At 40.8% G+C, this 60,948-nt stretch overlaps 1 protein-coding gene across 1 annotated transcript; it reads left to right on the plus strand.

Annotated features, from left to right (window-relative positions):
• Positions 1-47,860: 47,860 nt before the first annotated feature.
• opn8b (opsin 8, group member b) lies at positions 47,861-58,884 on the plus strand. Its single transcript, XM_088324919.1, has 5 exons — positions 47,861-47,900; positions 48,613-48,894; positions 52,263-52,556; positions 56,628-56,956; positions 57,908-58,884. Exons 2-5 carry the CDS (start codon positions 48,663-48,665, stop codon positions 58,226-58,228), a joined length of 1,176 nt encoding a protein of 391 aa, XP_088181045.1. The 5' UTR covers positions 47,861-47,900; positions 48,613-48,662; the 3' UTR covers positions 58,229-58,884.
• Positions 58,885-60,948: the final 2,064 nt, after the last annotated feature.

Here is a 60,948-nt window from a genome sequence, read left to right on the forward strand (position 1 = left end):
AAAAATCAAGCATTTGCAGGGATTTCAAGCACCTGTACAAACCCTGTTCACTATATATGTAACGGGTGTAATAAAACTTTTGTTTCATTGAAATTCCTGCTGAAATATGTGTATAGTTTTTGGTAAGTGTCCTGCAATGATGAGTGCAACAGTGCCACCTGCTGGTATGGGGTGGGGTTTGGTTTTGGCTTTGGACATGTGACCGGGAGGCGGGGTTTGTTTGCAGTCTACAGAGAGAGCTGCTAACAGTAAGACACATCTTTTGGTGCTCCACAAAAAAAGTTAATTTTAAACATTATAACCACAGCTGACAAATCTCTCAACATGCACAGTAATGTGATTGATGTTGACTATCTGTTTGGATTTATTTCGTTTTGTTTCTGTTTTACTAAAATGTTAATTCCCCTTGTAGAGATCAAAGCGATCAAAGCCAGCAGAAAAGCTAATGTTGTGACTCATTTCATCTGCAGGTAAATTGTATCCGTTTTTATACTCATTATTGTTCTTATTTCTATTTTCTCATATGTATAAAAATGATGATGTTGGTTAAAATTCAGTCTAAAGAAAAATATGTTGAATTCATTGTAAATGTTAAAAAAACACTATACGATCTTTTGTTAAAAGTATCTTGTTAAAATGGATGTAAAAATGTATTGTGATATTCTAAAATGTATTTTATGTAAATTGAAAAGAAAGCTCTTTCAGATGCTTTGTTGAGCAGTCTACAGAGAGAGCTGCTAACGAGATCAAAGAGATCAAAGCCAGCAGAAAAGCTGATGTTGTGACTCATTTCATCTGCAGTAACTGTAATAAAAACCTCATCATCCAGTCCAGCGTGAATATGGATCTTTGGTGGGACAAGTACACCACGGTTAGGGGCCGGTCACACAGCCGTTTGCGGCTGAATCACGGCTAAAATTTTGTGGGGGGTTTTTTGCCCGTGGTTGCCCGCGATGGAAAATGCGCAAAATTGGCCAACCCGCTGTTCATCGGTGGTATGCCCGCAAAACAGACGCCGGCGACTGTTCCGCTTCCTCATCGCGTCATTTCTGCGTCATTTTCTCGTGTGGACCACGGGTATAAAAGCTCCCGAGCCGGTGTTGTGCCCAAATCCGACTCCTACGCAACACAAACAACCCCCCACCCCCTCGCGTGAACGCGCATTCTGCTGCAATCGCTTTTGTTGTAAGCGTGCATTGACGTTGGTGACTTTTTCATCCGCGTTAACAAACGCATTTTGTAGAATACGATCGCACTTTATTGTTTAAATAAACGCGTTATATAGACTAGGATCTCCCAATTGTTATAATTAGCTCGCTTTATAGTTTTAATAAGTGTTTTATATAGAATACGATCGCTTTCGTTGGAAGCGCAGCAGAATGCGCGTTCACGCGAGGGGGGGAGGATTTACCGTTCGATTACGTTCACAACAAAAACAAAGACGGAATGGTTTAAGTTGTATTACATTTCCAACAAATGCAAGACGAAGTGGTTTTGGTTATATGTTCGCCATTACATTCCCTAAAAGTGAGATAAAACGAGGTAAAAGTGGTTGTAGTAGCGAGGGGATGCAAATCTCGGCAGGGATGCATTTCTCGGATAACACTGGGCTGTAGAAATCATAACCGCTCAAGACACAGTCCCGTGAAGATCAAGATTTCAAGCTATGGCATCATTTTTATTTTATTATCTTGAAAAGAAATGTCAAGAAATAAAAATGGATTAAGACGAGGTCACTGCGCTGACGGGGATCCATGTTCACCCCCTTGACGTCTCGAGCACAACTGACGTGTGCTCGGCAAATCACGCTGTATATACGCGGAGAAAGGCGTTTGACCGTCACACGCGTAACACGCTAGTTTCACGTAATAACACCGCGATACAGGCGCAGAACATGCTATTACCATGCTCCACCCACGATTACCCGCTGAAATTTCCCGTCCTACCCATGTGTAACCACGCCCTGGCCGCGGCCAGAGCACGTCGTTCCGCGTCATTTCCGCGTCATTACCTTGTGTTGACCACGTGTGCGGCACGCGGTTTAACACGTGCTCAAACTTTTGAGCAGCTCAAAAGTTTTGCGCGCGGCCAACCACGTTTGAATTTCCGACCGCGAGTAAAGCACTGCTGTATCTCGTCTATATGGCGGTCTCAAAACGTCCAACAGCGCCCAACAGCAGAAGTTTCTGGCCGTGGTTCAGCCTTGATACGCTCGTGAAAGGCTGTGTACCCGCGCTCTGAAGAATTGAGCAGCGCAAAACTTTTTCGCGCTGCCACCCGCGCGCGAATTTCCGACCACGTGTTAAGCACCTCTGTATCTCGTCTGCATTGCGATCTCAAAGCGTCCAATAGCGTCCGCCTCACAGGCAGAAAATTCTGGCCGTGATTCAGCCGCAAATGTCTGTGTGACCGGCCCCTTACATATGTTTAGTGGCCGGGAATCCTTGTTTCCAATGTGACAGGTGCATTGTTTGACAGATAACTGCCATTGCCTGTGTAAATCACAGAGATTTTACCACCTCAAAGCCCTGGTTAAAGTTCATTCAGAAACGTAGCGGTGTCAGAAAAACAAAAAAACAAAAAAAAAATGTAAAAAATAATGGAACCTGTGCGGCCCGGTACCAAACTACTAGGGGCCCGATACCGATCCGCGGCCCAATGGTTGCCGACAGCTGCATGAGCGGATAGAAAAACACAACAGGAACTAGGCAGGTCGGGCGTCACACTGTTAGTGGACGCAAGCAGACCGTGATAGCACGGAGGCTGCTGGCGGCTAGCGTGGAAGCAGTGTCTGGCACCACTAGAGGTTTACCTTGGAAAAGCACCAAACATCTGCATGCTATAAGGACTCAATCTACGAGTTGACGTTGAACGAGCGAGACAAAGGCGCTCCGTGTTAGCGGGCGTATGTTTGTGTGACTTTGTGTACATATGTGTGAAGCTGCTCGAGGTACGTATAAACAGGAACGCGGGAATGGCAGCTGAGGTGGTTCGATTTCAGTGAAAGAAACAAGGAGTTATGCCATGCCTTGTCAAGAATGGCTTAAGGCAGGTGTGGGCAAACTACAGCCGGCATGCCACAGACTTTTTAAAACTGGCAAATACAATAATATATAAAATGGTATGTTTTACAGTACTTTCGAGACTATAGGGCACAACCAAAAAAAACAAACATTTGTCAGAATTTTGCAGGTGCCCCTTGTGGACCAGTGCTACTCAGAGGGCGGGAAATACGATAAAAAAAATTGGAAATGCAAAGCTCCAATGATATGCTGAAATAATACAACATACCGTAACCATTTATAAAATAGTTTGTTTAGTGGTGTAAAATGATATTCATAATGTTAGTAAATGTTCAATGAAATAATTACCTGATGTTCTTTTTCCATAGCCATCACAGTACCGTATTTTCCGCACTATAAGGCGCACCTAAAAGCCTTTATTTTTTTCAAAAGCTGACCATGCGCCTTATAATACAGTGCGCCTTATATATGGATCAATATTAAGTAGCAAAGTCTCGCAACTAAAGCAAGCAGCCGCCGACTAGATTTTCCCCCGAAAGCGAAGCAGTCCGCGGTGTATGCTGGGATTTATATACCGGCGTTTAATTTCCTAACCAATGTGTCAATCATCATTTAAATCAGTCACTATTGGCTAAAGTTATTCGGAGGTAAAGGGGGCGGATCCTTTTTATCATTTACAGGCTCGCATAGGCTAAAGGGGCGAAACAAAGCCTGCAATTGGCCGAAAAAGATGAATGTGAATCACCTGTTGGGTTGCACTCCGGCATAGAGAAAACATGTTTTACTATTCTGTATTTGTAAATATTTTACTCTCCTGGATTTACTACACTCACGGTTGTAAGAAGATCATGGTTACGTATCATTAATGAACGTGAAGGCTGCAAGAGAACTTAGGTGAGCTATGCGGATTTATATTTTCCCGGTATCTTGTTTTAGAACGATCTTGATGTTTCTGTCATGAGTCTATTTTTAAACTAAATTCAATTCAAAGTGTTTATTGTCATATGCACAGTAAAGAACCCCGTTTCCCTGCACAATAAAATTCTTACTTTGCTGTCCACACAGTTGCCAGCAAAAAAATAAAATGGAAACTAAGAAATGTTTGTTTGGTGACATCGCACGGACACCGCATCCGCACGTTTCTACGACACGTATTTGCTTCTTTGCAAGCTTTTCGGAATGTTATATCTGAATGTTTTGTCGACGTTCCCATTGTAGCGCCTTATAATCCGGTGCGCCTTATGTATGGAAAATATAGGACCAAAAACTATTTTTTGGGGGTGCGCCCTATAACCCGGTGCGCCTTATAGTGCGGAAAATACGGTAGTTTTAATTCCATATATCTTATAGTCCGGTGTAAGGTTGGGTGATACTGAGAATTTTAGTATGGATCCGACCAAGCAAATACGATGATAATGATACCATGATCCGATACCAATTCATTTTGCTTTCAATGGTCAAGATTATTGAATAATTGAACCCCCCACACCCCCATGAGTTGGTTTGTATTAACGATAAACACAGCACAAAGATTTTAGGACAAAAGCAAAGAGTGGAATAAAAAGGCAGCAATTTAACGAAAATACAAATATAACAAAATCAACATGTCAACTATACCTTCCATTGCACAGTATTTTGAAAATAAAGTAAGAATTTATAGATGGTGTAAACCATTCAATTAAAAAAAAAACATTAACAGTATAAAAACGTCAAATAACTTTAATACAACAACTGTTACAGCGCAAATGTCATGATTAGTGATGTGACTCAGCTGTTCCGGCTCCTTTGGCGTCACCCGCCGCGGGTTCTGATTGGCTCCCCGTGGTCAGTCCGTCTGCGAACCTCAGTGAACACTAGGCAAGCCTTTTTCGACCCTGACTCCCACCTGTCCCGTTTTTTTGCTCCCGTCTGTCCCCGGCTTCGAGCCGTTTTGATCCAGACCACGTCTGCTCTCCCGTCCGGCTTACGACCTCTTTTTGTCCCCGACTACATATTCTTTCCTATTCTGGCTTACGACTCGCTTACGACCCTGACCAAGCCTTGATCTCCCAGTCCCGGCTACCGACCCGCTTTTTCCATCCCCGACACTGCCACAGCTCACTACGGAAGTTCCACTTCCGCGTTCGGAGCACCATCAGAGTACAAGAGCAACTTGCTTCCCGTGTCCAGCGAACACCAGATCGTGGGCGCAGCTCTTTCTCTTTCTTCTAATAAAACTTGTGAGAAACGTAACGCAAGTGGGTCCTGTTTCCGTTCTGGTCCTGACAGCAAAACTCAGAAGAGTCAAAACGAACGTTGAACGTGAATGTTTTCTGTGTGTTTATGCAAATTTGCCACAGTGGGAATGACATATAACATATGGCATTGTCCTTTTTTGTTGTTTAAATAAAGAAAAAAAAAATATCGCGCTGCGTTTCCTGTTTGCTTTTGTCATGTTTAGCTTCTGACAGGGGATGCGTGTCTAGATTTAGCCCCCTCTTTTGCCTGGCAGGCAGGATGCAGTGGCAGGCCAAGTAGGGGAGGCGCTAAAAGAGTGTCTGTCAATCACACACACAGAAATATGGAGAGGCCGAGGGTGCTGGGTGAGAGAGAGAAGGACTCGCGCCATTTACATATAGAAGCCCCACTTGAAAAAAAATGGTGGGGTGGGGGGTTGAAGTATCGATCCCAGGACAATAGTATCGATCAGATCCAAGTATTTGCTTAGCATTGATAATATTGATATTTGGATCAATCCGCCCACACCTCTCCGGTGTGGCTTATATATGAAAAAAAAAATCCAAAAAGACTATTTAGGAAGGTACTCTTTATAATCCAGTCTGCCATATAGTCCAGGAAATAGGGTACTAATAAAAATGTTGTTGTTTTGATGCTACTCTTGTATCCATTTTCCCTTTGTGTCACCTCCCTTAATGAAACATCAATTTATTCTGCCCTCAAGGCCAATATTCGAATAGCTGGCTACATGTTTCTGCACTAGCCATTTTTTTCATCATGTATTCCTTTTGTGAATCAAGATATTTATCAAATTGCTCGGGACACGAGCGCTTCCGAGCTAGCCTTACTTACATTGTTCAATGTTCCAATGGATTTGATCACAAAAGGGACATGTTCTGTTTAATAATATAAAGTCAAATATAATTTATATGTAGATTTCTGCATGTATATTAATTCATAAATGCATATTAGAACCATCGGATAGGTCTATATTTTCTTTTTTCCTCATGTTAATCTGGGGTTTGGGTTAAGACACAATTTTTCGTTTTCCAGAAAGAAGGAAGCAAAAACATGATAACTATTGAAACGAAGCTTGTGATTATCAAAAAAATACGAAAGAGGCACTCGGATCTCCACCCTCGGTAAATAGATCAAGGTTTTTATTATTAAGAGGCAATCAAACCTTTTTTTAATCGGCTAAAAAAAAAATGTAACCCTGTCGGGTCACGTGGCCAGACAGTCCTTATGTAATCTTCTTTTAAGGATAATCTATTTTTTAGAAAAAATTCTTATCTAATAGATGACTTTTTATTATTTCACAAGCAAAATAGTAGAGGAACCATTTCTTCTATCCACGCATGGATCTCCCTATATATACACACGTCATTTTATAGGATAAATCATACTGGATTCTGTTTTGCCTTTGAGAAACATATAGATTAGTCTTCGAGTGTCCTCTTCTGGAAACATGTTGTTTGTTGCCGAAAACAAACAAAACAACTTCGAAAGGAGCTCAGACGCCATATTTTAAACATTCATGTAAATTCTCTTTTGTTGTTGCTTCTGACAAAATTGTGCCTAAGTATGAAACGTATTGTGATCACTTGCATGAAGATTTTTGTTTATGGTAACGTTTAATAGAAAATGACTTTGAATCGTTATTAAATGATACTGCATATTGTCAGGACCAGAACGGAAACAGGACCCAATCGCGTAACGTTTCTCACAAGTTTATTGAGAGAGGAAGGGCAGCGCCCGCGATCCGGTGTTCGCTGGACGCGGGAAGCAAGTCGCTCTCGTACTCTGATTGTGATTCGAACACGGAAGTGGATCTGCCGTAGCGAGCGATGGCGGTGTCAGGGATGGGAAAAAACGGGTCAGTTTGACTGGGAGAGCAAGGCGTGATCAGGGTCGGAAATGAGTCATAAGCAAGAACGGGAGAGTAGACGTAGTCGGGGACAGAAAGAGGCCGTAAGCCGGGACGGGAGAGCAGACGTGGTCGGGATCAAAACGGGTCGTAGCCAGAGACAAACGGTAGCAAAAACAGGACAGGGTCGAAAAAAGGCTTGCTTTGTAAAAACAGAGGTTCGCAGACGGACTGATCAAAGGAGAGTGACAGGACTGGGTTTAATAAGCAGGGAAGCCAATCTGTCAACGAGCCGTAGCTGGCGCCACATGGGCGGGGCCAATTGGGCGCCATGGCAACCGTGACACAAACGGTAACTGTTCTGCCTTTGAAAAACATATAGAGTGGTCTTTGAGTGCCCTTGTGGTAAACATGTTGAACATTTTTTTCTTAAAATAATTTTAGTGGTGAAACCAGATGTCATAATGTTTATTTATGTTTTGTGAAATAAATAATTCGAATTTAAATGTATTCATTTGTGTTTTTGTTCAGCCCAAGCTTTTACTGTACCGTAAATTCCGGACTATAGAGCGCACCTAATTATAAGCCACACCCACCACATTTTAAGAGGAAAACCGATTTTGTACTTACACAAGCCGCACCTGTATATTAGCCGCATGCGCCCACATTTAAAAATGTAACACAATCACAAAATTAGCCCAAACCCGGCTTTGAGTCCTGCTATTATGACTGAATATAAAGTACACAGTCCAAGAACCACAGCCAGCAAAATGAACAGAAAATGATACCGGTACTTAAAGTTTGATGCAGACCTGCAGAGTCCGGGTACCCGTAGAAACTAATCCAAGGAAAAAAAAGTCTATATTTCCAAAGGTAAGGGTGGGAAAAATATATAACCACTATTGTCCGCCGCGACAACAGGTCTCACTCACCTTTACCCCACTTCCCATTAGCCTGCGTTTGCTCCGCCCCTCTTTTTTTAATTCGCAAAAGATATCAGAATAAGTGTCTCAAATAAATACATTACAAAAATATACAGGTGCAAATACATATTATACATCGGTTACACATATTTACAAAGAAAGACGGTACACCGAGAGTTTTTAAAGCTTTAATTATAATATTATAACTTTCATCCCTAACCGTGCCTGTGAAGGGTAGCAAAACGCTACTAGCAACACGCTCGCAAGACATTAAATGGGTCTGTTAAAAAAAACATACCGTGCTTGTAGGAACAACGGAAAACCGTCCTCATCTTCCTCCTTATAACTAACGTCATCAAAGTCGTCTTCCCCAGTATGGGAAAGAGACTTTGTCATATAGACGTCGTCTCACGATCCCTTATTGAAAAACACACTAGCAACACGCTCGCAAAGTGAAGTTTACGTGCAGTAGCTCTGTTTCCTTCTTTATCGGACTGCTTGTTTGCTTTTAGCTTGAGAGCTACGTCATGTGGCTTTCTTTTTGCAATTCACATGATGAGGATATCTCATCTCATCTCATTAGCTTTACCGCTTATCCTCATTAGGGTCTTGGGGGAGGCTGGAGCCCATCCCAGCCATCTCCGGGCAGTGGGCAGGGGACACCCAGAATTGGTTGCCAGCCAATCGCAGGGCACACGGGGACAGACAACTCAATTGCTCATTCACACCTAGGGACAATTTGGACCGGCCAATTCACCTGAAATGCACGTTTTTGGAACGTGGGAGGAAACCGGAGTGCCCGGAGGAAACCCCTGCAAGCACGGGGAGAACATACAAACTCCGCACAGGAAGTCTGGAGCTGGATTTGAACCCACGACAGGTTCCCATGACATGAACTGTGCCGCACAAGCGCTAACCACTGCGCCGCCGTGCTGCCCAGGATATGTCTACGCTAATTTAATTTGTGCACAAGCTAAGAAGTTGCAGTCTTCCTCGGCGCATATATTCCAGCGGTCTAAATCTTACCTTTTGTACTCGAGCGCCGCTGGCGGCTGTTAGAAAGATTACATAAATTGGCCGCATCACTGAATAAGCCTCAGGGTTGAAGATTTGGGAAAAAAGTAGCGTCTTATAGTCCGGAATTTACGGTACTTTTAATTCCATGCGCTTCATATGTCAAGTCAAGTCATTTTTATTTGTAATCACAAAGAGTCTCAAAGGGCTGCACAGGTTATTGCACAGACTATTATTTCAGACTATTATTACACCACCCCCTGATCTGGAAACAACATGAGGGCAAGGAAAAACTCACACAAAATGTCACAAAAGCACCTTTTTAGTGAACCCTGTAGTGTACATTTCGCCTTTGGATAAATGTCAGGTACAGATCTGCAAAAATGACCGCTTGAAAAAACTATTACTACCTCATACTGATAGTCACAGTTAAAGCCGAGCTTGTCTTTCCGGTTAATTTTAGCATTGACATTTTCCAGGAAGGCTTGTTGCTTGAACTGAGGATGAGTGACATTTTAATAAAGATGTGCTTTTAAGAAAACGTCAAACCAGGTTAGCACATTGTCTTGTGTACCGGTTTAAAAAAAAGACGGCCATTGTGGTTTTAATACAACCGTATTTATTCACGTATACACGGAAATAACTTAAGGGCAGTGCTGATTCTTTTTTTTTTTTTTATCAAAGATGAAATGCAATGCGTATTGTACGATGTGATACTCGTTTTTTCAGAACAAAATAGTTTCTCCCCAGTATCAGTATTGTCACACGCTGCTGCCCGTCAATGCTGAGATACGGTGCGTTCCTGAAGAGCTTTACAATGGCAACAAGATGATGAAGGTGCTGTATCTGAGTCGGATCAGGAGGCTTGTGCTGCTACTGGGGCTTATTCTATTGTTCTAAACCAGTACTATCTGTTTTATGTGGGGATCGGGCACCTACCCCAAAAAAAACGACCTGGATAGGGATAGGCATCATCAGGCTGTACTCGCCCAAGACACACCACATGAAGTGGTGCCCCAACAACTCTGGTGGTTAGGGGATCTGTCAACCGTGAAATTATATACACAATACCAACATAAAATAACAATGTATTTATAAATTAACCTTCAAGGTCCGACTCATCAGATATACCAAAGAAGTGTTTCCCTCACTGTGCTTTTGTGGGTTATTTTGTATCTTTCAGGACAGCTTCTTCTTCTTTTTTTTTTAAATAAATAGGGTGTTTAAAATCTAGTGAAAGGCTTCAAACTGATGAAAGTTCATTAGGAACTGTACTAGATAAGTAGTTTTTATTAGTGTTTAGTGTTTATTTGGGCTTGTCCAATCCATCTCCATCCACGTTGAAGGATTAACAAGGCAATTACGGAGGTTTCTAAAAGTGTTTACATGATGTATAAAGAAATATATCTTGTAATAGTTTGAAAGTTCGTGCACTTTATTACTTGCAAATGTATTGGCACATGGGCTCAATGTATTGCATTCTACTGTTGCAGTTTTCACCATTCGGAGAAGGGATTTAAAGTCTCAATATCACCTCCATTGTAATCTTTGGTGGTTTAGCTAAGTGTGAAATCGATGACACTACAGTTTTGTCCGTTCTCTAACATACGGATCTGGTACTGTGACTAAAAATAGCGTTATAATGAGATAAAATTGAATGCCTTTTCATACGTCAACTAAATCACTGGTGGTCTAGTGGTTAAGATTCAGCATACTCACCATCGCGACCTGGCTTCGATTCCCCGTTACATTCAATGGTTTGTGATTGTGGTCAGCTATATCTTTAAATCATTGCGCAAATAGTGTAATACAGTGGAACCTCGGTTCTTGACCATAATCCGTTCCAGAACCCTGTTCGAAAACCGATTTGTTCGATCACCGAAATCGTTTTTTCCCATTAAAAGTAATGTAAAATCGTTTGAATCCGTTCCAACACCCTGAATGTTTACCATGAACGTAAACATGAAGCTAACCCAGGCTAATCGTACGTTCGCGTTAACGTAATCTTCCGTACGAAAGATTACGCTAACATGAACGTGTAAAAATTAAAAAATCAGGTCGTTTACACGTCATTTAGCACCCGGGTCTCCACAACAAGTGGTGAGCGGTTAAAGGATAAAGAAAATAATTATGAATAGGATTTCCTACCTTTGTGGTGCTCAGCAGATGCCATGCTGTATGTATAGCAAGATCGGAAACTCGAACACCTTCTTCATATTTTGCTATTATTTCTTTTTTAAATGCAATAGTTGTACGCACTACTCTTCTTTTTTCACCTGTAGCAAATTTGCTGCTTGCACCGACCTTCTTCGGAGGCACAATTAGGGGCTAAAACACTCCGTTCACCGATATTAAAAGCGAAAGCGAAAAGAAGTGCGCGCGCACGTCATAACAGTTCTTCACATGGGGCGGGGGCAATCTACACCCGTACGCCGCTCAGCATCGCACCCTAGCGTACCGGCGTTCGAACTCCGATTTTTTGAACGAAAAGCGAAGCAAGAATTTCTCGAAATTTTTGGTCGAGAACCGATTTGTTCGAACTGAGAGGCGTTCGAAAACCGAGGTTCCACTGTATGTAAAACCGCATGCATTACGTCCATCCAAACTTTTTAAGGTTAAAAGAGTGCATCATACACAAATAAATACAGTATTTCTTTTCTGATCTAAACTACCTTATAAATCCTAATTTGTTTTTATGTGTTTGTACGTGACCTGTAGGTTTCGAAACAGCTGAACCAAATTTCGGTGAAAAAGGACACAGTTGTACTTTAGGCCTCCGTGAGTGTCTTTAGCGAGTTTTTGTGTCAAGGGACACCCAGTACATGCAGGCAAATTTGATCAACATCTGGTGTCATAGGGTCTTTAACACCATCTGGCAGTCATATTGGGTACTGCAGCTTACGACCACAGCTTAGCGGCCCGGCAAAGCCTGTTGTACTATAAAACGATGTATTTCATTTCCAATTAAAGGCTGTCGTAGGGAGTTGCAAAACGACATACCCGAGGCTGTGGTGGCTGCTTCTGATTTTGCGAATAAGCTTTTATTCCAGGGGTCGGGGGGGCCACACACGAGCACACGATGACTTCAGTCGGATTTTACATCCTCGGATAATTTTCCCAGAGACGCCTCTACGCTGACAGGAAAATGAAAAGCTTTCATTGCCCTCACGTCAGGGGAAGCAAACTAACAATCGAGACCATTTGGGCTCCAACGCCATTTGGTACGGGCAAATATCCCTCAAAACTCACGCAGAGACCCCTACCATTATCACGCTTCTGAGCTCGATGGCTTTTCCAGAAGGATGTGGTCGTCGCCGGCCGGCCAGCTGCTTTGAATAAAGTGACAATTTTTAATGAGGTTTCAAACCTCAGCAGCAACGCGCGCTTCCAGCTTTTCCACGAAGTTACTTAATCGAAATCGACGATATTTGCGGGGAACCTTTCCAGAAGAGAAAAGACGAGAAACCGTATTAAGAGTTAACGCAAATGACCGTCTTACTTGCTTGGTTTCCGCCAATTTGGTGGCAATTTTACCGGGTTGGCGGCTGGTAAGTGATGGTAATGGGCGCCATAATGTTTTCACACAAAGCCCAATAAGCATTTGCGGTTTTCATCCATTGACAGTTTGATTACACCCCCCATTATGAAATGCTTTTATGCTGCCAGTTGACCCGCTACTTTTTGCATTCAGGATTTGGCGCTTGCTTTTGTGGAATATTTTCTATAGGTATTGTGTGAGCTGTCAGCCAATATAAGCCATTTGACAGATTTTAAAATGCTTAAGAAGATTCTGCTTTACAACCTTAAAGGTTCTTACCAGAATCCGAAAATAGTCTAATTGCTGACACCATCTTCTGGCTTAAATCATCAATGCATGCAAGTACGTTGTTAGAAATGTTTAATACTGTAAATGATGAAAAACTAAATCTTTGCAATTGGGAATCTATTGTTTTGTGGTTTTGGCTTCAACGTTTGGATTAACAGCTCAGAGAAACTTCTGCCATCTAGTGTACTAAAATCCTACTCTTCATTACTAATTAACGTAAAGGGCACCAAGTTTGATATGTATGAAATCACAACTTTGTCATGATTACTCATTAATTTCACCTGTGCCCATTCGTATCTGATTGGCTCCCTGTGCCTTTTTGAACCCGGTCCTGTCGCTCTCCTGTTGTCAGTCCGTCTGCAAACCTCTGTTGATGCAGGGCGAGCCTTTTTTGACCCTGACTCCCGCCTGTCCCGTTTTTGCTCCAGTTTGTCTCCAGCTATGACCACGTCTGCTCTCCCGTCCCGGCTTACGACACGTTTTTGATCCCGACCACGCTGCTCTCCCGTCCTGGCTTACGACCCGTTTCTGTCCCAGACCACGTTTTTGCTCTCCTGTCCTGGCAATCGACCTGTTTTTCCATCCCTGACACCGACATCTCCCGCGACGGAAGATCAACTTCCGTCTTCGGATCACGATCCGATTGCGAGAGCTACATACTAACACAGGCGCTGCCCTTCCTCTCTCTATCTTAATAAACTTGTGAGAAACGTTACGCGATTGGGTCTACCCTTTGTTCTGGATGTGACAAACTGTTATTACTATGTTGTAACTATATTATTACTGGGTTAATTATTGGGAGTTGTGTGAAATGGACTTAGAAAAACACAAAAAAAATTAATAGAAAATCACAATGAGCCATCACTGGTGTCAGAGCCCCTTTAGATAGATAGATAGATACTTTTTTCATCCCCAGAGAAAATTCACATTTCCAGAAGCATTCCTGCGCTGAGAACAATACAATAATAAAGCAAAAAGAATACAATATACAAATATCCAATGTGACGTGCTAATACCCACTGTAGCGTGTTATATATAGTATCTAGATAGTGCTACACAGAATACATATTGCAATAAAATTCTGTAATATGCAATGTAGGGGGTGTGGTTTAATGTGGGCCTTTACTCTGCCGGGTGGAGTTAAGGAGCCTCATGGCATGAGGAAGAAAAGATCTCTTTAGTCTGTCCGTGGTAGATTATGTAATATTTGACCACTATATGGCACTCCATTGACTAATGCAAACGAAAAACCAGTGCCAAATGAGGACAATGTAGCAGCAAGATGCCAGACAAACATAGTGGCACTAAATATATTAAGTAGGCACTAAATATTACACACAGTCCCTTAAATGATTATAGTTGAAAATATCTCTTGACTTGATGGTAAAATGTTTTTGAGGTAATAATTTATAATTCAATAATACTAATAGTGTCTGTCTGTACTTGGTATTGTTTTTGACCTCACACATGGAATAAAAATCCAGACCCAAGTCTGATTATTTATGTGAAAAATTGCGTAACCTTATATGCGCTTGTGGTTACAGACCACCGACTCCGATACGCAGAACTCCGTAAGGATACTTTGATTAGAGGGGATTTCGTTGTAGCAGATTTAGTCGTATTTTTAACCTCTTAACAGCTCAAAACGTGGATTATTTTTTGGATTTGTAACTGGTTTGCTTGCAAGAATCGAATCAAGAGATAAGCAACACTGCCCCCTAACGGTGACAGTCTAAACAGCACTGTTGGGTCAAGTTCAAGTCTTTCTAAATATGAATAAAATAAAATAAAGTTTTGCTGCATATTTGAACATTATTACCTGATTTTTCATTTTAACAATATCCTCATCTGATCTGTGGAACAATTAGGTGGTAAAAATAGGCCCTCCTTACAAAAACACATAAAAAAAACAATATCTAACCCTATGATGATTATCCCAACATAATGAAAAACTCAATGACTCCCTGTGTTACATCGCAATCAACAAAAGAGAAAAACAAACACTTACCTTAACTTGAAGACACTTCTAATGTGCTTGCATTTTAAAATCAATTATCCTTTCAGCTTTGTTTGCACAGTCGGGTATAATGAACATGGTGGACAGTCCGTGTTTTCCTTGAGATAAGGAAACGTGCATTATTATGATAATAGTTGGATGATCAACCAGGGAAAGAAATGATCGGAATTGTCACAGAGGCATGTAACCTTTTCTACAGTGCCTAGCAAAAGTATTGGCCCCCGAAAAACGTATAGTTATATTGCCAAAGCAAGAAAAAAACAAGAAAAAAAAAGAAAATATTTTCGAAGAATCAACAACATGTAAAACACAATAGTGAGGTCAATTATTTCAAAAGTCTATATTATATTTACAAAGAAAAATCCTTGGCCACTGTTCTCACAGATCAGCCACTACAGAACTTCCCTGAGGCGCCCGCTTTGAGACTGGGAGGTCGGTGGTTCGCGCCCCGGCCGAGTCATTCCTAAGACTTAAAAAGTGGTCGGCGGCGCCCTCTGTTGGCTGCGGCTGCATCGGCTCGCTACAACGGGTCAGGTGCAATCGACATTTCGTTCTGTGTACATTGTTACACAGAATGACAATACAAGGAAATTATTATTATTATTATTATTATTATGACTTCTGAATAATCCAATGTTGACCTAAATGACTAATTTCATAACATTTATAGATGAAAAGTGCAAACATACCAAGACCTGGCTGTCCTTTGTCACTTTCAGCTCAAACAAGGAGAAAACGAATCAGAAAGGCGACCAAGCGGTCCATGTTCACAATGGATGACCTGCAGGCAAACACAGCTGAGGTGGGACAATCTGTGCATAAGACAACTATTCCTTGTACTCTACATAAATATGTCCTTTATGGCAGAGTGGCAAGGAGAAAGCCCTATCAAAAATAATATTATAAAAAGGCCTGTTTGGAGTTTGCAAGAGCCCACATGGAAGACACATATACCATGTGGAACCAGGTGCTCTGGTCAGATGAGACCAAAATTTAACTTTTTGGGCTGAATGCAAAGCGTTTTGTTTGGGGTAAAAGTAACACTCCACATTAACCTGTAAACACCATCCCCACTGTAATGCCAAACATGGTGGTGGCAGCATCATGCGCTGTTTATTTTTCTTCAGCAAAGAATGGGAAGATAGTTAGAATTGATGGGAAGGTGGATGCAGAAATTTTACAGTGTGATTTTGGCAGAGGATCTGTTGGGAGTTTGCAAGCGACCTAAGAATAGGGAGACATATCCAAAGACTTGTGGATGTGATCACAGCAAAAGGAGGTTGTAAAAAGTATTACCTCAAGGGGGGCAATTATTTTGCAATACTAACTTTTCAATTTGTATTTCTTGGTTTCTCTTCTTGATTGTGTCTCACATTTTAGAAAAAATTAATTGAGTGATTTACGTATAAGTTTGAAGTCTGAAATATAGCAACGTTCTTGGTTGGCTAATACGTTTGCAAGGCACTGTATTTTCGGACCGACAATCAATAGTTACGTCGGTACAGATGGTCTATTCAGTCATCCGGTTAAAAAAAAAACGATCCCTTAGTAGCGATTTAAAAGACGTGACATTATAGATGATCACAATTTTCTAATCAACATAAACAGGAGCGAAGTAACAGAATAGCGAGCAGTTTTCTTGACAGTCACAAACGAGTCTGATTACACACTTGAGATCATGACCACGTCAGGTTCAATCTCCATCTCTGTATTTATCTTTTAAGTAGCGTCTGTATTCAGAACAACAATTATCACGTAAGCACCCTTTAAATGTCATCATCGGATTTCCTTCTAATTAGCATAGGTGGCACTAATTTTTGACACGTGTTGGACTTTTGACTCTTATTTTGGGGACCTCTGTACATAAAGAGTTTTTCTTTTCCCTGACAATGTAATAGACACGAGGCACAGGGGTCAGCAATAAATGATTGGTGAAAAATGAATGCCATTAATTGCGAACAATTAATGGAATGGTTGCTTAAACTCATAAATCCATTTATTGCAAAATTTAAATAATTAGCAATTATTGCGACCCATTAATTGCGAAAATATTCGGTTTTTTTGTTAGTCGATTGCGTCAACAAAGGTGCAAATTTTCACGCCGCGCGAGCATTTGGTATGCGGTCAAGGTCACATACACGCACAATCGGGACAGTGCATGCATACGCGTAAGCTACCGTGTTTCCCCCATTATAAGACCCACCCTGAATATAAGGCCCAGCTTTTTATGAGAAATGAAATTCAACCTTCCTGCAAATAAGAGGCTTATATTACCTATGAAAACCGTAGATATCAACGTTATTTAACAACGGCAATGCTTTTCTAAGAAATTTGTAGCGAAAATTGATTACTTTTGCACATATTTTTATTTCAAAACCTCAATTTTTGACGATGATTTTGAAGTAAGGCCGGCCTTATATTCGGGGAAACACGGTAGCTGTACGTACGTAGTGTGGTTGCAAAGCAGCTTTTGATTGGTCGGGACAAAATCGGGCTTGTTGATTGGCTCACGTTTTGCCTCAAGCACGTACGTCGTGGACGCACATACGCACACGTTGTACACCACTACTACTACGCTGTATTGATTGTAATCTTGGCACGGTTATGGGACCGAAGGAAAAAATGGTTAGAGAGTACTTCACGCAGATTGATGTCGTTAACGGCAAATGGCGCTGCTCATGTGGCGATTAGCAATTAAATTACCAATTAATGGCTAGAAATCCAATAAATACCCATTAATTGGCCTTGCCGCGAAAAAATTAACATTAATTTTTTCGCACTTAAATATTTATTTTTTTTCCAAAAATCAATTACTGATGACCCCTGACGAGGCAGTGATTCAGAGTCAGTTCATTTATATTATATATGTTATATTCATTGACTTCAAAGGCAATTCCGTCTCGCTGTTTGAAAAAGAATACGTAGGAATGAAGTCATCCAAGAAATGTTCTCCTCAGTGGGTCAAAATTAACCTACTGTAAAGTCCGGACTATAAGCCGCTACTTTTTTCTCAAACTTTCAACCCTGCGGCTTATTCAGTGATGCGGCCAATTTATGTAATTTTTCTAACGTCCGCCAGTGGCGCTCGAGTACAAAAGGTAAGATTTAGACCGGTGGAATGTATGTGCCGAGGAAGACTGCAACTTCTTGGCTTGTGCATTAATTAAATTAGCGTGCCCTCATCATGCAAAATGCAAAAAGAAAGGCACATCAAAAAATCCACCATCACCAATGGGTTCCGAAAAGACGGTCTGCTGCGTGACGGAGAGGAGGGCACAGAATCAGGAGTTCCAGCGACAGTGACAGCACGAGTGAGACATATTAGGAAGATGAGGACGGTTTACAGTGATTTTTACAAGTACGGTATGTTTTTTTAACAGACCCGTTTACTGTGTTGCGAGCGTGTTGCTAGCGTGTTTTGGAATAAGGGAGCGTGGGACGACGTCTATATGACAAAGTTTTCTTTTCCGACACTGAGGAAGACAGCTTTGATGGCTTCAGTTCTACGGAGTAAGATGAGGACGGTTTACCGTGATTTTTACAAGTACGGTATGTTTTTTTTAACAGACCCGTTTACTGTGTTGCGAGCGTGTTATCAGTAGCGTTTTGCTACCCTTCACAGGCACCGTTTGGGATGAAAGTTATATCATTATTATTAAAGCTTTGAAAACTCTCTCGTTGTCTTTCTTTGTAAATATGTGTAACCATGTATAATATGTATTTGCAACTGTATATTTTTGTAATGTATTTCATTTGTATTTATTTTGGACACTTATTCTGATATGTTTTGCACGGGCGAATTAAAAAGAAGGGGCGTAACAAACGCGGGCTGACGGAAAGTGGGGACCGGTAAAGGTGAGTGTTTGTGGACACGGCGGACAATAGTGGATATATATTTTTCCCACCCTTACCTTTGGAAATATACACTTTTTTCTTTGGATTACTTTCAACGGGACCCGGACTCTGTACGGTATCATTTTCCGTTCATTTTACCGGCTGTGACTTTTGGACTGTGTACTTTTATGAAGGACATTCAGTTTCAATCGCGGGACTTAAAGTCGGGTTTGGGTTAATTTTGTGTTTGTGTTACATTTTTCAATGTGGGCGAATGCGGCTTATATACAGGTGCGGCTTGTGTAAGTATAAAATCGGTTTTCCTCTTAAAATGAGGTGGGTGCGGCTTATAATCAGGTGCGCTCTATAGTCCAGAATTTATGGTACATACGGGTCGAGTCTGATTTTGTTAGTACATCTAAATGTCTGTTTTCAGGGATCAGAATGGAGATTTTCCTTTTTTAGCTGAAATAGCCAGGGTCCAGGAATAAAGCAGGGCGGAGCGACAACCCCCCCCCCCCCCCAAGCTCCTGGGTTTTAGGCTATTTACTTGTCCAAAACCATGCTTATATTTATCATTTAAGTAACATTTTTAGAAGATTAAAATAATTTGCCCACATAACTGATTTTTTTGTAAATACTGCAAGATAAGTTCAAATGCAGTTCAGTCCCTGCAGCTTGAGCAACAATGCGGCCAATTTTTCTAACGGCCGCCAGGGTGCGCCAGAGCAATAAAGGAAAGAGTGAGACAGTCGGATTTTGAATTTGTTTGCTACGCAAGAGAAAAAGTGAAAAAGTCGGAATGCCTTTGGGGTTAAAAAACAGCGGAAATCCGCGGATCCGCGGAAAATTCTGATCCCTGTGTTTTCTATTATTTCTATTTTTTGCACTAAATTCAATTCAACAAATGAGCTCAATTCATACAAAAACATTTCCACGCTTCCAAAAATGTCATGAAAAATTGAGTCATTTGGTAGACACCCAAGATACAGCGTCCCCGCCTTGCGACCCTTCACGTTATGGCGTGAAATAAATTGTTTTTCTGCGTCTCTTTACGGCATCCCCTTACTAAACAACATTTTCCAGTTACTGTATTAAATTAGATGTTTTTCAGGTCCCTATTTATGGCATTTATTCACTATACGTCATGAACAACAAAGTATTTTGCGTGGCCAAAAGCGTATTAAGTTCAAACTTGGGTTGTTTGTGAATAGTTACATTTCTAAGATGCCTGTCTGCTATAGGTCTACTTTATGTAAAAAATCTGGTCTATTGGTTTGCAAAACAGCACCTTATAAATGCAGATATGCTATTGACTAAACTTCCTCCCATAATGCCTTTCTCTCTCGTCATTCACTTTAGAATTTCTTGTGCTTCGTATAGACTTCAAATCAATCAATCAATTATATTTTTTGAGACTTCATGGGACTCAAGGCTTGCTGTGATGCTAAAGGGAGACGCAAGCACATGATAACTATGGAAACGAAGCTTGTGATAATCAAGAAATATTAAATATAAAGAGGCGATTAGAGCAGAGACATTTTCCAAGGGCATGATAGTCATTGGAAGTGGTATTTTAGAATCAATTTTGATCTCAAAGTGCCCTCTTCTCGCCCTACTCTGCATCCACCCATTACTCCTCTCAACCAGATCAAGCGACATTGTATAGCTGCTTGTGTGCAAATAGTTCCTTGCTTCTTTTTGTAAATTTTTATTGTTTGTGTGCTGTGTCTATATAAAAAGCTACAAACAAACATTTTCATTTTGGCTACAAATTTAAACAATGGGTGGTTTGTTCTTATTATGCAAAACTACTAACCCAAAAATTGGTCATTTAGTCAAAAACGATTAAAGACCCGTTTAGAATACTGGTGCAATTTGATTTATTCATGGTATGCGTGAATTACACTGTTTTAAACTTGTGCATTTTCAATTGGTTTCAAAATAATGCGCAATTTAGTTGTTTTCACAGATATTCTTTTCGCAGTCTGACTGTCTCGTTATTCTTGGAAGCACGTACTTGTGCACCGTGAGTGATTCTTTGTGTAGTCAGTCGAGCCGAATGATATGAAAAAAATCATTTCGGCGGCCTACTGTTAAGCCAGTGACATCGCCTGAATAATAACCAAGTCGAAAAACACATCGATAGACATTGTGCACATGCTGACTGATTAAATCAGTGTTCTAGAAGCACTTACATGCACGTAGGTTAGGTTAAAAAAAAAATACACATTTTTCTCTTTTTATCTACCCGATTAAAGATATCACTAAACTTCACACGAGAAAATAAAACAAGGACATGTTTTTCATGGCCTAATTCAAGCACCTTTTGAGGACTTTCAAAGCCAAATTTTCCAATTTCTCAAGTACCTTGAAAAGAAATCTGATGTGAATTGTTTTTTGCAGAGCCACAAATATATTTGTGATTCATATATGCAAATTTTATTCTTGTGTGTATTTATCAAGATATATTTGTCACGACCAGAACGGAATCCGGACCCAGATGCGTAACGTTAAGGGCGGCGCCCGCGATCCGGTGCTCGCTGGACGCGGGCAGCAAGACGGATGCGGAAGTGGATCTTCCGGAGCGAGAGATGGGGTGGTGCCAAAGACGGAAAAAAAAACAGGTCAATAGCCAGGACAGGAGAGCAAAAACGTGGTCGGGATCAAAAACGGGTGGTAAACCGGGATGGGAGAGCAAAAACGTGGTCGGGGTCAAAAACAGGTCATACCCGGAGACAAACGGGGAAATCAGGAATGGACAGGAGGAAAAACGGGTGCAAAAAGCGGGGCCGACGGGTGTCAGAGTGAAAGTGCTTGCCTTGTAGAAACAGAGGTTCGCTGACGGACTGACAACAGGCGAGTGAAAGGACTGAGCTTGAAAAGGACGGGGAACCAATCAGGCAGCGGCGGGCGCCAGACGAGCGGGCACAGCTGGTACTAATCAGTCATCATGACAATATAATTTTTTACATCTTGAGTTAATAGTAAATACTGTAAACTAGTTTTTGAGAAAAATATCTCCCAGTATAGGTGTTAGGTAAAAATGATGCTTACATTTTCAGTTGCAGGAAGTTCTTCCCATTACAATTTACCACAGAGAAACATGACCTTAATAGTTTTGCATGACCCATAATAAATGTTTATAAATATACACAATCCTTGCACAAATACACAATTCACAATCAGCTGTTTGGGTCGAGCATGCAACTCTCCATGTGGGCGCAAGCAGAAGAGGGCAATGACACTTCATAAGACAATGACATACAAACTAATGCCAGCTGCTGTTAATCACAAAGGAAGAAGAATTTCAATGGCAATTAAAAGCCACCGGAGCATGCATCAATCCGCTTATCCTCAGTAGAGTCGCGCGAGTGCTGGAGCCCATCCCAGCCATCTTCGGGCAGTGGGCAGGGGACACCCTGCACTGGTTGCCAGTCAGTCGTAGGGCACACAGGGACAGACAATTCGCTCGCTCATTCACACCTAGGGACAATTTGGACCGGCCAATTCACCTGACATGCATGTTTTTGGAATGTGGGAGGAAACCGGAGTGCCCGGAGGAAACCCACACAAGCTCGGGGAGAACATACAAACTCCACACAGGGGGTTCGATCTCATGACCTCAGAACTGTGCCGCACACGCGCTAACCACTGCGCCGCCGTGCTGCCCACCACTGGAGCAGTGTCGGTTAAATTTATAAACGGATATAAGATATCATTGACATGATTGGTGTTTTTCATGACATGATTAGTTCTTCCAAAAATTATTTCTAAAATTAGCCAACAATTTATTGTCATGATTACCGATTTAGATTACCTGCGCCTGCTCATTTGGCGCCAGCCACTGCGGGCTACCTGATTGGTTCCCTGTCCCTTTTTAAACCCAGTCCTGGCACTCTCCGGTTGTCAGTCTGTCAGCGAACCTCTGTTGTTACAAGGCAAGCATTTTTTACCCTGACTCCGGCCTGTCCCGTTTTTGCACCCATTTTTCCACCTGTCCGCTCCTGATCTCCCCGTTTGTCTCCGGCTACGACGTGTTTTCGATCCCGACCACGTCTGCTCTCCCGTTCCGGCTTACGACCCGTTTTTGATCCCGACCAGGTTTTTGCTCTCCTGTCCCGGCTATCGACCTGTTTTTCCGTCCCTGACACTGCCATCTCCCGCTACGGAAAATCCACTTCCGTATTCGTATCACGATCCGATTGCGAGAGCGACTTGCCTCCCGTGTCCAGGGAGCAACGGATCGCGGGCACTGCCTTTCCGCTTTCCACTCAATAAACTTAACGCTACGCATTTGGGTCACGATTCCGTTCTGGTCGTGACATTTATAGATGGAGGCAAATGTTTCGATGGTTAAACGAGCCTATCCCAACTCTTCTACAAACTGGTAATAAGTCAATACTGTATTCCAGAAATGCATATCAAACAGACAACCCTTTAAGCTAATCAAATTTCCTTGATACAAAAATCCCCATTATATGAAGATTAAATTGGAGAAGCAGATATTGTTCAGGTATTTAAGACTTTTGCAAAAGTGGACTCAAATCAGCTAATAGAAAGAAATAACTGAAGTTTTCTAAATTTCACTAAACTACACTAAGTGTAGGGAGAAGTAATGTACAGGTCGTGATTGCCGAGGTGAAGTCACCTGGGGCAATCGTTTGGCGTGCTGGAGCGCACTTCCTGATTGGCTGATGTTCTCCACTTAAGCGGTCTGCGTCCAGAGATGGACGTCCGGGTATACTCTTTGTATCCCTGAGTGCTTCGCCATACTACAAGGTACCCACGACTCCTCTTGCCTGATTCATGCCTGCCTTCCGTTTTTGACCTGTTCCACGTTTCGCGTCCTACTCTCCCGTCCCGGCCGTCGACTTACCGCTCAGCTGTACTTTCTGTCCACCCGTCACGGAGCTGCCATTCCAACCGAAGAGGTTGACGACCGACAAGCGTCGACGTCCAAAGCCAGCTCAAACAACTCTTTCAAATAAAAGCACTTTTCAAGCTGACGCTATTGGATCCGAGAGTCCGTTCTGGTTCATGACTGTACAGTGACAACAAATACACAATAATTCCTGGTGTAAGCCGAGGAATCGAGATCATCTCAGGGGCCGAAGAAAACCTTTTCGGGGGCCAGGTGCGGGCCTCGACTTTGACGTACGTGCGTTAGATGATTCAACTGTTGTCAAACATTCGGACCACCCCGAATTATTCAACACAAAACACGTTTTGAAGTGCGTCAAGAGCAAAAAGATGAAGCTTGTCCTATTTTGTTAGCCGCGACATTGTGGACGTCTTTCTTGACATCTGCCAATCCGGTCTTTGCTTTTGTCCGATAGAAAGAAATACACTTAAATCCTTGTTCGATTGCGTTTCTCAGAGGTTGCCGCGGGGGAAAAGCGTCATCACATTCCCTGCCGACACTAAAGGGCATACATTATTAGAGAAAATGACTCGTTCCAAACGGACAAAAGGATCTGTTTTAAACTACTCTCTGTCTGTATGTATGTAGCTCGACTCGTATAAAGGAGACCAAAAAAAAAATCTATGTTAAACTGATATTGTCTGTAATTACATTCAGGCCTTGGCTTATTGTAGTCCAGCCCGCTGACCTTGAGCGAAAGTGAAATGATTTGCCCGTAGGTGACTTATACGGCTGAAATCGTGGAAATTCTGTCTTTGTAAAAACAGAAACATGTGTTTTCAGACAGCTGCTGTGAGGTTAAAGGTTGCATAATTTAAAGTATTGAGAGTTTTCAGGATACAGAAAAAGATAAACGGTCGATGCACGTGGAATGTGGTAATGGTGGGCGCACGTGAGGCAATGTTCTCTATTACATTGTGTTTCTTTTTTTTTCCATTAGGTTGTTGCCATGGTGTCAAAGTCATTTTGTATCATAGAAACAACTAACCATTTAAAAAAGCTTCCAGTTCTAAATTTCCCTGGACATATTCAACTTTTTTACTGCCGGTCTCCCTAAAATATATCTTTGATGTCCATTGCCTAGAAAAAATAGCATGTGTTGTTTCCAGCTGTCAGTGGCATCCAAGCTAAAATAGATTTTTGACATCTTTAGTTGTCTATGGCATTCTCGCTAAAATGGATATTTGACATCTAATGGCAGCCTATCCGAAATGGATCTTTGACGTTAATGGCGGTCTAGCTAAAACATATTTAACAGATTTTGAGTATTTGATGCGTAAAGCTCTCTGTGGCATCCGGGCTAAAATGATCTTTGACTCTTACAGCAGTATATGGCATTATGGCTAAGATATTTGCAGTAAAATCGTCTATGGCTGCCTCACTGAAATGGATCTTTGACGTCTATAGTTGCCTTTTGCAACCAAGCTTCAATGGATCTATGCTGTGAATGGCAGTCTAGCTAAACATAATCTTTGACAACTATAGTCGTCAATGGCCTTCTTGATATTATGGATCTTTCACGTCAATAGCGGTCTATGGCAGCCTTGCTTTAGATACCTTTGACATATTTAGTCGTCTATGGTAGCCTTGCAATGATCCTTGTTGAGAATAATGCTGCAATACATAACGCTATGCAACAGTGTTATTTTTTTCAGTAACGGGGTAATCCATCTCCCGGATTTTCACAGTTATAGGGCGCAACGCCCCAAAACGTTTTTTTGTGCTATATTTTCCATACATAAGGCGCACCGGACGATAAGGCGCTTCGGCGGGAACGTCAACAAAACAGTCAGATGGTTCAGTCAAACTTATTAACCCCTTAACATTCCGACGGCTCGCAAAGAAGCAAATACGTGTCTCAGACACGTGCAGACACGTGTCTGTAGGAAGGTTAAACTCTTGGGATTCAAGAAATGCCAACCATTTCTTAGTTTCTATTTTATTTTTTGCTGGAATTTGTGTGGACAGCAAAGTAAGAATTTCATTGTGCAGGGAAACATGGTTCTTTACTGTGCATACGAGAATAAACACTTAGAATTGAATTTGAAAACATATTCATCACAGAAACATCAAGATAAGACTGAAACAAGATACTGGGAAAATATAAAGCCGGGGTAGCTCACCAAAGTCGTCTTGCAGCCATCACCTTCAATAATGATAAGCAAGCAAGGTCCTCTTATAAATGCTTCAAAAATGCTTGAAAAAATAAATAAATTCTTTTTTAAATTTAATTTTATTATTTATTTATTTTTAGACCCGCGAAACTCTGAACCCGCAAACGTGGAACCGCGAAGTAGCGAGGTCCCACTGTTCGTGAGTGTGTTAAATCCAAGCGTTTCAAATATTTTCACAATCAAATCAAAACACGCATTAATGCCGACAAATAAAAGAAAAAAATCAGCCGAAAAAGCATCTGCATCAATTGTTGCTAGGCGTCTGTTTAGCCCCATAATTCCTCTTTACAGATACAGACTACAGTAGAAAAAATGTTTTCCCCAGGCCGTAGAGCAACCAAACATGTGATTCACATCTTTTTCGGCCAATTGCAGGTTTTGTTTTGCCCCGGTTTAGCCTATGCGAGCCTGTAAATGCTGAAAAGGACCCGCCTTTTTTACCTCCGAAAAACTTGAAAACTTGAAAGTGACCGATTCAAATGATGCTTGATGATTGGTTAAGAAATGAAACGCCTTACACCGCGGACTACTTCTCTTATGGGGGAACATCTAGTCGGTTGCTGGTTGCCTTAGTTGCGAGACTTTGCAACTCAATATTGATCCATTTATAAGGCACACTGTATTATAAGCTTTTGAAAAAAAATAAAGGCTTTTAGTTGTGCCTTATTGAAAATATGGTAATTATTTTTTCTGCCATTACAACACAAGTACCGATGGTCAAGAGATGTACTTTACTTTGAATTAGTGATGTTACGCTTGATGCAGACGCTCGAGACAAGTGTCGAGCACTCGTGGTAGAATTATCCATATAAGTGGTACCGATTTCTCTGCTGGATGTAGTGACACAGCTAGGAATTCATTGACGCACTATACACTCATAGTAGGATGATATGCTTTGGTCACGATTCGATTTGATCTCAATTCTAACGAGCCGTTTCGATTTAGGTTACGATTCTTAATAATCCCGGTTCTAAAAGTATTGCGATTCGATATAATTGATGGTTGCGGTATCATTTTATTTCCTAAAAACAGGCTACTTAAATCGTACACTTGAAGGACAATGAACCATGAATGATGTTAAAAAAATGCACGGTTAGTACGGGAGCGGACATTTATTTCAACTGCGACAATGAGAACATAACATGTACACCGTGCAACAGGTTTGCGTAGCTTGGTGGATCCCTTAACCACTAGGGCCGCAGGGGCATCATTTGCGATGGTGTGTCTTGGGCAAATACAGCCTGGAGGCACCCATCCCTCCCCAGGCCAACCACTGTTTCTACCTGGTCTCAAACCACTTGACTACGATTTACAGCCACAAAATGTCATGAACTGAAATGTCAATTCAACACAAATGCAGCCTTTTAATAATCCTATTTACAGTTAACACTGTAAGATGATAAAATAAAAGAGAGCCTCTAGAAAAAAACTGCACAAGTGTAATGTATGGAATTAAAATTGAGATCCTTCAATTTCAACAAGCTTTGCCGCATTTTTACGTACAGGTTTGACGTCACAAAATGCGATTCTGGGGATAAACGTCGATTTTAAAAATCGGCCAAAATAAAACTACGATATACATGAATCGATTGTTTTGTCCCATCCCCACTATACACTATATACACGCGCAAACGCACACATTTCTGTGTCTGTCCATCAGTGTTTTGTATTTGTTGATTTTTGTGTCAGTCTTTGTTTATCTATCTGCCAGTTGGTGTATTTCTTGAAATGTTTATTTGACACTAGATTAGTCACTGTATTGTGTTGCGCTAGCCAAACCAGGTAAAAAGATGACAACTTTTGGGCCTAAAAGTGACAGTAATTTTCGGCCCAGCTTTTTACAAAGAAAGACAAAACAAAAGGAATGGATGAAAAAAAAGAAAAGAAAAAATGAAAAGAAAAAAAGCAACAAATAAAAGCACAAGAAAAATAGCGACAAAAAGAAGAAAAGGGGATGAAAAAAGGGGAAAAGAAGATAATTTTAAAAAGGAAAAATAAAGAGACACAATGAGAAAAAGCTTAGAAAACAAACAAAAAAGAAAGGGGGGAAAAAGTCAGGTTTATGTTTTTGGGCTTGAGGATGAGGCAAGGAAAAAGAATAATTGTTTGATGTTTTTTTTGCATGACCCATAATAAATGTACATAATTGATACTAATGCACTGTGTAGATGTACCATGCACCTGTCCAATTGGGCGTGACCTTTAGGGGCAGGCCATCACCCTTCGTCGGACAATGCCATACAAACTAATGCCAGAGGCCATTAATCACAAGGGAAGAAATGCAATGGCAAAGCGAAGCCACCAAAGAGCAGCAATGGCGCCGTTTTTAAGCAAACTTGTTGTGAAACATGGCAACAATTTGACGCATTTCCGAACCCTTTACCCAAAATTCAAGCCCTTTTAATCCTTGAAAACACAACTTTAAATTTAAGTATTTCAAAGATTTCAAGCACTTGTACAAACTCCATTGAAAATAAGATTAAATTCTGTAAATGCAACTAAATATAGTTGCATTAACTGCAAGTTTGAGACATGTTGTGCTGTTTTAACCTGTGTATTCTATGGACTAAAGATTTTTTTAACCACTAGGAGGCACTGAATAATTCACACTGCCCCTTTAAAATATTGGAACTCTAGGTTAGCTACTAGCATTCTATAGACCTACCATCGTGCGTTCCCATTGCACAAAAGCATTTCCGTTTTTCATTTAAAAGATTTTTGGGGGGATTTTGTCAGGTTGTGAGAATTAGATTTAATTAAACTAACTTAGTAGTTTACTGCTGATTGCTATTTTATCAGATAGTTTACAGTTTATTCTGTAGCACTCCAATCATAACCCAAATCTGTTGCTGGTGAGTCGCAAAAAATATTACAAGGTTCTATAACTCAACTACCTTTCCTTCTCTATGCAACTGACTCAAAAACTGCTCAGAAAATGTCAAATTCTTTTCAAAATAACGGAAATAGTTACTTCTACTATACAGTACTTCAGATAACTCAGTTACTTTTTGAAAGATGTAGTGAGTCACTATAACTAGATACTTTTTTCAAAGTAACGTGACAAACACTGGCTATGAAAAATCTTTGATGTACATCGTCGTCTATGACAGCCTTACTGAAATGTATCTTTGACGTCTAAAGCTTTCTATAGCAGCCTTGCAAAAACAGAGCTTTGACATCTATATTTGTCTGTGAAATCCAACTTAAAATAGATCTTTGACGTCAATGGCCGTCCAGGTAAAATTCATCTATAGTCGTCCGTGGTTTTCTAGGTATGATGGACCTTTCACGTCAATTGTAGTCTCTGGCAGCCTTCTTTTACAGTACATACCTTTGACATCCATAAGGCAACCTTCCAAAAACAGATATTTGACGTCTATAATCGTATATGGAATCCTCGCTCAAATGGGTCTTTGAAGTTGATAGTCATCTATGGAATCCTAACCAAAATTGATCTTTGACGTTTATAGCAGTCAATGGCAGCTTCAATAAAATGGATTATTGACGCCTATGGCAGCTTTGCTATAAACTAGAGGTGTCAAACTCATTTTAACTCGGGGGCCACACGATAGAACAAACACTCTTTCGGGCGACGGACTAGTAGATTAGAGAGGAAGAAAGACGGAAGGAAATAAGAGAAAGACTGAAAGAACAAGAGAGAGGGTGGGAGAAAGAAAGAGAGAGAGGGAAATATATCCAAAAAGAAATAGAGAGAGGGGGAAAGAAAGAAAGAAGGGGAGGAAGAGAGAAGGGGAGAGCAAGAGAGAGAGAGAGAGAGATAAAAAAGGAAAAAGTAAGAGAGAGCAAAAGAAGGTAAAAAGACACAGAGAGAGAAAGAGACAAAGAGGAACAAAGAAAGAGAAAAAGAGAGAAAAAGAGAGACAGAGAAAAAGAAATACAAGTACAGCGTAGTTGTGTTTGGCACTCTTGCGGCAATCTCACGAAAACAAATTGTTGACGTCTATGGCAGTCTATGGCAGGCAAGCTACAGTGCATCCGGAAAGTATTCACAGCACTTTTTCCACATTTAGTTATGTTACAACCTCATTACAAATTGTATTAATTGAATCTCTTATCTCAAAACTCTACACAAAATACTCCATTATGACAATGTGGAAAAGTTTTTTTTTTACTTTTTTTGAATTTATTAAAAATAGAAAACTGAGAAATCACATTTACATAAGTATTCACAGCCTTTGCTTAATACTTTGTTGATCCACCTTTGGCAGCAAATACAGCCTCAAGTCTTTTTGAATATGATCCCACAAGTTTAGCGCACCTATCTTTAGGCAGTTTTGCCCATTCTTCTTTGCAATAAGTCTCAAGCTCAATCAGGTTGGATGGGAGACGTTTGTGCACAGCCATTTTCAGATCTCTCCAGAGATGCTCGATCGGATTAAAGTCTGGACTCTGGCTGGGCCACTCCGGGACATTCACGGAGTGGTTCTGAAGCCAATCTTTTGAGATCTTGGCTGTGTGCTTTGGGTCGTTGTCCTGCTGAAAAATGAACCTTCGCCCCAGCCTGAGGTCAAGAGCGCTCTGGAGCAGGTTTTTATCCAGGATATCTCTATATATTGCTGCATTCATTTTTCCTTCTATCCTGACTAGTCTGCCAGTTCCTGCTGCTGAAAAACATCCCCACAGCATGATGCTGCCACCACCATGCTTCACTGTAGGAATGGTATTGGCCTGGTGATGAGCGGTGCCTGGTTTCCTCCAAACATGGCGCCTGGCATTCACACCAAAGAGTTCAATCTTTGTCTCATCAGACTAGAGAATTTTGTTTCTCATGGTCTGAGAGTCATTCGGGTACTTTTTGGCAAATTCCAGACGGGCTTCCATGTTCCTTTTACTAAGGAGTGGCTTTCGTCTGGCCACTCTACCATACAGGCCTGATTGGTGGATTGCTGCAGAGATGGTTGTCCTTCTGGAAGGCTCTCCTCTCTCCACAGAGGAACGCTGGAGCTCTGACAGAGTGACCATCGGGTTCTTGGTCACCTCCCTGACTAAGGCCCTTCTTCCCCGATCGCTCAGTTTAGAAGGCCGGCCAGCTCTAGGAAGAGTCCTGGTGGTTCCAAATGTCTTCCATTTACGAATAATGGAGGCCACAGTGCTCATTGGGACCTTTAAAGCAGCAGAATTTTTTCTGTATCCTTCCCCAGATTTGTGCCTCAAGACAATCCTGTCTCGCAGGTCTACATACAGTTCTTTTGACTTCATGCTTGGTGTTTGTACTCTGACATGCACACTCAACTGTGGGACCTTATATAGACAGGTGTGTGCCTTTCCAAATCATGTCCAATCAACTGAATTTACTGCAGGTGGACTCCAATTAAGCTGTAGAAAGATCTCAAGGATGATCAGTGGAAAAAAGATGCACCTAAGCTCAATTTTGAGCTTCATGGCAAAGGCTGTGAATACTTCTGTAAATGTAAACTTCTTCTATTTTTAATAAATTCAAAAAAAGTAAAAAGTTAAGTTAAACTTAACTTTTTCACATTGTCATAATGGAGTATTTTGTGTAGAATTTTGAGATAAGAGATTAAATTAATAGAATTTGGAATGAGGCTTTAACATAACAAAATGTGGAAAAAGTGAAGCGCTGTGAATACTTTCCGGATGCACTGTAGAATTCAACTTTGATGCAGGTTCTAAAAGGCGTGCTTGTCGACCATTTTAAGTATTGCCACCCCCTTTCTAACAATGAAATCATACCTTAATATTGGATGAAGGACATCAGCGTGTCCATCAGGCAAAAAACGCTTTCAAAAGGTCGACGTCTTTCGGAAAAGCTTGTCAGGGCATCAAAAGGCCTTCAGATGAAAATTGTCCTGGATGTCATCACAGCCTTTGTGGCCATATGACCTCATTCTCCTCTATTGACCCCACAACCCCATCAGACAGGCAAGAAGAGATACTAGTCACTATGGCGACTGGATCCGGGGACTATACGTTAAATTTAAAAAATATCTCATTCATGTGCATGTGACACTAAAACCTGCGGAAGTTGAAAATTATATGATTCATCCCAGGGGGTTTTGTATTCCGGATTTAAGCGGGCTTTATTGAGTACGCCACGCTGTGAAGGTAAAGCATCATATCGCACATTTTGATTCAGTCGAATCCCCGCTTAAGACAGTCGACAGCGCAGAAAGGAAATGAAACACTCTTTCATGTCAACAACTGGAAGTAACATTGACGTATAATTAAATCCAGCTTCATAAAAGTAGGGATCACTGGTGTGGCAACATTAATACATCAGATTTTTACCCCGACAGATAAGATTTACAGTTTTAACTTTCTGTTATTCAGGTGTCAGTTTTTGCAGTCTAAATGTCAAAGTACCCTCATTGAGTTTTTTTCTGAAAACAGGTTTCATACACCTTTTTCATGTCCAGATTCAAGCACTCTTTAAGGACTTTCAAAGCCAATTTTCCACCGATTTCCACCAATTCTCTAGTACCATTAAAAGAAAGTATTGGTGTGAATTTACATAAATGATTTTTAATCTTGCGTGTGCATTTAATGAGAAAATATTATTTTCATATCTTGCATAAATCGCAAATATATTTGTGGATCTGAACAAAACGTGTGTAAATTTTTTTAAGGCAACTCTCTCCCAAAATATATTTTTGGTAAAATGACAAAAGTAGCTTACATTTTCAGTTGCAGGAAGTTCCTCCTATAGCATTAGTCCCTGGAAAATATCTCCTTCATTTTTTGCGTGACCCATAATAAATGTACATAATTTATACTAATACACAAAGCAATGTGTAGATGTACCATGCGCCCGTCCAATTGGGCGTGACCTTTAGGGGCGGGCCATCACCCTTCATCGGGCAATGCCATACAAACTAATGCCGGAGGCCATTAATCACAAGGGAAGAAATGCAATGGCAAAGCGAAGCCACCACAGAGCAGCAATGGCGCCGTTTTTAAGCAGACTTGTTATGAAACATGGCAATATTTTGACGCACTTCCGAGCCCTTTACCCAAAATTCAAGCCCTTTTAATCCTTGAAAACACAACTTTAAATTCAAATATTTCAAAGATTTCAAGCACTTGTACAAAGTTTGTTGAAAATAAGATTAAATTATGTAAATGTATAAATATTGTCATGATTACTGATGTGACTCAGCTGTCCTCGCTCATTTGGCACCAACCGCAACGGGTTCTGATTGGCTCCCTGTCACTATTTGAACCCAGTCCTGTCTGCCTCCTTTTGTCAGTCCGTCCTCAGTGAATACTAAGCAAGCCTTTTTTGACCCTGACTCCCACCTGTCTCGTTTTTGCTCCTGTCTGTGTCCGGCTACGACCCGTTTTGATCTTGACCACGTCTGCTCTCCCGTCCCGGCTTACAACCTCATTTGTCCCCGACTACGTCTGCTGCTGGCTTACGACTCGTTTCCGACCCCGACCACACCTTGCTCTCCCAGTCCCGGCTACTGACCGTTTTTCCTTCCCTGACACCACTATTGTTTGCTACTGTCACTGACCAGAACAGGCACAGGATTCAATTGCATGCGTTTCTCAGATTTTATTGAAAGAGAGTGAGAGTAAGGCTTGTTTGATTGCTTGATCAGAGGACTGGCGGAGAGCAGAACGAACAAGGCAGGAGTGACACTTCCGGGTCGGAAGACAGGCGGGAATGGCAAGTCATTTGACCAGGGCTGGAGATCAGAGGCGATGTCAAGTTCGTAATAGTGGTTGTAGGCAGGCGGCAAGCAAACAGGCATAGTTCAGAAACGGGTCGAAAAACGGGGATCAGGCAGGAAACAGGTTTTAACAGTGACGGAGTCGGACGGGAACGCTCACTGAGTGAAACACAACAGCTCGCAACGATCTGACAAAGTTTGAACTGAAGTCTGACAAATATAGTTGCATTACCTTCAAGTTTGAGACACGTTGTGCTGTTTTAACCTGAGTATTCTATGGACTAACAAGAAATTGACATTCTTCAACATTTTTTATTTAATTTACATCCAAACAAAACAATACTGTGATCTCTTGTTAATGGGGACCATAACCCCCACACTGTGCAGTAAACAGCAAAGTAGCCCAACCATTTCTAACATTGCTTCTGCCGGCCAACAATCGCAGCAATAGTGGACCGCATGGATACTGGTCATTTTAGGCAGAAGGAACGGAAAACTAGAGCCGAGCAGGACACAGATTTGCCTTCTCGATCCCCGCTCTAGGCTATTGTCAACTGGAAATAAAGGATTGTGGCCAAGACAGTGCAGGTCATTTTGTGCCGTCACGTTTTAGGACCCTTACCGAAAAAAAAACACTCACCCGGCCACTCTCCTTAGCAATAGTCAACCAAGAATAATGGATCGTGGCTAAAAATGCGCACTTTAGGTGAGCCGAAACGGCACGCTTCTCGACTTAACTGCCTTCTGTCGGTCCGGGCTCACAGCCATTTGGGATAAGGATGATGGATCGCGGCCACACAAGTGTAGTTAATTTTAGGAGGAAATAGAGTGATGGCAAATTGGATAAATGCCACATTTCACTGTATGTTGAAAGCCGGATATCAACGTTTTCTGTGGAGTTAAGTTAAAGCAACTGAGCCAAAACACAGACTTGGTTTGACCAGGTCTAATTTTAACAAAAATGTGACCAAAAATAACCTATGAATCACTTTTGGTAAAGGTTTTCTGTAGAACCACCCGAGCCAAAAACATGCACAGGCAGCCACACCGGAGAAAATATGAGATGATTCTGAGTCAGGTTTAAACAAAACAGAATAGATGGACCCTTTATATGTATTTATGTGTTCATTTCCCAAAGATCCAAATTTCTGTTTGAACCGTATCATTAATGATCCCATTCCACATGTTGAGTAAGACCGAAACTAATATCCTGTCACTCAGAGAGAAGAACCCGACAGACATCTGTCACTATAATTGTAAGGTTTGATTGCGATTGGAGGTGTTAATTTGCTAGCTGTCTCCCGAACGAGGTTACACATCTGGCTGCATTCTTGATGGATTCCACAGGAAATGTACATTTTTGGGGGGCTTTGTATGGTTATTCTTAGGAAAACAAAAGTGATGTAGAAGTATCCCCCCCACCCGAGTATAACCATTCATTTTAAAACACATTCTGTCGATTTATCGAACTGATTATACGTTCAAATCCGTCAGTGTTCTTTAATTACACAAAGGTCTTCTTTTGTATGTTATACAAGTATCTATTACGTAGTGGCACCTCAGCTTGATCCTCGAAGCGCCAAGCTATTGATTTACCGTTAATGAATAAGCATACCAAGTAGGGGGGGCGCGAAGTGGGATTGTAGGACCCACACGATTGCCATGAGTGGGTATAACAAGTGGAACAGTAACAAGAGCTGATTCGATGGTAGCATGATCTCCATGTCCATCTGCTCGTGGATTTTTGCAAAGCAGGGATCACCAACCTTTTTGAAGCAGTTTTTTTTTTTTTTTTACTGATTGTCATTCTCAAATAACATGTTATTACTATATTGTTATTATTTTAATCGTTTGAAGTAGCATTATAGTAGGCTAAAATGTAAATGTTTTTATTTTTTGTGCTTACATCCTGTAAGGTTACTTCTTGTGCCGGAGCATCAACAGAAAATCTATTTGTGCAGCCCTTTGAGACTCCTTGTGATTAAGGGCTATACAAATAAACTTGACTTGACTTATGCTAACTAGCTTAGCGTCGCTGTTTGCACATGACTGGTTGTTCTGTAGGTCAATCAAGTAACAGGAATAGTGCTAAGCTTACATCATGTTGCCCAAATGACTTCCCTGTCATTGCCAGAAGCGCTGCCTATCCCATGCTAAGAACATTATCGGGGACCCCTCTCACCCCCATCATGGACTGTTCACTCTGCTAGCCTCTGGGAAGAGGTACTGCAGTGCGCGGTGCAGGACCACCAGGTTCCGCAGTAGTCTAGTCCCCCTGGCCATTAGACTGTTAAATGGTCAATCTAACATATAGTTAACATATAGTTAACCTAAATCTTAACGGCTGCTAATCTGACTTTTTGCACTACTGGCAGTTCTTTATAGCTTGCCACTCCTTGCACATTTGCTCGCTGCACTATTGTACTTACAGCGTTATGTTACAGTGTTAATGTTACTGTTTACCTGACTTGTTAACCTAACCATTTTGCACATCTGGTTAGCTACTCCTCTTGCACTATCGGCACTATGGTATGGTAAAATACTATACGTAGCCATAATACAATACAACTTTTACTTATATCTGTACATTCGAGGAAACTGTGCGGGTCAGATGTATCGACATTTCGTTCTGTATACACGTGTACTAGAATGACAATAAAGTAGATCTGAATCTGAATCTGAATCTGTATATCAATGAACTGACAGGATGAAAATGCGAAGCTGATATGTTTAATGTCACCCAGTTATCAACCAGTACTACATTTGTTATCCACTGAGTAATTGTGATTGCCAGCTTGGTTTCATGGTCATCATCTTTTGCTGTAAATACGAGTTTGTTTTGCCGACAGGCAAAATCTTCATGAAGCATTTGAGATTCCAAACTGAATTCAAAGATAGAAAGGTATTGTGGGAAAGAATTAGACCAATAGTATTCAGTAAAAACACAGTTGGTTAAACTCACGACCAGGGTTGGGTAGGGTTACTTTAACTTGATTACTTTCAATTTCTTTTGGATTACTCCAATACCAAATATGCTAATAAAAGACAAAAGAAATATGAATAAAATTACTAAATTTTGTGCAGGCTTGGGAGTAACGCAATACATGGAACAGCAAAAATTATGTTGGCAAGCTGTTTGGATTTATTTTCATTTTGTTTCTGTTGCATTTTATGTTAATTTTGCCGAAGATTTAAGAGATTAAAGCCAGGAGAGAAAGCTTACCACGTGTTGTGAGTCATCATTTTATTCATATTTAGTTTATTTTGTCTTTTATTAGCATATTTGGTATTGGGGTAATCCAAAAGTAATTGAAAGTAATCAAGTTAAAGTAACCCTACCCAACCCTGCTCACGACTTGCAGACTCCAAGGCAATGCTGTTCTATGGCAAGCACAAGGCAAGAGGGTGCCTCTATGGAGGAAATGGCATGCCAGATTCTGCCATTTCTCCCCCCTCAATTGGCACCCTTGACAGGGCTTGTTGGGCGCTGGAAGTATCAGCATTTGCATGATGTAGGGATGCAAGCCAATAGAAGACCAGCATTTTTATATATGACGTCAACCAATAGGAGACAGGCATCTTGGATACATAACTCACAAACATTGCAAGTAATAATTTGTTGTTGAGGTCAAAAAGAGGGGGGAATGCCATAAAGATGGATCGCAAAAAAAGCCACACTGTAAAGGGAAAACGTCACATGGCAGGTTCGCCGTATCCTGAAGGTCTGCTGTTCTTTACCATCACAGGCTAGCAGAGCTGTTTTTCTTCCAGTAAAAGTGGTTGATGTGAGAACCCTGACAGGCAACACAAAGGACGAGTGTCCCCGGAGGTGCTGAAGTAAGGGCCCGTCCATCACATATAAGAATTCGCCTAAACAACACCCACGTTTTGCAACACCGTCTTTTGTTAACGCCAAGCTAATGGCTTCAAATCTCACCTCTGATGTCTTTGCAACGAAGGTGAAACACGTTAATGAGCATCACCGGGCTCTCAAAAAGCTTCTTGTGTTCCCTAACAGACGCAAAAGGCTCCAGGGGACAAAAAAACTAAATGTCCAAGATAAGTGTTGGGATTTCGTACTCCCTCCCCGCGCTGAACTCGAGGTAACCCTGCGTGTGGCGCAAAATGTAAATTTAAATGTTTCAAATACGAAAAATTATTGTAACCCTAATAACGGTACCTGCTATTCTTACTTCAACGTCTAAAATGGTGCACCCAAAGCAAAATTGAAGCTGTACTTGAACCATTTGGATTATCAGTATAGTTTTAGTATCTTTTTGAAGACAGTTTTCTCTAAAGTCAAATCTCTTTAGGTACTACTGGCACTAAATTATGAATGTTTGAATACACACCCAAAAAAAAAAAAAAAATCGTGCCAACCTATTTTTCCCCTCCATAAATCTGCCAGGAAAATAATTTAGCAAGTGGGTGGGACTGAATAAGACGTCTGGATTGCAACCCAGAGTTCCTGAACTCCACCTCAAATTTGACAATACTACAAAAATATTTGCATTTTACACAAATTTCTCTAAGGAGGGGTCCAGGCGAACCAAAAGTACGGCATTTGTGTGACCCTTCTATTCTGGTATGCTCCACAAACAAAAATAATTTTAGGCTATAAAATATTTGTATGTTAGCCATTGTTTCACTTAAATGCTTGATGTGCCTGCAGATGAGATTTTATCCTATAATGTTTGGTATCATTCAAATCTGCCAAAACTCCGCTTTCAGTTTTCAGGACTCAAAAAGGCCCTCATGGACGCTCCTGTTTTCACCCCACAAGACCAAGCACTGGTTTTTGTGCTAGATTCAGACGCCATTAATGTCGGCATGGGCGCAGTGCCATAGCAGGTGAGTCCGGAGGGTGATGGAGTGCTGGCCTACTTTAGGCTCATTTTCAACAAGAGCAGCGTTACTGTGTCTCAAGGTGTGGAACTACTGGCAGTTGTCCTGGCAGCACAGAATTTCAAATACTACATGCCTTTCACCATCAGGACAGTTCATGGCGCACTGCGGTCGCTGATGTCGTTCAAGGAACGGGAAGGCCAAGTGGAGCGATGGTTGGAGGAGCTGTAGGCGTTCCATTTCAACGTGGTGCACACCAAAGCGGACCCTCTTTCTGGGCGGCCATGGGCTGTGGACGCGAGTTGGAGGAGCATGGAGAGGAGGCTGCGGGGAGACCTTAATGCTGTACCCTGGACACCGTGAATGTTGCAGAGGGGGTTGCCAATTATAAAGAGGACCACGATTTCCAACCCGTGTATCAGCAAGAGGCCACCCTGTGAGGCCGTGATGGAATGTTCAGTTGGCACCAGGGGCCTTTGGATCAAGTTTGCTGAACTAGGGCGTGTTGCAATTTGCCTGGAAGGAACCAGCCACCGGAGAGGAAATGTGGCAGGTGGAGGTGCCTGAAGCTCGGGGCTCTTCGGCAGCGCAAAGACCCTTCGACAGCTGCGCCAGGGATTCTAATGGGGCTAGCATCGACACGATTTGGAAGACTTCTTCCGGGGGTGTAATGAGTGTGCAGGTTTGGGTAGGGATACTTTAACTGGATTACTTTCAATTACTTTTGGATTACTCCAATACCAAATATGCTAAAAAAAGACAAAAGAAACTAAATATGTATAAAATTATGACTCACTACACATGGTAAGCTTTCTCTCCTGTCTTTGATCTATTTGATCTCCAGCAAAACGAACATAAAATGCAACAGAAACAAAATGAAAATAAATCCAAACAGCTTGCCAACATCATTTTTGCCGTTCCATGTATTCCGTTACTCCCCAAGCCTGCACAAAATTTTGTAATTTTATTCATATTTACTTTCTTTTGTCTTTTATTAGCATGTTTGGTATTGGAGTAATCCAAAAGTAATTGAAAGTAATCCAGTTAAATTAACCCAACCCTGTGAGTGTGCAGCTATCAAGAGACCCAAAATCCAGTCGCACACACCACTTTAGCAGCAAAGGGTTGGGGCACCGATGGAGAGTGGCGAGGGGCATAAGCGCTGCTGGACCAGGAGCCAGAGACAGTAGCGCGTGCCCTACTGAAGAGCATGTCCAGTCAATATTGGACTGCAGAAATTCTACACAGTGACCAAGATAGAAATTTCAAGTCCAAAGTTTTTGCATCGCTTTGTGAACATTTAGGCATCCAGAAGACATTTTACACAAAATGATGACCAAAACAAGATCAACTAAACTTTTTGGGATCCAAATCTACTCTAAAATACTCTAGACCTGACAGGACATACATTTTGAAGAGCAGTATAAAATTAAAAAAGGTTTATTTATCAAATGTGAATAGTTTTACTTTTTGCTGTATATTGACGGGTGGATTTCCAAGTTTTCTTTGTAGTGTAGTTAAAGAAACTGGTCCTAAAATTAGACCTGGTTTGACTGGATCTCATTTTCACAACCCACAACTACATTTTTTCTGTACCAACGTTTGCTAAAAAAAATCTCAATTACTCCAAATTTGACATGATCGGAAAGAAATTTGAACAGAAGTATAAAATAAATAACAAAAGGTTTATGGATCAAATATTAAGAATTCCACCTTTTACTGTGAATTGAGGGGTGGATATCAAAGCAACTGAGCCAAAAATTAGACCTGGTTTGACCAGATCTAAAAATTGTGACCTAAAGCAAGCTCAAATAGACTTTTTCTGACGCAAATTTTGTTGTAACAGGTCCAAAGGACTCTGGATAAGACCAGACGCATATTTGAGAAAAGTTTCAAGATAAATGTCAAAAAAGTTTCGGTTTTCCAGTGCGCACCAATGGATGCAAGGGTCTCCAACAATGTTCATCATCTTGAAGACACAATAAAGTATTACCATAAATACGTTTCACAGTTTTCCAGTGCGCACCATTGGAGGCAAGGGTCTGCAACAATGTTCAACGTCTTGAAGACACAATAAAGGATTTCCACAAATAATGCAAATAATTCAAGTGAAAATTATCCGCACAGCTCGGCCCATTAGCTCATTTTACAAACGTCCCGAAGGACTTCTGCCGATCAAGCCGCCTCTGACACCCTCAAGGGGTTGACCTCATTTTTCTTCCCATCCGGTGGCTTTTAAAGCACTTGAGACTCGAGTCAGTATCGTCCTTTTTATGTTTTTCAATCAAAAAGGATTTACGAGCCATGTCACAATATTCATTAAAACAGACTCAGGGAAAAAACGCTGAGGACAAGAAATATAGATTACCATTTCCACAATATAGTGACTGAAAGAATTGTTGAAATACTGGCAAAATACATGCTTTTTTGGTCTTAATTCTAATTAGCATGTTTAAATGGAAATGCAATCGAATTGTCGAAAATTGTCCATGGGAATCCTTTCAAGCCGTCAGTGTCGTTTATCTTCTGAAAACATTTCTCACACCCTTGGCAATAGCAGTATTTTCTATTTCACAGTTAATTAACACTGCGAGAAATGAATGGCTCTATTATTGTAAAGGTCAAAAAATCCAGCACAGCATATAGAATAATATATATTACTGTAAGGGGGGTGACTTGGACCAAATTAATTAAATAATTATCATATGGAACCATTAAAACTATTTTTAGAAATCAGATGCTCAGTGTTTGTATCTTCACAAATAGGTCTGACATCAATCAAGTCATGTTTATTTGTATAGCCCTTAATCACAAAGAGTCTCAAAGGGCTGCAGTCACAAAAAAATAAAAAAATAAACTAAATGTATGTGATTTTAAATATTTTGGTATTACATTTAGTAAAAATAGACTTTTTCTTACATTTATATCCCAAGAGCCAAAAAGAGAACCGCAAGTTTGAGAGTGCTGTGGAATGCTCTTCCCCCTGAGATTCGATCTGAAACCTTAGTGGAACTGTTTAAATCTAGTTAGAGTTTTTCCTTGCCCTCATGTTGGTTTTAGATCAGGGGATTGTGTAATAATAGTCTGTAGTCTTTAATAAATAGTCTGTGGTCTGTGCAGCCCTTTGAGACTTCTTGTGAATAAGGGCTATACAAATACACATCCCTTGACTTGGAACTGAATTGAATTAATCGTCATTGATATTAACATTGTGAAATGATGTATGCAACAAGATTAAACATAGCGCTCCAGGGTAAACATGTAACAAAGACTTAAAAGAGAAAAAAGAGAAAAGACTGTCAGGATCTATGGGCCAAAATCATTACAACGGCAAGGAAAAAGGATAGTGCATCGAAACGATAATTCAATAACACTTCACGGTTTATCCCTTGTGGGTGTGTCATGGTTGACGCGCCTCTGCAACATCGCGTGGACATCGGGGACAGTGCCTCTGGACTGGCAGACTGGGGTGGTGGTTCCCGTCTTTAAGAAGGGGGACCGGAGAGTGTGTTCCAACTACAGGGGAATCACACTTCTCAGCCTCCCTGGTAAGGTCTATCCAGGGGTACTGGAGAGGAGGGTCCGCCAGGAAGTCGAATCTCGGATTCAGGAGGAACAGTGTGGTTTTCGTCCTGGCCGTGGAACACTGGACCAGCTCTATACACTCTTCAGGGTCTTTGAGGGTGCATGGGAGTTTGCCTGTCCGGTCTACATGTGTTTTGTGGACTTGGAGAAGGCATTCGACCGTGTTCCTCGGGAGGCCCTGTGGGGGTTGCTTCGGGAGTATGGGGTACCGGACAGTCTTATCCGGGCTGTGCGGTCCCTGTATGCCCGGTGCCAGAGTCTGGTCCGCATTGCCGGCAGTAAGTCGGATTCGTTCCCAGTGAGGGTTGGGCTCCGCCAGGGCTGCCCTTTGTCACCGATTCTGTTCATAACTTTTATGGACAGAATTTCTAGGCGCAGCCTTGGCGGGGATGGAGTCCGGTTTGGGGGCCTCGGCATTGCGTCACTGCTTTTTGCAGATGACGTGGTGCTGTTGGCTTCCTCAGGCCGTGATCTTCAGCTCTCGCTGGAGCGATTCGCAGCCGAGTGTGAAGCGGCCGGGATGGGGATCAGCACCTCCAAGTCCGAGGCCATGGTTCTCAGTCGGAAAAGGGTGGTATGCTCCCTCCGGGTCGGGGAGGAGGTCTTGCCCCAAGTGGAGGAGTTCAAGTATCTTGGGGTCTTGTTCACGAGTGAGGGTAGGATGGAACGGGAGATCGACAGACGGGTCGGTGCAGCGTCTGCCGTCATTCGGACCCTGTACCGGTCTGTCGTGGTGAAGAGGGAGCTGAGCCGAAAGGCAAAGCTCTCGATCTACCGGTCGATCTACGTTCCTACCCTCACCTATGGTCATGAACTTTGGGTCATGACCGAAAGAACTCGATCCCGGATACAAGTGGCCGAAATGAGTTTCCTCCGCAGGGTGGCTGGGTTCTCCCTTAGAGATAAGGTGAGAAGCTCAGTCATCCAGGAGGGACTCGGTGTAGAGCCACTGCTCCTCCGCATTAAGAGGAGCCAGTTGAGGTGGCTCGGGCATCTAATAAGGATGCCTCCTGGACGCCTCCCTCAGGAGGTGTTCCGGGCATGTCCCACCGGCAGGAGGCCCCGGGGGCGGCCCAGGACACGTGGGAGAGACTATGTCTTTCGGCTGGCTTGGGAACGCCTCGGGGTCCCGTCGGATGAGCTGGAGGAGGTGGCTGGGGATAGGGACGTCTGGGCTTCCCTTTTAACGCTGCTGCCCCCGCGACCCGACCTCGGATAAGCGGAAGACAATGGATGGATGGATGGATGGTTGTGACCGTATAACAAGTTTTGCTGCGGGCGCCTGCGGCTAATACATGGATGTGGGTTGTGTAAGTACAAAATTGTCAAAATTGATTGTCAAAATACTCAAATAGTAGTGGGTGCGGCTTATAATCAGGTGCGCTCTATAGTCCGGAATTTACAGTAACTTTATCTGTCTTTATAGAGCATATTATTTTATTTTTCAATACAAAACAATACAGGTAACTTATACAAGCCTTAAACATACAAAATATAGCACTGAAGCAACTTACGAACAAATTGAACTTACGGATGATCGTTCATAGGTCGGGCAGCGACTGTACTGTCATTGCAAAACTTCACGGATTTTCTAGTTTTATGTTTTACTTAATTTCATAATTAATTTAAATCATTTTGGGGGGAAAGAAAATCTTACCCGATTGTCAGAAGTTGTCGCTTATTTTCATTTGGTTTAACAATACTTTTACTGACATTTATAACTCTATACTTAAAGATTTTTTTTTAATTCTTCCAGCAGATTTTGTCTTTTTACTAATCTTTTTCTTATCTTGGTGGAAAATGTTTCTTAAAGGGACAGTGTGTGTTATTTGACCACTAGCTGTTATTGCATTAAAAAAAAAGTATATTTGGATCTTTTGCTCAATTAACATATTTTTATTTTGGTAGACATTTTTTAAGATGAGCAAAATAAGATGTTGCTCATTGTAAATGTGATTATTTTTTTCATTTTAAAATATTTTACTTAATTTTCTTAACTTAATTGTACTTTAAAATGGGCTTATTTTTTCTATTCTAGCATTCAATACAATTTTTGAGTGTGGGCGAGGCAAAAGAAATCCATCTTTGGTACTGAATGAGTTAACCGGTTATACCTTGTACCTAAATAAACAACTTCTATCCCAATACCAGGAGAAACTCGTCGTCAAAATGTGATTTTGATCATTTTGTATCCTCAAATCCCATCTGTAACAGCAATTATTTTCCATTTTACCATCTTCTTGTATTTCCGATCAGATAGAAGTTACTGCCGAGGAATGGGAATGAGGTTTCGAGCGCTCGTGGGACTTTTTCAGGGAAGGACCATGAGCGGGTCAATGGCCGTGTGAAAAGCTAAGCGGGGGCAAGAGTGTGAGGTTTAGCACCGCAGAATCATTTTTTCCCGGGCAATTGTCGTTCTTTTCACATGGGATTGCAGTCAAAAATAACTAACAGTGCTATGCTAACCAGCAGCTGTTTTTTGTGTGAAAGCACGTTGCTACCCATGTGTACGGTGAAGATTCGTTTAATGCTGGGGGTTATGTTTCAAAATCAACCAGTGATAACTGAAATCCAAAAAGTGGAAATCTATTTTTTTTCCTAGAATTATAGTAGACCCCTGGGATACATCAATCTTGCCTTATGACGTTTTTTTTTTTAATTACGGTGTGGAATAAAGTGTTTTTTCAGCCCATATTTTACTGAATTCTATCCTCTCTACAAAATCAACAACATATAATTTTGCAAGCCAAGAAAATCTAACTTTGCGGTTTTAGTGTGTTTGCATAATTGCATCTCTAAGATGCCAGTCAGATATTGGTTGACTTCATGTAAAATACTGGTATTCTATTGGGTTTGCATCACCGTATCATGAAAACAAGTCAAGTCATGTGTATTTGTATAGCCCTTATTCACAAGAAGTCTCAAAGCGCTGCACAGACCACAACCTATTTATTACAGACTACAGACAATTGTTACACCATCCCCTGATCAAAAGCCAACACGAGGGCAAGAAAAAACTCAAAGCCTCAACATGAGGAAAATGCTATTGGCTAAACTCCCTCCCACAATGCCTCTCTCTTTTCATTCAGTTCAGAATATCGTTTGCATTATCAAGACAGGGCGGTGATTCTGAATTTTCTTTTTTCGTAATGTATTTTTTCGGCCTGGCTCCCAACGTTTGGTAAGATGCTGAAAAGAGAGAAGCAAAAACATGATAAGCATGGAAAAAAAGTTTTGGGAGCTGAAAGAGCTGCTCTTCTCAGTGAACCTAGCCAAAAGAGCCGTTTTCTCAATAGAACTGTCCTCTTGGGTGCAACAATCTCAAGCATTTTCAATCACTTCACCCACAATTCAAGAATTTTCCTGACCTTAAAAACACATTATAATTCAAGCATTTTCAAGGATTTCAAGCACCCGTACAAACCCTAGAACTACTTAGACAGCAAGAAGTGATACGTGTTATAACAGGGGTTCATGTATTGCATTCAAATGCTTAGGCAGACACTGTTCTTCAATGGTTGAAGAAGGTGAAAGAGGATTGTCAATCGCATTCATCAAGAAGCAAGATGATTCCCCAAGTACTCTTTGTAAAAACAGGAAAGGAAGCGTTCCTTGAATTATCCATAAGGAACTGCTGAAGTTGGAAGCCCGGGGGCGGAATAAAGACTATAATGATGCAGGGTCAGAATATAGTGTCGTCTTAAAGAGCCAGTGTTCTCTTTTCTGGAGCTTGGATGCTCGGTTCAGAGATAAAGATGTTATTATGCCATCTTTGCACTCAGCTGCTTCAATTTTCAGGACCAGTAACAGTCCTCCACGATGAGGGAAGAAAGAGTTGCCTCTTGATTTTTTTTTTGTAAATGAGCAATATAAATGTATATTTTTTTTTTTGAATTACAAGGTAAATCCTACAATCAAAAACACAATAGGGTCACTGTGTAGCATCTGTGGGAGGGTGTTGTTATGACACCGTAAAGCACAGATATTTGAACACATTTGGTGCGACACTGTTAACAGATAACTAAAAATGTGTTAAAAAGAAAAACTCAAGGAGGTGTCTTGTTTTATTTTTATCCTGTGCAAGAAGATGCGCTCACACTCATAGGAATCGTGTTCTACTGGGAATTACTTTGGAATTATTGTTATCGTATTTGGATTTGTTTTTAATAATATACAAGTCAGTAATCGGTAATAAAATTGTAATAAATCAAATTTAATAAATAATAATATTTACAGGTTCTTTTAGTAAAATAAGAGAATAAATGTGTGTATTTGAAAAGTAAATGTGAAACATGGTGCTTAAAAGAACAGTATGTATTATTTAGCAGTCCCTAGTGGTATTAAAATAAACGTCATTCATTACAAAAACATTATTGATTTAAATAACCAAAAATACATGAACATTTTTGTTTAAATACTCATATTTCGAGAAACTATTTTAAATGACATGAGCCTCACCTAAAGGACCGTTACATAATTGTCCATAACATATGAAAAGCGACTATGGTGATAAACACAAAGCCGGCCGGGAATTAACTCAGGAACAAGGTAAAAACAGCGCGAACGTCAGGCGAACCGTCCATACAACATACGGTGTGCAGCCATCGAGCACCAACCTGGAAAACAGGAAAGCCCTCGGCAGCCATGTCACTAACGGAGAGCTAGCCTGAAAATATCATACCAACCACGAGACACGCGGCGAAAAACACCAAAGAAAAGCCACAATCTAAAAGGAGGCAACAGCAAAGAAGGCATATGCTGCAGGCAAACTTACCACAAGCAGCTTTTGTAGGTCGAAGCACTCAACTCGGACAAAACAGTCACAAGGCCCCCAGCAACATGGTTAGCAAAGTTCCAATTTCTCCAAGCTAAAAGGATCAGTATGCAATCGCTGTTTCGGAGTTACCATACATATTGCGTTAACGGGATTGGGAGTTTTGAACGAGTTGTGTTCCTTCAATGACTTCACAGCTATAGAGGAAAAAGGCCAGATCAAAATTTTGCCTAATTGAAAGAAAAATGTGTTAGTTCAAAGCAGAGGTTTACTGATTTCAGGACCCACCCGTTTCAAGAAAAGATTTCCACTTTTTAAATGTATCCAATTAAAGCAATTGTGCATGTTAAAACGAAGATAGTCAAGTCTTGTTTATTCGTATAGCCCTTAATCACAAAGAGTCTAAAAGGGCTGCACAGACCACAGTTTAATGCAAACTAATATTTCACCATCCCCTGATCTAAAACCTATGAGGGCAAGGAAAAACTCAAAAACCTCAAAATGAGGAAAATTAGAAACCCTTGAGAAAATTGTTTGGGTTTTTTTTTCTCGAAAAAACAAAATGACCCGCAAACCCAAAACAACTTCAAGTACAGTACATACCTAAAACTGCTAAAAATAGCCGCAGACTAAAAGAAATTCAAAATATTAATGAAGTGTGTAACTAAACATCAAAAATTATTTAATTATGTAGTTAATGAATGAATGGATTGCCTTTATTGCCATTATGCAAGTATAGTAAAATCGGAGGGCTTCACCTTTCAGTGCAAGTAAAACAAATGTAAAAGTTAAAAATGTGCAAAAGGGTCTAAATATATATATATATATATATATATATATATATATATATATATATATATATATATATATACATATATATATACATATATATATATCAATGATGTAAAATTGATTAATAGAAATGTAAAAGGCTAAAAAATATAACATTTTGAAACCATGAATTGTATCTTCCATCAGCATTTCAATGGCAGACACTCATACTCCATTCACGTAAATTTGTCATGTCCAGCATGGTTGCCGTGGCAACCGGCTGGCCCTGCCCCCTGGGCACCGGCTGTAGCAGATTGTCTAATTTGCGTGTGTGCTTCTTAAAGGCGGGTTTTGGGGATTGCCGGTTCATTGAGTTTTCTGTTCTGCATTAATCTGTTCTGTTTGACTTGAGGAAACCTGTGTTTGCCCGTTCTGAGTAAAAGCCTGTTTTGTGAGTATTCCTAGTCTGAGTTCCTGTTTGCCTGTAAGCCTGTTTTTTGTTTTGTTTTGTCCCCGAGTGTTGGACAACTTTTATTTAGCTAAATAAAAGTAACTGGTCGTTACGCGATTGAGTTCATCCTTCCTGCCTCCTATCTGGTCCGGTCTCGTGACAAAATTTGGCAATTGTTTCCATCTTTGAATTCAATGTTTTAATTTACTTTTCCTTCCCCTTATTCCAACTTAACTCGGGAAAAAAAAAAAAAAAAATCACAATAAAATGAGATGTTACTCTCAAATGCGCCAATTGACTGAACAGGAAGAGGCGATCATGATCGCCATCTACTGTTAAGGAGTGTCATTGACCCTCTGTTTTTTTCTCTTCTTCTTAGCATCATTTTTCCAAGGCAAACGTCTGCGGCCCACTGAGAACGTGTCCGCGACTGTCTTTTAGGTCAACTTCGCCATTTTGAAAGTGTTTTTTAATGTCACAGCTGTAGATGAAACAGGCCAGATCGGTCAACTATAAAATGAAATTTCACGAGTCCCCCAACGAATGGAATATTTGAAAACGTATTGGCATAACTATGGAGAGGAACACTAAACATTCTGTGCCTAATTGAAAGAAAAATGTTGTCTTTGGGAATACCTTTAAATGTTTTTTATCTTACTCCATTTTTTCTGTAATTGTCCACCCCACCCCTCCCTAACCATAATTGAATAAGAAAATTTCCAAGCGTGGCCCTTCATGTGACATCATCAACTCACGGTTTCCATGGCGACGCATGCTGCGTTTATGCTGAATGCGAGGAAGGGAAGAGCGGCGCAGATGGACCTGACAGCATCAAGAGAGCAGCTTCACATCTATCTTCACGTCAATCCTCACCTTTCTTTGTCCTCCGACGCCAAAATGGATTCTTCATCGACGCCGCTGGGGCCGGACCACTACCACTCTACGCTCTCGCCTGCCATGGACATCGGGGCTGGCACCTACCTGCTTTTCATAAGTAAGTTTGGTTTGTTTGTTAGTTCGGAATGTTTGGTTCATTAACTATCTTGAAGTGCACATTTAACTGAGAATTGAGTTATTATTCTTGGCATTTGAAGATAGAATAAGTACAAACCCTTAAACAAGAATCACTGTGAGGTCTATTTGCATATTGATGAATTGAAAAGCACCAGGGGGGGGCATTGTGAAAGAATAATGGGGTTATGAAAATGTAAACGTACCCGCTATATAGGGGGTCAGTTATCTGACTGTGGCAGAGGTAGCCGTTTAAAAAGGGCAGAAAGGAGAGAAAGCAATTTGAGACAGAATATCAAAATCAAAAATTAATTTTAGGATGAAAAAAGAACCACATAGTTTATGACCCTTCATTCATTTTATATTAGGATTTCATAAGTGTGCCTTTCCGTACATTCCAAGATCAAAATCACTTTTATGCAATGACCTGATTTACTGCCATCAATGTCAATCGACAATATCTGGGAACGAGATGATGCTCATGACACTTACACTCGTCAGTGGTGGTGAATGAGTTAAGTTGGTTTTGAAATCGGAACAGCGGTTGCAGAGCCATTTGAAATTTAAAAGACAAGCTCATTTTTTACTTTTCAAAAGTAAAACTGCCATATTTCTTGTAATCTAATTACAATCAATTAAAAAACAATATGGAATTAATTTCCAGAAGCAGCAGAACATGCTGGTTTAAGATCAGGTAATTGTGTAATTGTGCAATTCTAATCCTGTGCAGTCCTTTGAGACATTTTGTGATTAAGGGCTATATAAATAAATGTGACTTGACTTCACTTCACTTAACTCCAAAAAAGGTATTCGGAATGAACTGATTTTATAGATACAGTATAGTGTGACGATGTTCAAAAGCCAAAACTGAGAAAGTAAATAAAAAACGGATCTGAAACGTGTTCAAACAATCAAATGGGAATGATATTGATGATATTACAAATATGTATGCAAAAAAAGCTGCACATTAATATCTGCTGGGGATCGGTGAGTGCTAATACCAGGTATCGATTAGTATTAGTGTGGCTAATAGCCAATAACGAACGTGTAATTTAGGGATGGTGAATGGGATGTTGGGTTTTGAAGGTATTAATGCAAGAAATGTAGAGTGTGTACTTTTTGCAGAAGTATGGGAACTTTATCTACCAATGGTATCGATATGTGGTATCAGTAAGTATGACTACAAGATTTAGGTATCGGTTTGAATCAAAGTGGTATTGAAATTCCCTAGTATTTACAACAGGATTGCTTCTTTGCGGACTGAGAGTTATTCTCATGATCTGATATCCGTATTGTTCCGATATTCAGGGATTTTCTTAGATGATTCCATTCAACAAAAGTAATGAAATAAATTGGTCAGATTTACTCACTTATACTGATATTAGTATCATGTGTTGGACATGACTCTACACTGATGATATAAAGTATCATATGTTTAGTATTTGGTATCAGACTGCACTCTACTGGTATCATATCAGAATTAAAAAGTTGTATTGGGCCACCCCCACTATTTTCAGGCTCAGAACATTACTGTAAATTCCGGACTATAGAGCGCACCTGATTATAAGCCGCACCCACCACATTTTAAGAGGATAACCGCTTTTGTACTTACACAAGCCGCACCTGTATATTAGCCGCATGCGCCCACATTTAAAAATGTAACACAATCACAAAATTAGCCCAAACCCGGCTTTGAGTCCCGCTATTATGACTGAATGTAAAGTACACAGTCCAAGAACCACAGCCGGCAAAATGAACAGAAAATGATACCGGTACTTAAAGTTTGATGCAGACCTGCAGAGTCCGGGTACCCGTTGAAACTAATCCAAGGAAAAAAAGTCTATATTTCCAAAGGTAAGGGTGGGAAAAATATATATCCACTATTGTCTGCTGCGTCCAAAAACACGTCTCACCTTGGGGTGGCAGTAGGTCAGGAGGTAGAGCGATCGTTTTAGGATTAAGGGATCCCAGTTCGAATCCCGGCTTGTCCGTGTTACATGTCCAAGTGTCCTTGGGTAAGACACTGAACGCCCAATACCCCCAATAAGCAGGTTAGCGCCTTAAATGGATGCACAGATCACGGACGCTATTGGGAAATGTGAAGCACAATGTAAAGCGCTTTGGGAAGTCATTGACTTGAAAAGCGCTATATAAATGCAGATCATTTTCATTTCATTTCACTCCACTTCCCGTCAGCCCCCGTTGTTTTCGCCCCTTCTTTTTGATTTGCCCGTGGAAAACATTTCAGAATAAGTCTCTAAAATAAATACATTACAAAAATATACAGTTGCAAATACATATTATACATGGTTACACATATTTACACCGAGAGAGTTTTCAAAGCTTTCATCCCAAACCGTGACTGTGACAGGTAGCAACACGCTACTAGCAACACGCTCGCAAAACAGTAAACGAATCTGTTAAAAAAGAAAATACCGTACTTGTAAAAATCCCGGTAAACCATCCTCATCTACCTCCTTATAACTGACGCCATCAAAGTCATCTTCCTCAGTATCTGAAAGAAACGTTGTCATATAGATGTCGTCCCGCGCTCCCTTATTCCAAAACACGTTAGCAATATGCTCGCAAAGTAAAGTTTAGATGCCATAGCTCTGTTTCCTTCTCTATCGGATTGCCCGATTGCTTTTAGCTTGAAAGCTGCGTCATGTGCCTTTCTTTTTGCAATTTGCATGATGAGGGTAAGTTTACGCTAATTTAATTTGGGCACAAGCTAAGAAGTTGCAGTCTTCCTTGGCGCATATATTCCAGCGGTCTAAATCTAACCTTTTGTACTCGAGCGCCGCTGGCGGCCGTTAGAAAAATTACATAAATTGGCAGCATCACTGAATAAGCAGCAGGGTTGAACGTTTGGGAAAAAAGTAGCGGCTTATAGTCCTGAAATTACGGTACTTATTTTTATTGTCACCAACTGAAATCGCTATATTAGCCTGAAAACATCACAGAAATTAAATCTATAATAATTCCCCTGACAACAATCAACATCAGTTTCTTATTCGAATTGCAAAGTTTTTTTAAGCCCCCCTATTTTTGGTCTCGCAATGTTACTTCTGTTTAAGCACGTTTCACTTTTGCTGTTTGGCGTGGTGCTACCATGACAACCAAGGCTGAGTTAACCCGGTCTTATCTTTTCATGATTTGGTCCCGAAAGCAATTCTTAATCTTCAAAGCATCTTACCGGAATGTGAAGGTAACGACCGTTATTAGGATTCAGTCCTGAGTCATAAATATTAAACAGCCGGCCTTCGATAATCCTCTCACGGATGGAGCCGTTTAGCTGTCTCCACATGCAGGGAAAACTTGCACTGAAATAAGACATTTTGTGCCTGGCAGCCATGTTCTCTATAATGGGAAACCTTCTAGTCCTGGTGATGGCCTTCAATCGTTCCTCTCGCATGAAGCCCCCCGAGCTCCTGAGTGTCAACCTGGCGGTGACGGACCTAGGGGCGGCGGTCACAATGTACCCCCTGGCAGTAGCTTCAGCCTGGAGCCATCGCTTTCTAGGGGGGGACGCCACCTGCCTCTATTATGGCCTGGCCGGCTTCTTCTTCGGCGTGGCCAGTATCATGAACCTGACGCTCCTGGCAGTCGTGCGTTTTGTGGTGTCCCTGGATCTTCAGTCACCAAGTAAGTCGAACAGGAAAGCGGTGAGGTGATTAAAGTGCAGCAGACCCCTAGGATACCTGGTCCCCGACTTATGACGTTTTTACTTCACGGTGTGGAATAAGATGATTTTTCAGATTCTCCCACAGCATTTTACATGGCCAGAAACGTATTGTTTTGCTATGAGTCCCAAGGCTTGCAGTAATGCTAAAGGGAAGAACAAAATCATGATAACCATGGAAACAAAGCTTACGGTTAAAAAGCAATCCGAAAAATGCGCACAAATTCCAAATTAATTAACACGTTAGCCTATCACCAATTACCAACCGATCAATCATGGGGAAACCGCTATGCTAAGTGCGAAGCTATTATAATAATAATAATAATTTCCTTTGTATTGTCATTCTTTGTAAGAACGAAATGTCGATACACCTGACCCGTTGTAGCGAGCCGATGCAGCCGCAGCCAACAGAGGGCGCCGCCATTTTACCAATGTTATAAGTCTTAGGTATGACTCGGCCGAGGCGCGAATCAGCGACCTCCCAGTCTCAAAGCGGGCGCTCAGCATAAACGCGAAAAAACAGAAGCTCATGTCAAAGTTTAATTATATCAAGTTCACTTACTGGAAAAATTAAATGTTAGGGCAAATTACAGAATAAAATAAGTGTTCCGTCATGAAAAAAAAATTGGGTTTTGGTTATTTACCGAGACAGATAAGTAGTTGTTTTGCAATTTTGTGGTGGGTACAGCTTTTGATGTATATAAATTCTTTTGTTAAAGTTTTTTCTGGATACAGAACAATGTGCACTAGACTATAAGGTGCATTCAATTAAAACTACAGTAAGAGTGAGGTTTGCATTTTAAAAAGAAAATCTGAAAATTTGAAAAAAAATTCATAGAATATAATTATTAGGAAATCATGGTTTTACAACTGCAATGACGTGAATTATTCGTAAATGGTTACTGTATGTAGAAGCATTTAGTTGTAACTGTGCATCATCCAATTTTATTCAACTAATTTCCGGTGTATCAAGCAGACCGTATTATAAGGCACACTTCCATATTTCTGGCAAATTTGGGGCTGCGCCGTATGGTCTGGAAATTATGGTAGAGTGGAACCTCGGTCCTCGACCATAATCCTTTCCAGAACCCTGTTCGAAAACCGATTTGTTCAATCACCAAAATCGTTTTTCCCATTAAAAGTAATGTAAAATCGTTTTAATCCGTTCCAACACCCTGAATGTTTACTTGCAACTTGCGGCAGTTGTTTGCTTATAGCGCTAACTTCCTTAGCCGCAACACTCGATTTCACAGCCTCCTTATTCTTTACTATCGTACTGATAGTAGATTTAGCCATGCTGTATTCACTAGCAAGATCGGAAACTCGTACACCTCTTTCATATTTAGCTATTATGTCTTTCTTAAAGGCAATAGTTGTACGAACAACTTGTCTTTGTTCACCTGTCCTGCTTGCACCGACCTTCTTCGGAGGCATAATTAGGGGCTAAAACACCGTACGCCGCTCAGCATCGCACCCTAGCGTACCGGCGTTCAAACTCCGATTTTTTGACCGAACAGCGAAGCAAGAATTTCTCGAAAATTTTGGTCAAACACTGATTTGTCCCAACTGAGAGGCGTTCGAAAACCGAGGTTCCACTGTATATCGATTAATGTTATTTAATCATATGCACATATATCACACATAAGTACGACTTAAATAATTCATTACCAATGATGACTAAAGACATGGCATGAGTTCTGAATTTAGTGCCATTGACGGATTTAGACCATAATCCTCTACTTAAGTAGGGTGGTTATAAAGGAACTGTGCATGAAGTGAATGAGTTAGGCGAGTTATAGTTTCTTTGAAGACTCATAAAATGTTTATGACATTGACTTTTTCGATACTAACAAACAGGGTTGGGTAGGGTTACTTTAACTGGATTACTTTCAATTACTTTTGGATTACTCCAATACCAAATATGCTAATAAAAGACAAAAGAAACTAAATATGAATAAAATCATGACTCACAACATGTGGTAAGCTTTCTCTCCTGGCTTTGATCTCTTTGATCTCCGGCAAAACTAACATCAAATGCGACAGAAACAAAATGAAAATAAATCCAAACAGCTTGCCAACATCATTTTTGCCGTTCCATGTATTCCGTTACTCCCCAAGCATGCACAAAATGTACCGTATTTTCCGCACTATAGGGCGCACCGGGTTATAGGGCGCACCCCCAAAAAATTGTTTTTGGTCCTATATTTTCCATAGATAAGGCGCACCGGATTATAAGGCGCTACAATGGGAACGTCGACAAAACAGTCAGATGATTCAGTCCAACTGATTACCCCCTTAACATTCCCAAAGCTTGCAAAGAAGCAAATACGTGTCGTAGACACGTGCCGATGCGGTGTCCGTACGATGTCACTTAAATGCGTCGTTTCAAATGTCATTCGGAAGGTTAAAGTCTTGGGATTCAAGAAATGCCAAACATTTCTATGTTTCTATTTTCTTTTTCACTCGCAACTTTACTGTGCATATGACAATAAACACTTGGAATTGAGTTTAATTCACTCAACTCATCACAGCAACATCAAGATCGTTCTAAAACAAGATACCGGGAAAACGTAAAGCCGCATAACTCACCTAAGTTCTCACGTTCAATAATGATACGCAATCATGGTCTTCTTACAACCGTTAGTGAAGTAAATCCAGGAGAGTAAATTATTTGCAAATACAGACTGATAAAACATGTTTCTCTATGGTGTACTTTAGCAAGCTTGCTAAGCATGCTACGCCATTGCTAAACTCGGCCAATTGCAAGATTTGTTTTGGTCATCTAGCCTATTGGAGGCTCTGAATAATTTCAGCCAATAGCGATCGATTTAACTGATGATTGACACATCTTTTTCGGCCAATTCCAGGGTTTGGTTTGGCCATCTATCCAATCCGAGGCTCCGAATAACTTCAGCCAATAGTGATCGATTCAAATGATAATTGACACATTGGTTAGCCAATGAAACGCCGGTATATAAATCCCAGCATACACCGCGGACTTGCTACGCCATTGTTAAACTCGGCCGATTGGAGGGTTTGTTTTGGGCATCTAGCCAATCCGAGGCTCCGAATAACTTCAGCCAATAGTGATCGATTCAAATGATGATTGACACATTGGTTAGCCAATGAAACGCCGGTATATAAATCCCAGCATACACCGCGGACTTGCTACGCCATTGTTAAACCCGGCCGATTGGAGGGTTTGTTTTGGGCATCTAGCCAATCCGAGGCTCCGAATAACTTCAGCCAATAGTGATCGATTCAAATGATAATTGACACATTGGTTAGCCAATGAAACGCCGGTATATAAATCCCAGCATACACCGCGGACGACTTCGCGCTCGGGGGAGAATCTAGTCGGCGGCTGTTGAGTAAGTTGCGAGACCTTGCAAATTTAATATTGAGCCATATATAAGGCGCACTGTGTTATAAGGCGCATGGTCAGCTTTTGAAAAAAATTAAGACTTTTAGGTGCGCCTTATAGTGCGGAAAATACGGTAGTCATTTTATTCATATTTACTTTCTTTTGTCTTTTATTAGCATATTTGGTATTGGAATAATCCAAAAGTAATTGAAAGTAATCCAGTTAAAGTAACCCTACCCAACCCTGTTAAAAAAAGGCGTCAAAAATCTGATCAGAATCTGCTGCCACCCACAGTTTTAGATGTCAGTTCTTCATTATCCATTAAATTAGGTTGAACAAAGGAAAAAATGTGATAAACACAAACCAACCTTCTTAAATGGAAAATGGCCCTTAATTCAGGACTGATTCTCGAAGACTTTAGTCATCATTGGTAGTGAATGAGTTAACATATACGATGTTGTTGTTTTAATGTTCTTTTCCTGGGGACTGGGAGTTCGGAAGGGATAAACTAGCATTACGATAGGTATAGATCCCAGCAATTTCACTTTGCGTTCCTCCTCCTAAGAATGGCTTAATGTCGTACCCTGGGGGGTCCACTGTATTGGGTGTTCTTACAAGACAGCTCCACAAAAATTGTTCATTTTTTTAAAAAAGCAACTTTGTTATCCAGGGGACAAGGTGAGCTGGTGTCAGATGAAGCTCCTGTGTCTGTGGACTTGGCTGTACGCTCTGATCTGGGCTCTGCTGCCCGTCCTGGGTTGGGGTCAGTACGGCCCCGAGCCGTTCGGCCTGTCCTGCTCGTTGGCGTGGGGCCGTCTGCGGCGCGAGGACTCCTCATTTGTGGTGGCCATGTTCTCCTTCAACCTGGCGCTGCCGGCCACCGTCATTGTGAGCTGCTACTTCGGCATCGCCATCAAACTTTACGTCACCTACAAGAAGTTCCTGGAGAACAGTCGGCGAGTCCCCAGCGTTTTGAAGCTGCACCGTAGACTGCTCACGGTCAGTACCATTTACATGTGACAATAGATAAGATTGTGAAGGACTCGGATATCCGAAAATTAGAAAGAAAGTGAGATCATGTTTTGGGCAGTCCTTTGGCTGTATTTACTGCCTATTTTTTCAAACGTTGCTGCGTTCGCAGATAGCATTGTTTTGCTGAGTAGTTTCGCCAGCATTTTTTCAACTTTGAATCAAACAAAGACCTCTTTTGGAAGGAATCTTGGCTGCTTTTAACATCGTGTCAAACAATTTTTGCTGGCAGGATATACTGTTGTTGTCCATGCTATTTATTTTCTGACTTTTTTTTCTTTCTTCCGGTGACTTTTCTCTGACTCTTTTTCATCTGTCTGTCCTTCTGTCTGCTTTCATTATTTATCTTTTATTCTTTTTGTTTTTCTTTCTGTCTGTCTGTTTTTCTCCTTTCTTTGTTTCTCTCTTAACCTATTTATATTTATCTTTCTTTCATATATTTTTGATCTTTCTTTTAGTCTTTAAGTGTCTAAGTCCTTTTTTGTCTGTCTGACTTTGTGTCCGTCTTTCCATTTCTACATTTCTTTTGTTCCTTCTTTCCAACTTTGGCTTTCTTTTCAGTCTTACTGTTTGTCTGTCCATCCTTCTTATTTGTATATTTCTCTTTTTTTTTTTTTTTTTCATGTCAGTGTTTCTTCCAGTCTGTTTGTCCGTCTCTTACTTTTTAGGGTTATAGCTTTCTTACTTTATTTCTTTGTTTCTCTCTTTCTCTCTTATTTCTTTGTTTCTCTCTTTGTTTCTCTCTTTCATATTCATGTCAAACCCTGTGCAATATTCGATGCACGACCGGAACATGGTCACAAATTTTCTTTAGATCTCTTGATGAAATCAAGATCTTAAAAGGTAATGGTGACGTGATACAGAGGTCTTGAATGCATCACGCTGAATCATGTCTTTACGAGATTGGGTCATGTTTTGCAGATGGCGGTTCTGATCAGCCTGAGCTTCATCATTTGCTGGTCCCCGTATAGCGCAGTGAGCTTGTGGGCAGCCGTGGGGCCCGGCAGCCCGGTGCCGCCCCAATTAAGTCTGCTGCCCTGCATGTTCGCCAAGAGCTCCACGGCCTGCAACCCAATCATCTACTACATTTTCAGCCAGAGCTTCAAGCGTGAAGTCAAGAGACTGGTTCGCTGTCCGCCGGGATTCTTTAACAGCAATGGCGGCGGTTGTGCCGGAGGAGAAAGAGCCAGAATGGGGGCCCCGCCAAGCTCCAAGGAGGTTGGGGACACCACGCTGGTTTGAAGGGGGAACTGAAAACTGGACCAAGGTGAAGCCGGCGGCGGCTTGTGTCTGGAACGATAAGGAACGGAGCACAGCGGGATGCTTTCTTGGTGAACTGAAAACGCCAATCACTGGAGCATCGTTTGAATTTCTGCCAGAGCTTGTTATTTTCAGTCACAGCTTTAAGACCCAACGGGATGAAACTGGAAAATGGGGAACGAATTCTTGTACAGGACTGGCTATTTTGACAGATAAACTACGCCCCCTGGTGTTCATGTCTTGAAGCAAAACATAATTTATTTATAAATGATCATTTTTATGTGGTTGACTCATTTTACAAAAGATTATAAGTCGATGAAATCGCTTTGTTTTAAACACAAAATATGTAATTGTTTGTTGTATAGTACAAAGAAAATACTTATGTCATTTTGTTTAAAACCAAGCGTCCAAACGTTTTCCTGTGAGGCCCATATCATTTTTTTACATCTCTGATGAAGGGCCAGTGCGCCAGTTTGTAACAAAAAAGGTGTGACGAGTTGCAGGAGTGCCTAAATGTAAAAATGTATTGTTTTCCAGAAAGCAACCATCAAATAACCCTTCTGGAATTCTTTGCAGAACAAAAGTCAGAACATAAAGAATAACACTATTTACTAATTAAACGAATGATCACCAAATAACCCTCTCTGGATTCTTCACAGAAAAAAACCCGGATTTTTTTTTATAAACACAGTATTTATTAAATGAGTAAGAACCAAATAACACTCCGTGGGTTCTTCTCAGAAAAAAAGGTTGATGGAACACAAACTCTCTGTTGTGCCGTACACATTTTTAAGAGGTACAATAACAGCTTAGTTTTTAGAGCACTGGACCACCGGTGGTACAGATGACTTATGAAAAGGCACACTACTTTTTTTTTTTGTTGCTGCTAAATGTTATTGCACCTCTTTTCATTGTAATATTGTTACGGTGCACTATTCATTTTTCGTTCACATACATTATATTGCACTATTGTGATCAGTCTAAGCACTACGTTGTAAATATTTTTTTACAGTCTTATATTTTCTTTCCTTCTACAGTCTTTATTAGATATTCAGCCTAAAGTACCATGTCTAATATGGCATACAATGTTCACTATGGACTATCAATAACAATTCAATCTAAGTCACGGTACCAGAGATGAATGTCAATTCTATTGGGCGTTTCACATGCAACAATAAAATATAGTTTATTTATCTACCAAACGTATTGTCATTGAAACATGTGGAATGCACAACAAACTTCGTCTCGGGTACCGTGACAAAAGATCCCGTATAGTTCAGAAGACTTTAGAGTAAATTTGGACCCAAAGATATCTACTCGATCGCATTTTGGTCACCATTTTGTTAAAATAAGACTCTGTTAGCCAGGTCTGACTTTTGTTTCAGTTGGTTTTAAGCTCACTCTACAGAAAACTGTGACATCCACCACTCGGTTTACTGTAATAGGTAGAATTCATTATATTTTATACATTAACTATTTAGTGATTTATCTTATAGTGCTTTTCCAAATTTGTGTTAAGTACCGTATTTATCCGTGTATACCTCGCACTACTGTGAAATACGCGCCTCTTACTTTTAAGTTCGTGCGGCCATGATTAAAATAATTTATTGACAAATACCAAAATAAAATTTAAAAGGCCCTTCAAAGTCTGATTCGTAATCAGATACACCAAATAGTTGTTTCCCTCGCCGTGGATTTTTGCTTTTACATCACTGGGGACGACTTTCTGTTTTTTCCCATTCTCTAAAATTAGTTTTTGGTACCGTGAAAAACAATAGTGAGATAGTGACCCAATTCCTTTTCATGTGTAATCTATATCGCCGGTAGACTAGTGGTAAGAAGTATGCGCACTCACTGCTGTGACGAAGGTTCAAATGCCATCCAGACTTTTTCCTTTTTTAGGTTAAAAAAAAAAGTGCGTCAAAATGCTATGGAAGTGGGCTGAATAAGGCCCGTGGGCCGTAGTGTCGGGAACTCTGGTTTGAAACAAAGCGGGTCATTTTGTACCCAAAATACAGGGTTGGGTAGGGTTACTTTAACTGGATTACTTTCAATTACTTTTGGATTACTCCAATACCAAATATGCTAATAAAAGACAAAAGAAACTAAATATGAATAAAATTATTAAATTTTGTGCAGGCTTGGGGAGTAACGGCAAAAATGATGTTGGCAAGCTGTTTGGATTTATTTTCATTTTGTTTCTGTCGCATTTTATGGAAGTTTTGCCGGAGATCAAAGAGATCAAAGCCAGGAGAGAAAGCTTACCACGTGTTGTGAGTCATAATTTTAGTCATACTTAGTTTCTTTTGTCTTTTATTAGCATATTTGGTATTGGAGTAATCCAAAAGTAATTGAAAGTAATCCAGTTAAAGAATACCCTACCCAACCCTGCCAAAATACAACATCCAATATTAATGCAAGTATATTTTCAGGTGTCATTAATGAAAAGAAACGTCGACTCAATTCACGCATGCGCAAAAGGCAATACATTGTTATCAGTTATTCTTGTTCAAAAGTGATAACCAATTCAATTTAACGTTTTGTTGATGTATTTAGTACAATTACATATATTCTAATGATATTTATCATTTAAATGGGCAACTGTTTCATATAAAATCCTTACCTGACAACGGAATTTGAAAGATCACTTTGGCGGTTTTCCGGGCCCAGAAAGTCCACTTTGAAAAAAGCAAATAAATTTA

The sequence above is a fragment of the Urocampus carinirostris genome, chromosome 20, assembly GCF_059441175.1.
Source record: "Urocampus carinirostris isolate Australia breed hairy pipefish chromosome 20, RoL_Ucar_1.0, whole genome shotgun sequence".
Lineage (NCBI taxonomy): Eukaryota > Metazoa > Chordata > Actinopteri > Syngnathiformes > Syngnathidae > Urocampus > Urocampus carinirostris.

Coding starts and splice junctions, on each gene's coding strand:
- opn8b (XM_088324919.1), top strand. CDS start 48,663: ATGGCGACGCATGCTGCGTTTATGCTGAATGCGAGGAAGGGAAGAGCG. Junction 48,895..52,262: donor CACCTACCTGCTTTTCATAA/GTAAGTTTGGTT, acceptor TGTGCCTGGCAG/CCATGTTCTCTATAATGGGA. Junction 56,957..57,907: donor TGCACCGTAGACTGCTCACG/GTCAGTACCATT, acceptor CATGTTTTGCAG/ATGGCGGTTCTGATCAGCCT.